The sequence below is a fragment of the Vigna unguiculata genome, chromosome 6 (genome assembly GCF_037176805.1).
Source record: "Vigna unguiculata cultivar grain cowpea cultivar isolate G323 ecotype 2 chromosome 6, ASM3717680v1, whole genome shotgun sequence".
Lineage (NCBI taxonomy): Eukaryota > Viridiplantae > Streptophyta > Magnoliopsida > Fabales > Fabaceae > Vigna > Vigna unguiculata.
Window position 1 is genome coordinate 34,898,210 of NC_140797.1, and position 56,546 is coordinate 34,954,755.

A 56,546-nucleotide genomic window follows, 5' to 3' on the forward strand; every position below is an offset into this window, starting at 1 on the left:
AAATATATATTCAAATAAAAAAATAATATTAAAGTATGATGTAATAAAATATCAATATAATTTATAATTTTTTTTCTATTAGCATTATTTTCTATTAATAGCTTTAAAACAATTTTAAATAAAGTTAAATGTAAAATTTAATTTAAATAAACTTAATATTGTTAAAAATATTTACTAGAAATATCAAATTTAATAAAAATATTTGTATAACATTTATGTAAAAAATAATTTTTGTTTCAATTTGATGAGAGACAAAATTGCACAATTTTTACAAAAATTATGACTAAATTGAGACAAAAATAAAAATACAAAGACCAAATTGAGAATAAGAAAATGACATATGATATAATAGTGACACATAATACTGTCATTACCACATCACATTTTCACTGTCACGTGGCACGATGTCAGCTGAACATGTGGCAAAATTTTAATTTTTTAAAAATTCAAAAAAAAGAAAATTTGGAACTGATAATGTGGCACCCTTTTAATGTTGTTACTATACCACTAACGGAAAGGGTTTAATTGCATCAAAATTTTCAAAATAGAGACCAAATTAAGATAAATAAATAAAGTGACAAAATCGATATTTTGCTACGAAAATGGAGACCAAAAACATAATTTAACCTAAAATTAAATATAATATTTTTTATGATTTTAATATAATTTTTTTTTATTTATAATGATTAAGTTTAAACAAACAATCAAATAAAAAAGAGTTAAATTAAAAATATCACTTAAAAGATAATATTAATAAAATAATTAATTTTATTTAAAAAATATTTAAAAGGCCAAATTGAAAAATAGATGTGGGAAAAAAAGACTTTTCCTTATATATAGACACAAATGTATAAAAGTTTTTTAGAATATCAAATACATAATATATATTAAAAATATTAAATTTTAAAAAATTAAATTTAAAATTCTATATTAAATTATGTAAATATAAAAAGAAATGGGGATCATGGCCCCCCTTAGTCATAACAAATGACCGTCACTGTTAGAGACAACACAACAATTGGACTATTTGTCCTCGCTTATAGGGTAACGACCTTAAGAACCACTGTAGGACTATTTGTCCTCACAAAATATTCAATTGACATAATTAATAATTTGGTTTCAGACAAAATTTGGTTACAAAAGAACCTCAGGTACCTGAAATTGTTAAAAATGATGATATCTCAATAAATTATGTCATGAATAAGATAATATGGAATCAAAATGAAGTTAACGTTGACGATGCTTTAGCATATAATATAACGATGAATGTTATGAGTGACATTGAGGATCAAGATTGTCAACAAAGAAATGGTTGACCAAATTGAAAAGATGAAATAGAAGTAAAATTATATTTGTTTGTTAAACAAAAAGGCTTTTGGACTTGTAGTCCGCACATCTGAAGGTGTAAAACTCATTGAGTTCAAATGAATTTTTGTGCAAAACAATATTATAAAGAATGATAATACATTAAAATCCCTAAAGGATTTAATTTACCCAACAATACAATTTCTAAAGTGGATTATTCAATAAAATTGAACAAGTCCCTTTTATGGATTAAAGCAATCAAGATATATAGTTGTCCTTGTAAGTACTTGTTAAAAGAAAGGTACTCATCGTTGTACTTATGTAAAAATATCGAAAAATGAATTTGTCATGTTGTTGTTTATGCATATAACATAAATATCGTTGAAACTCCTAATGAGCTCACAAATGCAATTAATTGCTTAAAGAAAAAATTTAAGATGAAAGATATTGGAAGTACAAAGTTTTGTTTAAGATTACAAATTGAGTATTTAAATACAAGTGTTTTTATGCATCAAGAGGTTTATATAATGAAGGTGCTTAAAAGGTTCTATATGGACAAGTTATATCATTTTTGCACTTGAATTGTGAGGTTCGTAGATGTTGATAAATGTCCTTTTAGACCTCACAATGATGAAGAACTTTTTGGTTATAAGAAATACCATATTTTTAATGTTATAAGAGAACTTATGTATTTTGCTTATTGTACTCGACTTGATATAGTATTTGCTGTAAATTTGTTAAGCAACATATAATTCTTCACCTACTAGAAGACATTGAATTAGTGTCAATATATATATATATGTTATGAATTAATGGTCGTCCATTGATTTATACAATTACTCATATGATTGATAATCATATTATTCATTACTCTTTATGATGTAATATTTTGTATTTACTATTTGATTTTATATCCTTTCTGGGTTACCATATTGTACCTATAAATAGGACTCGTCCTATCAGTAATAAGACAGACATACAAACAGAAGTTGCTCCCTACTCTCTCATTCTCTATTCTTCCTCTCCTTTGTCTCTCTTATTACCTTTATTTTATAACACGTTATCAGCACGAGGGTTATCCAACTGAGCGTGAAGGCATATTTTTTTTTTCTCCCTAAGAACAACGCTCTATATTCCTTAACCGAGGTTCTTTCTAATCTTTTTCTCATTCACAAACTTTATCTCATTTTCTTTTTTTTTGTGTAATGATAATTGTTTGATTTATTTTTCTCTGTCATATTATTATTATTATTATTATTATTTGATTTTAATAATTTCATACATGAAATTTGATTATATTAATATTTTATGTGCTAGTTTTAAACACGCGAAACGTTGCAAAATTCTCTGTCATAATATTTTTATTATGACGATGATTATTATTAATATTATTATTTTGATGATGATGATTATTATTAATATTATTATTTTATGTGTTAGTTTTAAACACGCGAAACGTTGCAAAATTTGGATTTGTGACCCTTGATATTGTAAGGAAGAATTCCTTATATTGGATTTTAAATGTTGAAATATATTTAGATGCAATGGATATTGGGATACCATTAAATAAAGAAATAAAGCAACTAATTTGCTCATAACAAAAATATTGTGAAAAGAGACTTCACAAATATTGTGAATTTATTTCATGCCTATGCATGGCTGGCTGGACAAAGCAATAAAGCTTTTGATGAAAAATCATGAGATCCGCCTAATCTGCTCCATTCCCAGAAGTGAATGGAGCAATCAATATTATGAATTGATTTCATGCCTTCTTGTGGCTGAACAAAATAATGAGCTCTTGATGAAAAATCATGAGGCCCGACCAACTGGTTCTGCTCCATTCCCAGAAGTGAATGCAGCAACATCTGATCCATATAATCATGGACGAGGTCAAGACCATAATAATAATCGTGGTCGTAATTTTGGCCGTGGTCGTAGCCATGATCGTGGTCGTGGTCGTGCTATTAATCATGGTCGTGGACATGGTTATAAAGGAAATTTCAAAGAGAAACTTCATCAACAGAAGTGGAACAAGAATGCGAAAAAGAAAAAAGAAAGGGGTGAAAATAATGGCAAAAAGGCTGAAAATATATGTTACCGTTGTGGTAGTAAAGGTCATTGGACCCGTGCCTGTTATACACCAAAGCATCTTGTTGAACTCTACCAAGAATCACTTAAAAAGAAGAATGTAGAAACACACTTTGCTTATGAAGATGGTGATTCTGATTATGGTCATATGGATACTACTCATCTTGATATTGGTGATTTCTTTTCTAAACCCGATGGAAGCATTGATCACCTTATTGGTGATGGGAGTGTTAGAAAATAGTTTTATTTTATGATTAATTTTTAAGACAATGTTTTATATTTAATTCATGTTGTTTTTATATGTACAAGTTTTTATGTTTTTATGAATAAAATCCTCTATTTTATTTTATTATTTTTTTTTTCTTTCTCTCCTCTTACAAAGTAATCTCTAATATTGATATTTATGTTTATATGAAGAATGAATATTGGCATTAACACCAATGATGAGGATCTGTGCCTTGCTGATAGTGCAACAACTCATACAATTCTCAAGAGTAATAAATTTTTCTCTACTTTGGTAATGCGAGAAGTCAATGTTAGTACTATTTCTGGTACTACAAATATAATTGAAGGCTCTGGAAGAGCTACAGTACTTCTGCCAAGAGGTACAAGATTGCATATTAAAAATGCATTTTATTCTCCTAAGTCCAATAGAAACTTATTAAGTTTCAAGGATATTCGTCTAAATGGATATCATATTGAGACAAATAATGAAGGAGATGTTGAATATCTTTATATCACTCAAATTGAGTCAAATAAAAAATGTGTATTGGAGAAATTATCAGCCTTCTCTTATGGCTTGTACTACACATATATTAATGCGATTGAGACGCATGTTATTGTAAGCCAGAAGCTTACAAATAAGAATGAATTTCTTGTTTGGCATGATCGGTTGGGTCATCCTGGATATATCATGATGCGAAAAATAGCTGAAAACTCATGTGGACATCCACTTAAAAGTCAAAAGCTTCTTCAGTCCAATGATTTCTCATGTACTGCATGTTCGCAGGGAAAATTGATAATAAGACCATCACCAGAAAAAATTAGAAATGAGTCAATCTCATTTTTAGAACGAATACAAGGTGATATTTGTGGTCCAATACACCCACCATGTGGATCATTTAGATATTTCATGGTATTAATTGATGCGTCCACTAGATGGTCACATATTTGTTTACTATCAACTCGAAATCAAGCATTTGCTAAGTTATTAGCACAATTGATCAAGTTAAGAGCCCACTTCCCAGATTATCCAATTAAGAAAATTCGTCTTGATAATGCTGGTGAATTTACATCTCATGCTTTTAATGAGTATTGTATGTCAATTGGAATTGAAGTTGAACATCCAGTAGCACATGTTCATACTCAAAATGGACTTGCAGAATCATTGATAAAACGTCTAAAATTGATTGCACGACCTTTACTTATGAAAGCTAATCTTCCAATGACTACTTGGGGATATGCAATTCTGCATGCTGCAGTATTGATTCGCATCAGACCAACAAGTTATCACAAATACTCTCCTTTACAGTTGGTTTTTGGTCAACAACCAAATATTTCTCATTTAAGAATTTTTGGGTGTGCTGTATATGTCCCAATTTCCCCACCAAAAAGGACTATGATGGGTCCTCAAAGACGTTTGGGAATATATGTTGGATATGATTCTCCATCGATAATAAAATATCTTGAACCATCAACAGGTGACTTATTTACAGCTCGATTTGCTGATAGTCATTTTGATGAATCAATTTTTCCAACGTTAGGGGGAGAAAGAAAGAAACTGGAAAAAGATATTGGTTGGAATGAATTATCATTATCTCATCTTGATCCTCGTACAAAAGAGTGTGAACTAGAAGTTCAACGGATAATTCATTTACAAAAATTGGCCAACCAATTACCAGATGCTTTTACTGACACAAAAAGGGTAACTAAGTCGCATATACCCGCTGCTAATACTCCAATCAGAATTGATATTCCTGTTGGACAATCTAATATAGCAAATGAATCTCAAACACGCCTAAAGCGTGGTAGGCCTTTGGGTTCCAAAGATAAAAATCCTCGTGTGAGAAAAAGGGAAAAAAGGCAAGATGGCCTAATCGAGGGGGTAAAAGTCCCAAAAGATTCTTTTGACATAATCAATGATTCGGTTCCAGAAGAACCTCAGGTACCTGAAATTGTTGAAAATGATGAGATCTCAATAAATTATGTCATGAATCATAAAATATGGAATCGAAATAAAGTCAATATTGACGAGGTTTTTGCATATAATGTAGCAAAGGATGTCATAAGTGACAATGATGATCAAGAACCAATGACAATTGAAGATTGTCGGCAAAGAAATGATTGGCCAAAATGGAAAGATGCAATCCAAGCAGAATTAGATTCGCTTGCTAAACGAAAGGTTTTTGGACCTGTAGTTCGCACACCTGAGGGTGTAAAACCTATTGGGTACAGATGGGTTTTTGTACAAAAACGAAATGAGAATGGTGAAATTGTTAGATACAAAGCACGGTTAGTTGCTCAAGGTTTTTCACAAAGACCTGGTATTGATTTTGAGGAGACATATTCTCCAGTATTGGATGCAACAACATTTAGATATTTAATTAGCCTTGTTGCACAAGAAGGTTTGAATTTGCACCTCATGGATGTTGTTACAGCCTATTTGTATGGCTCTTTGGAAAATGATATTTATATGAAACTCCCTGAAGGATTTAATGTGCCCAACAAAGCAAATTCTAAAAAGGATTATTCAATAAAATTGAATAAGTCCCTTTATGGATTGAAACAATCAGGACGTATGTGGTATAACCGTCTAAGTGAGTACTTATTAAAGGAAGGGTATAAAAATGACCCTATTTGTCCTTGTATTTATATGAAAAGATCCGAGAATGAATTTGCCATAATTGCTGTTTATGTAGATGACATAAACATAGTTGGAACTCCTAATGAGCTCACAAAGGCAATTGATTGTTTAAAGAAAGAATTTGAGATGAAGGATCTTGGAAGGACAAAGTTTTGTTTGGGATTACAAATTGAGTATTTAAACAAAGGTGTTCTTGTACATCAAGAAGCTTATATAACGAAAGTGCTTAAAAAGTTCTATATGGACAAATCACATTCACTATGCACTCCAATGGTGGTGAGGTCATTAGATGTTGATAAAGACCCTTTTAGACCTCAAGAAAAAGATGAAGAACTACTTGGTCCTGAAGTACCATATCTTAGTGCTATAGGAGCACTAATGTATCTTGCTAATTATACTCGACCCGATATAGCATTTGCTGTAAATTTGTTAGCAAGATATAGTTCTTCACCTACAAGAAGACATTGGAATGGAGTAAAACAAATACTCCGTTACCTTAAAGGCACTATGAATATGGGCTTGTTTTACCCAAATGATTCAAAATTAGATCTAATGGGTTATGCAGATGCAGGTTATTTATCAGATCCTCATAATGGTCGATCACAAACAGGATATTTGTTCACATGTGGTGGCACAGCGATTTCATGGCGATCTGTGAAACAAACAATAACAGCAACATCGTCAAATCATGCAGAAATTTTAGCATTACATGAGGCAAGTCGTGAATGCGTTTGGTTAAGGTCTATAATTCAACATGTGCGACAAACTTGTGGTTTATCCTTGGGAAAAATGAAACCAACAACGATATATGAAGACAATAGTGCATGCATTGCTCAATTGAAAGAAGGATATATTAAAGGAGACAGAACAAAACATATTCTTCCAAAATTCTTTTTCACTCATGATCTTCAAAGAAATGGTGATGTAGAGATCCAAAAGATTCGCTCATGTGAAAATCTAGCAGATTTATTTACAAAATCTTTACCAAGGAGAACTTTTGAGCAATTGGTTCATAGGATTGGACTCCGCCATCTTAATGATGTAAGTTTACATGAGGGGGAGAAATAGAAGATGCAAAGAACAATATTATATAGAATGATGTACTCTTTTTCCTTCACTAGGTTTTTATCCCAAAGGGTTTTTCCTAGTAAGGTTTTAACGAGGCACATTCTTTTATCAATGGACACCCAAGGGGGAGTGTTATGAATTAATGGTCGTCCATTGATTTATACAATTACTCATATGATTGATAATCATATTATTCATTACTCTTTATGATGTAATATTTTGTATTTACTATTTGATTTTATATCCTTTCTGGGTTACCATATTGTACCTATAAATAGGACTCGTCCTATCAGTAATAAGACAGACATACAAACAGAAGTTGCTCCCTACTCTCTCATTCTCTATTCTTCCTCTCCTTTGTCTCTCTTATTACCTTTATTTTATAACAATATATATATATATATATATATATATATATATATATATATATATATATATTTCGTTACCTTAAAAGTACTTTGAATATAGGCTTATTTTTATCCAACTGATTGAAAATCAAATGAGTTATGTAGATGCAGGTTATTTATATGATCCTCACAATGGTTGATCACAAATAAGATATTTTTCACATGTGTTGGCACAATGATTTCATGGCGGTCAGTGAAACAAACCATAATAACAACATCGTCAAATAATGCAACTTTTAACATTACACGAGGAAAAATGGAATCGACAACCATATATGAAAACAACAGTGGATGTATTGGTCCATTGGAAGAATGATATATTAAAGATTTATTTACAAAGTCTTTGCCAAGGAGAATCTTTGAGCAATTGATTCACACGATTGGACTTGTCATTTCAAATATGTAAGTTTACATGAGGGGAGAAATAGAATATGTGATGAATAATATTATATCAAAGAATAAATATGATGTACTATTTTTCCTTGACTAGGTTTTTATCCCAAATGTTTGTTCTTAGTAAGGTTTTAAATGGACATCCAAGGAGAGTGTTATAAAATTTATGGATGTCCATTGAGTTGCTAGCAATTACCTATGATTGATTGTTATTCATTAGTATTATAATCATTGAGTTGTATCCCTTAGATTGTCTTTTATATCTATAAATATGAACTTCTCCTATTGATAAATGACAAAAAAATCAGTTTCTATTCTCTATTTTCTTTCTCTCCTTTATTTTATAACAGAAACTTATTATAAATGAATTAAATTTATTTTTTATTTCAATGGGTAGTCAAGTTAATTACCTTAAAAAGTTACACAAATTTCAAGAAATTATTATTGTTTTCTTATAGAATTCTCTTCTTCCATTTTTTTATATCATGATGCAGTTTATTATTTATCTTGTAAGAGGAATCATATCGTGATTAGTTTATTTAAGATGAATGTATTGAATAATATATTACAATTTTGAAAATATGTGATATATTAATATATTTTATAAACTTCAATTCTGTAGTTACATTATGTAGGAAAATATTAAGTTTTACGTGACAAAGGTTCACTATTCGGATAAAATATATATATATATATATATATATATATATATATACTAGTGTAAATACATGCGCTATTGCGAGTATTATATTATATTATAATATTATTAAGTTAATATATAAACTAAAATTATATTTATTAAAAATAAAGTAAAATATATCATAACAGATGAAAGAATAACAATTGATAAATAAAAAAGAAGAGAAAAAAGAAGCAAAGATAATCCATTTTATAAAAAATTTGTAAAAATAACGGTCAAATTTTAAAAGTTTAATAAATTATTATATTTAAAAGATAAAATTGATAGTTTGAAATGTAGACACATAAAGAAGAATCTCTTTATATATATATATATATATATATATATATATATATATATATATATGATAACCAAATATTAATAAATTATACAAATGCATTTATTTGTACCAAATAATACAAGATAATATCATACTTATTCATACACAAAAATCATTCTCAAAATAATTAAAGAGATGAAAGTTGATGTAATGTAAAAAACATTCATGACATGCTTTAAATAAAAAATCATAAATGACCCTTGATGTATGAATATCCTCAAATATATTTTGTTAAAATATCATATAAATACTTCATTATGTAATTTAAATTTATAAACTACTCTAACCAATAATTTTATTAAAATTTAGTAAGCTAGCTTATGAATAAATCACTACTAATTTACAAACTTTTCCTTTAATGATTTTTGTTTTTATTTGGCATGGTGTGTAGTATAAAAAAAGGGAGGTGAAAAATAATTACGTTTACAAATTATATATAGTATAACCACGAAAATAGGATGATCTAATGGTAAACATTGAAAAAACAATACACCATATATTATAATTATTACATTTATAAAATGTTTCATAAAATTTAGTTTTAGAAGTGAATGAAAAATTGTTGAAGGGGCTTTTTTTTCCACTTCCCTCCTCTCTCACCGCACACACTCTTTTTTCAACTTCCAATCTTTCATCTTCCATCTTTCAGATCTCTCTCTGCACTCGTCTCAATCCCAATCTCGATCTATCTTCTTCTTCTTCTGGTTCTTCTTCTTCAAGAATTCCCCAATCTCATTACTTTTCATCAGATTGAATTGCGAATTGGCGCTCAATTCAATCTGATGATGGCTTCCCCAAACAACCACCACCCCAACCCCAACGCCCACCCTCCTCCGCCCTTCGACATGCACTCCTTCTTCAATCCTCCGCCCCCTTCTTCCAACCCTAACCCTAACCCTAGCCAATCATCCCAATACCCTCCGCCCTTCCCCGCCGCCGCGCCCTTCCCCTTCCCGGCCTTCGACCTCCCTCTCCACCACCACCGTTCCCTCTCCTTCCCCACGCAGCCCATCCCTCCGCCCTCCAACCCCAACGCCGGTGCTCGCCTCATGGCCCTCCTTAGCAACCCCTCCCCCCCGCTCCCCGACTTCGCGGTTCCCTCCTCCTCCCCCTCCACCGTCCTCGCCGCCGCCACTGCTGCTGCCGCAGCCCTCACTCGACTGCCCAGCGGCAAGGTCCCCAAGGGAAGGCACCTCTCCGGGGAGCGCGTATCCTACGACGTGGACGTCCGGCTGCCTGGCGAGATCCAGCCGCAGCTGGAAGTTGCTCCGATCACGAAATATGGGTCGGATCCTAACCCGGTTTTGGGGAGGCAGATTGCGGTGAATAAGTCGTATATATGCTATGGGCTGAAACAGGGGAACATTAGGGTGCTTAATATCCACACTGCTGTCAGGTCTCTCCTCAGAGGCCACACTCAGGTTTGTTTCGTGTGTTGAATTGTTTTAGTGTTGCGTTGCATTGGCTTATTATTCTGTTGAGGCCTTGTATTGTGTTGGTTTTGCCATGAAACAAAACACTATGTGGCAGCGCTTTTAGTTATACTAAGAGGTGAGTCAGGTGGCCACCAATGGGAGTTGATTATAAATGTGGCCAAACTTAGTTCGAATTCCACATGAAGGAGGTGCTCACATTTAGTGTCTTATCATCCTTTGGATAGGATTGCCTATTAGAGAAGATACCTCCGGGCAATGAAATAATTTTGGAGAGGTAGGCAAAAAGAAAAAAGATATAAAGTAAATTAACAAAAACAAAAAAAAAAGGGAAATGATTTGGGTAAACAATAATAGAGGTTCGAAAAGTAAAGCAGGAGTGGTAAATATAATAAATGGTTGGTGTTACTACTTAATAAGGTACAACAATATGGCTTTTCCCACCAGGTTGGCTTTAGTGTGCAAATGTAGATGAGGGTGTTGATGCACCACGAGCTTTGAAATATATTAGCTTTAGGTTTGTCTATGTTTTTAACTGTTTTTAAGATTCATTTTTAACATTTGTGGTTAGTTGTGTCCATAGTCGGGTGTGTAAGGGGGAAATATGAAAGTTGAATTATATTGTTCGAACATGTTATGCTAATTTTGTTAATTTCTTGAGCCTCAAGTTCAAAGGACTAAAAAATAGAATATAACTACAACAGACGTGGGAACATTTTTACACTGGATTTCACCACCAGTTTTCCTTGTTTCTTAGTTGAATTTACTTTGACTGGCTGCTATAATTCTAGCTTAAAGGAAGGATTTTATTTTTGTTAGTTGTAGTAGAGTTATTGTACGCATTAAGGTTATTTTATGGCTCGTTGCCTACGAAATACTGAGCCGGTTTTCAATTTCATACTATACTGCTACATGTGTTTTTAATGGGAAAATTATCAGAGCACGTAAATTTATCCTTTGATTAATATTTTTTCCCCTTGTCAGAGGGTCACAGACTTGGCGTTTTTTGCTGAAGATGTTCATCTCTTGGCTAGGTAGTTTTTTGTTTCCTGAAAACTTTATATGGTGCTGTTTGTTTTTGTGTCTGTCCATGGGAATATGCTTTTTCTGCAGTGTTGGCACAGATGGCCGTGTCTACGTGTGGAAGATCTCTGAAGGTCCAGATGATGAAGATAAGCTTCAAATTACAGCCAATATTGTTATTGCTATTCAAATAGTGGGGGAGGAGAAAGTTGAACATCCTCAAATTTGCTGGCACTGTCACAAACAAGTAATTGCCCCGTATTTTCCTGTTTCATTGTTCTCAATTACAAAATCTTGAAGCAATGGTTTACCTCTCTTGTTATTTTAATTCAACCTTTTAATATACAGGAGATTTTGATAGTTGGTATGGGAAAACATGTTTTTAGAATTGACACCACAAAGGTTGGAAATGGTGAAGCGGTTGTGGCAGAGGATCCTCCTCTGAGATGTCCTGTTGACAAGCTCATTGATGGGGTTCAGCTGGTAGGCACACATGATGGAGAGGTGACTGATTTATCCATGTGCCAATGGATGACCAATCGATTGGTATCTGCATCACAGGATGGCACGGTTTGTGTTTTTATTTTTTGTTATTATTAACTGCTACGTTTTGGTTTCCCTGGTTTTCATTCATTTTATTGGTTGAAATGTAACAATTTTTATTATAGCATTTTTCTAATCAGGATAAACAATGTGGTGGCATTAATGTTCGTTAAAAGTCTATATGGTTTTCTTTTGGCTTGCATTGGTATTTACTATAAAACCAAGCACGCAAACATATGGGTACATTCAAGAATATGGATGGATAGAGAAAATGAGTAATTCTTGTATGAACAATACTTGTCACAGCAGTCAATAATAATAATATTAGCGGTGGATGATGGCAAGCCAAAAATCTGCCCTAAAATTATGGTGGATGACATTGCAGAATATGGTGGAAGCTTGACATCTATAATTAAAATAAAATTATATATACACAGGAAGTATGCTTAGAAATAATGTCTAAAAGAAAAACCAGTGACACAAATGAAAATCAATAAATTAAAAACGCATAAAATTTATCAAAACTAGAAATATACAAAATCATGTAGAGGAGTAAGGAAAAGAGCATGTCTAAGAGTCTGAGCTTAACTATTTAACCATTATGATATGAAAGTCGAGTATGTACAATTGTTCTCTTCAATAAGCAACAACAATTAGATTCATGTGGAATGACCAACTCAATTTGCTTCCTCTAAAAAACATTTTTAAAAGTTATTTTTGTTTTCCTCCGTGTTCACTCCTTCTGCCATTGTTGTCACCCATCACATAGCATTGTTCTGTAGTGAAACTATGCCAACGCTTTTTTAATATTATCTTAAATTTTTGTTAGTTGTTCCTACAGGCACCGTGCCGTGCAAGTATATTGCTTAAAAACAATATAGTAGATGCAGTTACGAAAAATTTGTGAGGACAAGAAAAATAAATAGATACTATTATTCAACTGTTTTTGGTAATGATCTCTAAACTAAATTTGATTTTGAACCTTGGCAATTCTCATTATAAAAGTCAGCAAAATTAAGTTGGCATTGAATACCTAAGTGAAATTCCAATTTGATTGGAGAAGTGATACCAAAAGCTTTTAAAAACTGCATCTAAATCTTGTCCATATGAAACTAGGGTAAAAAGTCGTTGGATAACTTTTTTTGAGATTATTTTATTTTACACCAACATTTCAAATCTAACAGATTAGAATGATCTAGATAGTCTGAAAAAAATACCAGCAGAAAACTACCTACTGTTTTCTTTATAATTGTGTGTAACTGACAAGTACCTAAACATTTGGGGAACCCACTCTCTCAAAAGCTAGCTATTAAAGACAGAGAACCAAACATTTAAACACTCCACCGAACATCCCATATTACTAGATATGTGACTTGGGCAGTCCATAATAACCAAGTTCCTATCAGTAACTTTATGTTGTGCTGCATTGCTATTTGTTTAATTTGTTATAGATGTCTCAATTGTATTTGCCTATTATCATCAAATGTGACAGATAAAGATCTGGGAAGATCGCAAGACACAGCCACTTGAAGTTTTGAGACCACATGATGGACATCCAGTTTTTTCTGCTACATTTTTTACTGCTCCTCACCAGCCTGATCATATTGTTCTTATCACAGCTGTAAGTGTATTCATCAGCTTTAGTATTTCAGGCCTTTATCTCAATTCTTGCTTTGCAATATCTGGACAATAATAAATTTTATTTACATTTAAAAAGCTTATAAAAATTAGCAGAGATCTGTCCACTGTTTGTTGTTTCAACCAGATAGTCCGCCATAGAACTAATTTATCATTGTGACTAGTCTAGTAATATTTGTTTTCCTTGTTTACAAATTATAATTCACACCCGTGTAGGGACCACAAAATAGGGAGGTGAAGCTATGGGTATCAGCAAGTGAAGAAGGTTTTCTGCTCCCAAGTGACACCGAATCCTGGAAATGCACTCAGACGTTGGAGTTGAAGAGTTCAGCTCAACCATCTAGAGATGCTTTCTTTAATCAAGTTGCAGCATTGCCTCATGCAGGTCTACTTTTACTTGCAAATGCCCAGAGGAATGCTATATATGCTGTACATTTAGAATATGGTCCTAATCCAGAATCAACACGCATGGATTATATTGCTGAGTTTACTGTGACCATGCCCATTCTGAGTTTTACTGGGACAAGTGATATACTGCCTCATGGTGAACATATAGTTCAGGTTTATTGTGTCCAGACACAGGCTATTCAGCAATATGCTTTGGATTTAGCCCAGTGCTTGCCTCCACCACTGGATAACGTGGGACTAGAGAAGTCAGATTCCGTTGTTTCCGCTGATGCAATTACTGTTGAAGGATTCCACACGTTAGACTCTTCTGCTCCCAAAATAATGTTACAAGCAGGTAGTACTGAAAATGGACTCGGACCTAGATACCCTTTAAGCTCTGGCCATGTTGAGGCGCCTATTTCAAGTTCAAACACTGAAGCTAAGCCTGTTACATTAGCTCCTTCTAGTGGCGAACCTGATATCGTTTGTATTCCATCTCCACCTCTTCCTTTAAGCCCAAGGTTATCTAGGAAACTCTCTGATATCAGGAATCTACAGTCAAATTTGGGTGATCATGTTGGGGAACATCCTGTTAATGATTATTCTGTAGACAGACAAATGGATACCATTCACAGGAACCTCTCTGAGACATTTAATAGTGAGTCAAAGAATGATGAAAAGAAAGTGAAGCAGGATCACATTTCTAGTGTACTTAATCCTTCTGTCATGTTTAAGCAACCAACCCATCTAATCACACCATCTGAGATCACAAAGGCTGGTTCCTCTGAGAATAATATAATTGATGGGAAGAGCGAGGGAGAAGGAAAGATGCAGGATGTGGGTAATGCTGAAGTGGAAGTGAAGGTGGTGGGTGAGACAATATCTAATCAAATTGATGAATTTGGTAGGCAAGGGTCACAACAAAATCCAGTTTCTGATAGTAAAGAAAAAATATTTTGTTCTCAGGCCTCAGATCTTGGCATTGAGATGGCTCGAGAAGGCTGTGTGATAACTGCTGGGGACACATACCTTACAGAGGAACCTGGACAACTTGATTCAACAGGAGCGGTGTCACTATCTCAACCTCCTGATACTGGTGAGGATGGACTCCAAGATATGGCAAAAGATGCCCATGAAAAGGTTTCTGACTCATCTACATCTGTGGCAGTGCCGCCATCTCCTGTCCCTAATGCTAAAGGGAAAAGACAGAAGGGTAAAAATTCTCAAGCATCAGGTCTATCTTCCTCATCTCCAAGTGTGTGTAATTCAACTGATTCATCCAATGAACCGAATGGAAATTCTAGCCTTCCGTCTGCTGAAAATGCTTTCCCTCAAATTCTGGCAATGCAAGAGTCAATCAATCAGGTGATTTCTTGAGAGTTTTTGATTGGTCAAAGATGATTCATAGCTAATCATGCATTACATTTTAATTTATTAGCATGTGTTTGAAGGGAGTTTTTGTTGAAAACAGATTTTTAAAATTAAATAAACTTTTTTACAATAGACTAACTTTTCTTCTGAGAAAAAGCTGAAAACAGATTTTTATTTCTTGTCCTTCAGAGTGTAGGGGTTTTAGCTTCTCTGTAAGTGCTTGTCCATTAAAAATTCCCCAGTTTTTAATTTGCTAAAGGGATGTACATATTGTTTGTTTGTGTATGCACTTATTTTTTATTTCATTGAATGAGTATGAACAAATGTATTGAAGCACCATTACAAGAATGGTATTTTTGCATATCTGGGAATTTGATTTATAATTCATGATCCTTCTTATTTGGCAGTTATTGACAATGCAAAAAGAGATGCAAAAGCAAATGACAATGATGGTCGCTGTTCCAGTGACAAAAGAAGGTAGAAGGCTTGAGGCTGCCCTAGGGAGAAACATGGAAAAGGCTGTCAAGGCCAATAGTGATGCTTTATGGGCTAGAATCCAGGAGGAGAATGCAAAAAATGAAAAGTTGTTACGAGACCGTATCCAGCAAATTACAGGTTTGATTAGTAACTTTATGAATAAAGATCTACCGGCAATACTGGAGAAAACAGTAAAGAAGGAAATGGCCTCGGTCGGGCAAGCAGTAGTACGTGCAATGTCTCCTGCTGTGGAGAAAATAATATCTTCTGCTATTGTTGAATCCTTCCAGGTTTGCAAATTATTTTTCTATCCAATAGACATTATAATGAAATTAGTACATTGTCTTGCTGGGATCTAATTGGCATTTCATGGCATAGAGAGGAGTGGGTGATAAGGCAGTGAACCAACTTGATAAATCAGTTAGTTCAAAACTGGAAGCTACTGTAGCTAGGCAAATCCAAGCACAGTTTCAGACAACTGGCAAACAGGTGCTTCAGGTACACGTCTCTTTAATTAGGCTTTCGCTCTTGAGTTGTATTATATTGCATCATTCTTGGAGTTGGTGGTATTTGTATTTGTAATTTCTTCTAAGGTAGCATTTGTTATTTACTATGTACTAATTTCTTCTGTAGGAGGCACTCAAATCCAGTTTTGAAACATCAGCGGTTCCTGCCTTTGAAATGTCGTGTAAAGCCATGTTTGAGCAAGTGGATGCTACATTTCAGAAAGGCATGGCTGAACATTCCGCTGCTGTGCAGCAACGACTTGAATCTGCGCCCACTTCTTTGGCAATGACGCTAAGGGTGAGTAACCTGGAATGCTTGTTTCTTTTTGGGTCTTCCATAGAACTGTGCACCTTTTAATTTGGACAAAATGCCTTACTCAAGACATATTATCCTCCTAGAGAGATGGATTATTTTAAATGAGTTGTGGGGAAAATGAGCTAAGTGTTGGTATGCATAAAAAGAAGAGCACAATGATTTGTGCCTCAGAAACATTTTGTTTACATTTTTTTGCTGACATAGCATGGCATTTTTTCTTGGCGGGCTAGTGTCGACACTTCAAGTGGATTTGTTTCCATTCTTATTTCAAAATGTGCACCAATTTCTCTCTAAACCTCTGACACAGTGATAGAGTGCTTTAATAAGATAGCCTAGGAATATATCCCCTCCCTAAAACAGGTGAATCTGGATCTGGGTAAGGCAAAATGCTTACAAATTGTAAGAGATCAAGCTTTTGTAGTATTTTGTTGTTGATTGAGAAACACTCGTTCTAGTTGACTTCTGTAGGCTCTCCTGAATTTTAAATGCCTTTAGGTAGGTCTTTTGTTTTAATGGAAAGGCGGGTACTTTCTGCAAGAACAACTTTGCATCTTTGTGCATGACTGCTTCCACTTGCTGAGTGGGGTAGGGTCATTCCACCATCAGCAGCATAGAGAGAAGCTTGTTAATTCTTATTTGCTTATATGTCATGTAGATGATGCTAAGTATTGATTTTTTAAAATCTTAGTTGCTTAGTTCGAATATGATGTGACATACTTATCAGCTGTGAAAAAAATGATTCGTTATCAAAGAAGCTTTTCGACATGTCAGTGTTATTCTTACGTTACTTGTCCCTCATTTGTTTCTCAACAGTAGTATTCCTCTTTATGCACTTTTCAGGATTCCATTAATTCGGCATCATCAATTTCTCAAACTTTGAGTAGAGAAGTGCTTGAGGGCCAGAGAAAGTTAGTAGCACTCGCGGCTACAAGAACAAACTCTGGCACGTTAAATCCTATGCCGGTCCAGCTGAACAATGGTCCTTTACTTCGTGAAAAGGTGCGGTGACTTTGCTAACCATTTGTGGGCCATAGTTGTAGGTAGTGTTAACAGAAAGCTTTACTTTCGCCATTACATGGTAATAATTGGTCGTGCAAATTTGCATTGCGAAACAGGTTGAGGTTCCCCTGGATCCCACACAGGAGCTAGCAAGGTTGATTTCTGAACGGAAATTCGAGGAGGCTTTCATTGGAGCCCTACATAGAAGTGATGTATCCATTGTATCATGGTTATGTTCTCAGGTATGACTTGAGTTGGAGAGCATTAATTGAATTTCTTAATACTGATGAACACTGAGTACAGTAGTAAGTATTAACTGGATGAATCGATTTATGGTAATCAGGTTGATTTACATGGACTGTTGGCAATGGCTCCTCTTCCTTTAAGTCAAGGTGTACTGCTCTCACTTCTGCAGCAACTAGCCTGTGACATTAACAACGACACATCACGAAAGATCGCATGGTTAACAGATGTGGCTTCTGCCATAAACCCATCGGACCCAGTGATTGCGATGCACACACGGCCCATCTTTGAGCAAGTCTTCCAGATACTCAATCATCAACGTAGCTTGCCTTCAACGACTGCAACTGATCTCTCAAGTATCCGTCTTTTATTGCATGTCGTCAACTCCATGCTCATGCAATGTAAATGATTCTCTCTCTCTCTTTTTTTCTTTTTTCCTTTTTTCATTTTCAGAAATGTGCAAATCCTTCGCCTTGTGAACCTCTAATATGATTGGAATTTTGTACAAAGCTCAGTGAGTTTCGTTCAAATGGTCGAATTTTGGTAGTAGGTAGTCCATCTTTAAAAATACTCTGCAGTTACTAAATTGGTTCACTCTAATTTCACGACCTCTTCCATTTCATATGGAAGCCACATAATCCCAGAAAGCGATAGTTATTTTACAATAGCTCTGTCAAATTGGGATTAGAAATGTACTAAAGTATCAATCCGTTTATGATTTATGCAATAAAATTTATCCAATTTACCATTGCAATTTATTTGGATCGATGTCTATAATTTTTTAAGAAATAAATGTTATAGTTATTTCAAAGTAAAGCATTGATTATTCTATTTATTGAATATAAACTATTTGGAATAGGTTATGAAGCTAATATCTATAAAGTTATTTAAAGTTTTTAACAGGTTTCAAAGTCAAATATGTTTAACTGGATTTGGTTGAGTTTGGCATGGAAACCAAAATGAACAATTAAAGTTGCCGACAGATATTCAAATAAATTCTGTTGCTGAAATCCTATAAAATTTTCTTAATTAGGTTTAAAATATAAATTTATTTTGTCTAACAAGGCTGATTATTTTATTATTTGTTATTCAATTTGGGATTGATCACTGCCAGGAAATAATGTTGATGGATTAATTCAATTTATAAGTATAAATTCAATTTATACTTCTTTATTTTGTTAATTTAATTCTTGGGAGTAAAATAATATTAATTTAAAATTAAATATTATGATGATTAATTGAATAGATTGTATTATTTGTAATTTTTAAATAAGTTTTAATTTAAGTCTTACTAAAATAATTAATTATAAGTGTAAGGACTTGATAAATTGTTTAAGAATAGAAATGATATAACATAAATGAAGTATACACATTTTCTTATTTAAGTAAAAAATTTATAAATAGAAATATTTAACTACTCATTTTATTTCATAAAAATCATCATCTTTCCAAAAATTTGTCTTCTCTCTAGATTTTTAAAGAATATATTCATCTTTTTTGTAAATTAAAATCCACCTTAAAAATTTTAATACAGAAAAACATGTTCACCATATCACAATTTCTTTTAAGGTAAGTTCCTCTTTGTTATTTTTTTGGGTTAATTATGTTTTTCATCCCTCAAGTATTATGCGATTTTGTTTATAGTCCCTTAACTAACGTTTGCTCCAATTTGGTCCCTCATGTTTTGAAACGATTGGAAATAATCCTCATTTCTGGACGCCGTTAGTTTTGTTTGACACCTGGCAAACGAACTGCCACATATGGATCCCGTTTTAAGCTGTGTAAGTGGAGTGTGTTTCTGCACGTGCTAATTAAAGAGCAGCTTTAATTAAATAAAACGAAAATGTTATTTCTTCAGTGGGAGAGTTATTTTGTCTGAATTAAGTGGGTTGTGTTATTTAATTAAGTTCTCCGAATTAAATGAGAATGTCGCTGTTCAAATTAAAAAGATAGGAAAGGTCGTATCTTGAGTGGGAGAGTTATTTTGTCTGAACGAAAGCGTTGCACAGACTATTCTAGGGCTTGAGGGAAGGGATTAAACCATTACACAACAATCAGGAGGTTGAGGATAGGGATTAAAGCATCGAAGAGTAGAATCAGGAGTAGAATCAAGAGGTTGATGTAAGGGATTCAAGTATTGAAGAGTAGAATCGCGACCTAAGGTAAGTTCGTTCCTTCATGTTTTTTTTTTTTTTTGGATACTTGGTCTGGTTTGGTTGCATATTTTGGTTCGTGTATGGTTGTATTTGTTTAGTTTGTCTATTGATTGGAAATGTAGGGCTGGAAATGGGGTTTGCAGTTGCTTTTCATCATATGGGTCGATTCGAAAGGAATAAGGGATTAAAATACGTTGGGGGTGAGATTCATGTAGTTAAAGGGATCGACCCCGATTTTTGGTCTTATTTTGAAGCATTGGGCATCCTCAAAGAGTTTAAATACAAGGGTGATGTTAAACTGTGGTGGAAGGGTTCAAAAGAGAAGCTATTAAACAATCTACGGACGCTGAATGATGACAAGGATGCAATGGCTTTGGCTTTCTTTGCAGAGGAGACTAAGGGAGAGGTTGATATATACGTTCAACATGTACCTAGTCAGCCTGAAGTCGTACACTTTATTTGTGATGGTGTAGCAGAGGAGGTAGTGGGTGAAGAGAATGTTATACACCAAGAGGAAGTACTGGTTCAAGAAAGTGTGGTAGGAGAAGAGGAAGAAGTGACTGCAGCTAATGTGGTAATTGAAGAGGAGGGAGTGGGTGTAGATAATGTGGTTGTAGAAGAAGAACAAGTGGCTGCAGATAATGTGGTAGTAGAAGAGGAAGAAGTGGCTGTAGATAATGTGGTAGTTCAAGAGGAAGGAGTGGCTGTAGAAAATGTGACTCAACAGGTAGCAGAAGAGGAAGTAGTGGCTGAAGATGTAAATTGTGAAGATGAAGAAGGTTTAGGTGGAGAGAAATTAGATGACAGTGAAGAAGAGAGGGTGGCAGACGATGATGATGGGTTTGGGATGGATATTGATCCACCTGTGAGGAAGTTTGGGCCTGTTTTAGATAGGTGGAAATCATTCAAACGGAATTCAAGCAGCGTGAAAAGGAAAAGAGATATTGGTGAAGGGGCATTGTGACAAATGAAGAAGTTGGAGTGCATGACATTAATGAGGACTACGAATAAGATGAATTAGATTTTGATGTTGACAGTGATGAGGGTGCTGGCACAGTTGGTCCCAAATTTAGTAAGTTCAGACCTGAAGATATGAATAAAGACTTCAAATTTAAATTGGGAATGGAGTTTGGATCTTTGAAGGACTTTAAACAAGCTTTAATGGAGCATAGTGTTCTTAATGGAAAAGAAGTAAAGTTTGTTAAAAATGATCAGAAGCGAGTGAGGGCAATTTGCCAGAAGAAATGTGGTTTTCTAATCATGGCTAGCAGGGTTGGAGGGAGGGAAACCTACAGAGTCAAGACACTTATTGGGCGTCATAAATGTGGAAGGGTATTTGGAAATAAAAATGCAAATAAGGACTGGATTGCTCAGGTCCTTATAGACAGGTTTATGAATGTTGGTATTATGACTGTGGCTCAAATTATTGATGAGGTGAAGAAGACATATAGTGTAGGTAAGACATATAGTGTAGCTACAAGTTCCATTTTCATTACAAATACTAAGACATAACAGTAACCAAAAGTTTGAAATTCCATTACAATTCCAATAATATCATAATCACAACTACAAAAAACTTCCCACTACAGTAATCTCAAACATTGCAATTAACTTTGAACAACAACATGAACACCATTACAATTGTTGAGACCCACGATATCACAAATAAAAAAAACAGGAATGTCCCAATTTTTTTCTCTTGTTGCAATTTCATATTCAACTTCTCATTTTTCTTCATCAAATCAAGCATAATTTTCTCCCTTTTCAAAGAAACTTCATCTTCTTTACCTTTTTTCCCACCATCAACTCTTTTTCCACCACTGGCTTCACTTTCTTTTTCTTTCCATTGAAAATCAGATTTGTCGTCGTTAACCCATTCAAAGTAATTACAATGTGAATTGGTCTGCCAAAGAAAAAGATGAAACCATTACCACAAATACAAAAGCAACATCCAATAAGTCACGGGATTTGAAACTTACAGCCCAATTTCGACATCTCCAAAATAATCTCCCTTTGTTTTTCACAGTAGATGCCTTTAGGAGCAACAATCTTTCCCCACACCCACAGACTTTGGATGACATTTCTGAAGATGACACACAACTTTGCGACATTTTTGAACCTGTATTCCGCGGCGTACATGGAAACCCTTTGCTACCACTCTTCATCAGTCAAGAACACAATAACTATGCCAAACTTTGCCTGCCCAGTGACGATATGCAGCAATTCCTCACTATCTCGAAGCCCCAATTCACAAATTTCAATTTTAGGGTTTCAAAATTTCCCAACCCCTCTTTTATTTGGATGTCATTCTCTGTAATTAGCACGTGCAGAAACACACTCCACTTACACAGCTTAAAACGGGATCCATACGTGGCAGTCCGTTTGCCAGGTGTCAAACAAAACTAACAGCGTCCAAAAAGGAGGACTATTTCCAATCGTTTCAAAACATGAGGGACCAAATTGGAGCAAACGTTAGTTGGGGGACTATAAACAAAATCGCATAATACTTGAGGGACGAAAAACATAATTAACCCTATTTTTTTTGGTTGGTTTTGAAAAGTTTTGCATGTGATTCTAATAAGGTAAAGATGAATTTCTATTGGTCCAAACACAGCGGTGGAGCTCTTAAGAAGCACACGGGCCATGCTTCCCCAAACTTTTCTATTTTTATTTTTTAAAATTATGTTTTTAATTTTTTTTTTCAAGTTATGTATATTTTTAAATTTTTTAAATTATATGTATCCTTTTAAATTAGATAGTATTATATTGAAAAAATAATAAAAATTAAATTAGGTATTTTTTTATTTCTTTTATAAAATATAATATTTAATGTTAATAAATAGTAAAATATAAAATCAAATATACTAAAGAAAAAAATTATTAAAATAATTTTCATTTTTTCTTCTCATTATTTTTTGAGTTTTTCATATGTTGTACTCATCTCTCAACCCCACCTGATTTCTTTTGTTATAAAAAAAAAAAAAAGTTAAACATAAACTCCTTATTTTTACTCTCATTTTTTATATCTTTTCTTCCATTTTTAAAGAAAAAAAAGAGTTAATTTTCTCAATCTCTCTTGATAATGAAATACTTGTTTAATATTTAGTACTATTTTTTATCTCATGACATTTTGTATATTATTTTTTATGAATATAGAAGAGTAAGTAATGTATTATTTGATTTTTTTTACAGACAATTTTTATGTGGAGTTGATTATCATAATTTTTTGTTATCTCTAAATTTTTGGTTAGATTATGATAAATTATTTTTTTAACTTGTTTTTTAAATAGGTATATTGATGAAAAAAATCCATTTTTTAAAATTGATAAAAGAAAAGTGAAGATCAAAACATGACAATATCGTTGGTCATAGCATAACAATGAAATGAAATATTTGTGACGACTTTTGAATCGATATATGCACATTAGTAAAATGGAAAATGAATATGTTGTAAATAATATGGTTATTTATATTGAAAAAAAAATAGTTGAAAAATTTAATTATGATTGAATTATTTGATTAGTCCAAGAATATGAAAAAACAATGGACAATCCTTCAGATATATATAGTTTTTTTTATAGTTATAGCTATACTAAATTTTCTATTCATTTTTATTGAATTAGTGACAATAATGTTAAATATATAAATTTTAAGTATATTATTTTGGCTCCTCCAACAATTTTGGTCAAGATCCACCACTGCTTGGCTTGATATATTATGCATGATTTATGAATTATGTAGAGTTGCTAGACAAAAAAAAAACTATTGTTGGATGAAATTCAATTAATTGAAAACATGAGAAGTTTGGTAGTTGATTGGGCCAACTCCTATTGAACAAAGTTCAATTAATTGAAAACTTGAGAACTTTGGCCATTTGACGTATTATTTTGTTAAAACTTTCAAGGATTTTTTGATGGGTGAGCATCCCTTGTCATCGAGCAAGCAAGTTTTTGGTTGGACAAGTAAAATCTCTAACTTATCATCTTTTGTGTAATTATGTTGTTTATCAACTATAATGATTATGTATTATACGAGAACACATTATGTTGTAAGAGCATAGACGGACTTTCTTATAGACATAGGGGAGAGCCATGGCTCCCCCAAAATTTTTTTAATTAATTTTTTTTATATATTTTTTAGAATTATATATATATATATATATATATATATATATATATATTATTTATATTAATTTTTTAAAATTTTTCTTAAAATCTCATACATAGTCTTTTATCTTTATCTTTTTTCTTTTGTATCTCCACCCTTTTCTCACCTCTCCCTTTTTATATCAATTTTCACCCTCCATTTCCCATCCTTTTAAAATAAAAATGCAACATGGTAAAATTAAGGAGTTAAGTAATATTTTGGACCGGTCAATTTCTTCTGTTGAATACGTTTATTTTGTACTTTTTTTAAACAATTTGTTTTTCTTTTCCATGTGATAAATTTGTCTAGTGTGTACCACTAGGCGATGATAAAACTATTTTTTCCAAAATAGGCGATATGAGACAAGTTTATATTAGAAAAATTATGATGAAGAGTAAAAGAATTTGATTTTTTTTTCAAAACAAATGCTTGTGATGAAGATAAAAAAAATGCATCTATCTCAATTAAACTTGAGAAATTTCATGAGAATCCAAGAATTAAAGACAATAAAAAACAATTCTCTAACATTCTTAGAGTTATATATAATGAATTTGAAAAAATCTAATTTGGCACCTGAATATTTTGTCCAAGTTCCGCCTAGGACAATCTTAGTAATGACGAGGTGAGGATAGAAAATGAATTATATTTTGTAGCTATTATTTTGTTCTCTTAAAAATGTATGTATATTTATATTTTGATTCTTTTGTAATAAATAAGTTTTATTTTGAAAGTTAAGAGAAAAATGTAAATATATTAACATAAATATCTTAAAAATTAAAAATTAAGTGTGTCGACTTTTGTTTCACCTTGACTATAATATTAATATTGTTAAATTTAATATATCATTTATGATTATATGAATCTATAATGTTGTTAAATTTAATGTATCATTTATGATTATATGAATCTATAATGTTGTTAAATTTAATGTATCATTTATAATTATATGAATTATAATATAATATTTTAAATAATGTCTATAATATTTTAAAAAGTAAAGATCTAATTATTTAAACAATTTTTGTGAAAAAAAATATTTTTAATGGATTTGAATGGCTTACAAATCACATCTTTCTTGGAGTCAAAATAATTATTTTCACGTCATGTTTCAATTTATTTATCAAGAAATTGTTGTGATTGATGAGTAACTATAATTTTCATACACATTTTTTTACATTCATTTGACATTATTTTTCGTTACCTTTAACTCATCTTTTCCTTCTACAAATATAAAAGTAAGGATGACAATGCAGGATAGGCAGTCAAGCAGACCGATCCATAGACCTGTAGTGAAAAGCACAGGACAAACTGGTATTTTGAGCTTGCTAGCTTGCATAAGCCCGACCGCACAACCTGTAGCCTGTGTGGGTTTGGGATGGGACAAGACGGGCTGGCTTACTAGCCTGCATTACTTTTTGCATATATAATTTGATACATGCTTTTTGCATATTTTTTGAAGCTGCACATGTAAGTTGTTTACTTCCAGATAATTATTTATTTATGATGTTGCACATGTGTAGAATTAGCAGTTAAATTTTGTCCACAAATTCATGTATGCAATATTTATTTGCTATATAAAAAATATTTAATTACTGAAGAAAAGCATGCCAACATACCAATACCAATACCAATGCGAGACAAACCAATATTTTTAGCTCAGTTATTATCCCATAATTTAATTAAAATTTTAGAATATATATAATTTAAATATAATATCGCAAACTATATTTGTATTTATAATAAATATAATACATTTGTATAATTTTATATTATATATATATATATAATTTAATTTTACATTTAAATATTGTAAAATATTTATTTAAAAGTTAATTATAAACATAGCTTGTTCATGCGGAAACAATTAAGGAATATCAGGGAACACAAATAGCATCTACTCCAATCCTCGACTTCTCGAATTGGTCTCTTCTTGACTTGTACGTGTCGTCTCTTAACATTGGCGGTCCGGACCCTTAAGGGGTTACCTGTGGGAAGGATTCCGACCGATTAAGTCAGCAAAAGGCTCTCAAAAGTCAAATATCAGATTAATGAATTAATGAAAGCGTACCTTTAATTGTTGATGTCCACATGTATTTATAAAGTCATTAATTATGTCTGCCCCTGTTATGAGTTGGGCCCCTTATTAGCCATTTTGGGTCAATAATCAGGTTCTCGATGGGCTTGGGCTAAGCCCAAGTCCCAAGCCTCTGTGGGGCCTAAATTTGAAGTTAACGGATCTTGATCGCACTGTATCTTTTATAATAGGCGGCCTAGGCCGTTATGTATGTAATTTTGTGGTTGACTATCCGTCTACTGCTTTTATCGTAGGACTATATATAAACGTCACATGTTTATCTAAATGTGCCTTGATATACATAGCTACTCAAAAAAAAGTTATTTTCTATTTTTATAATTAGTTAATAGTATAAAATTAAATTAAATCATCACTTTTATATAATCTAGTACAAAAGAGATACGTATCTCTGTTTTTTTAAACATAATTAAAAAAAATGTAAATATGAAATCTGTTTGTCGAAATTTCATTATATAGTTATAAGTTATAAATATAAATATATAGTAGTGAAGAATTTATAGTATATAACTACTTCGCATATTAAATGTATACATCAAACTAAGATTTTTATTAGTTTCAAACCAAAATAATATATAAAAGGTTAGAATTTAGGACCACAATTAAATTCTGAACCACTTTAAAACAAAAAGATTTTATAATGTTTTTAAAAAATAAGATTTTTTTTTTTTGGAAAATAGTTATAGTGAAAAGAGTCTAGAAGGAAATACATTACATAATTTTTTAATATTTAAAGAACGTGACTTTTTATTTAAGTATATTTCCTCAGGAGAGAAAATTATTTATTTTTCTTAAAACCTTCTAAAAGAGTTAATCTTAAAGAAAGTAAAAACAATTTCATGAATAATTATAGAATAATTTTTATATCTAACCTTTTCCTCATATGACAGGAGAATCCATCCGTGGATTTTCCAAATCTTGGAATCATCTTTTCTTCCTCAATTAGTTTTTCTTAAAAGGTCTACTATTTTTTTTTTGTCTTTTTTTTTACAGTAACATGACATTAAGATAGTTAATTATCATCGTGACTCACATTGCAAATGCGTTTTCCTACCGTGAAAACGTCAGGGATCAATATTCACATTCTCATGAGTTTTTCATGACCATTAATTAATTCACAAACGGTTAATTTGAGATTTTGGAAACTCGCCTTCAGGATTCGAATAGAATCTCTCACTAGCTTTTTCCCAAATCTTCGTTCATCTTTCTCATCTCATCCTCTTTAATGAAATTGCCGCAAAAGAAAATTTTGAAAATAGGTATTCACACAACCAAAACATTTTACATTCTCACAAAAAGAAACAAAGCAAAATTTGCCTCATCCTCCCACTTTTTCGCTCAGTCTGTTTAATGTATACATCTAAGTCAGTAATTTCTGCACATCATTTTCAGTCAGCGATTCCTTTCTTGCCTGTGATTCAATCCACACTTTTCTGTTAATCGCCCGAGCGAAGTTAAGCATCCGAAGCAAGCTCCGCCTACCAGCATTGGTCCGTTTCCCATCTCCGCGTCGCGTAAAACGTCGACGAGTCATTCTGACTAAGAGGAACCGGAAACTGGCGGTGTCTTCCGCCGTTCACCGCCGTCAGCGTTCGATCGTACATCGCCCTTGCCGATGGATCCGATAGCGTCTCGTACGCGCTTCGGATCTGAATGAAGTTTCCGTCGGCGGCTTCGCCAGTTCTGACGTTCTCTGCCGAATGCCGCACCACCGCGTCGGGATGGTAGCGCTTCGCGAGGCTCCGGTAAGCCGACTTGATCTCCGTCGGCGACGCGTGGCGCTCGATTCGCAGCACCTCGTAAAGGCTCGGTGCCGGCAGCCGCACCTGGACCGCTTCCGCCGCAACGGCTCGGATAGAGTTCCGGCGGTGAGAGCCGGTGGATGAGGAAAAACGGAGCGAAAAATCTCCGGCGGCGAGATTGTGCGTCGTCATCACCGGAAATTGAACGTAACGTTTAGATAAGAGGTTCTTTTGCGAGGTTGAATTGAAATTGGGTTGAGGGGTTTTATATAGAGGTCAATGAAGGAAAGATAGATAGAGTAAGGGGTAAAAGGGTCATTTAGCGCCACGAGGGATGGGTGCTTAACTGTGTGGGGTCTCGATTTCTATAAAATCGCAAATGCTGACGTGTCCCTGATACTGTGCGTTTTACTACGGCTTCTAGAAGGCCCATATTTGTGGGATGGGTCAACACTTCGGGTCCACTCCACTTTCTTGCATTTTTTAGTATTTTTATGATAAAATATCTTTATTTGTTTTTCTATTGCCAATGTAATAATAAATAACTTATGCGATTTTGTGTAATGAAAAATTTGTTTCAACATTTCACTTTCTCTTAATAAATTTTTTTATAAATAAAAAATATTATTGAGAAAAGATATTTTAAAATATGTAAAACTTACTATCTTAATATAATTTTGTTAGTTTTATTTAAACTTTGTATTAGTATTAATCAAGTGAACCTATTTTTTTTAATAATTATCATTTGTATTTTTTGGAGAAAAGATTAACATAAAAATGTAATTAATCTTTAAAAAGGTTGTATTCAAAGTTAATTGTATATTAATATTAATTTTTCTCTTTAATAAACATATGTTTATTCAAAATAAAATATTTTTTTAACATGCTTTGAATTCAAAGATTTGGTTTAAAAGAGACATGCATGGTTGTTAGAGTTTAGATTTTTCTTTTTTTGAAGGGTTGGTGTTTAATATTTGAGAGAAAAATGCCAAGAAAGTGAAGGCAATTGAGAAATGGAGTTGGATTGGTTGAATAATGATCTTTCAAAGTGGTTCCTTTCCTCTTGAATTCTATATTTCTTAGAGACTCACATTACTCTTCTTTTCTTAATTCACACGCACTTTGCATACTTTCCCTTTTTCTTCTTAATCCTTCACAAATTCATTCTTATGTTGTCAATTCAAAACTAACCTAAATTATAATGTACTTCTTTTACTTTCCTTATAGGTTGTTATGCATGAAGAAATAATAGAAAATAAAATGGTTCTTCTTCACATCATCATATAGTTTTAAATATATTTTGACTTCTTTTCCAATGATCTCAATCACTTTCTTAGTGCTTATAAAGGTTTTCTTTAATAAACATTATCTTCCTCCACTTCGTTAACTATGAACAAACACTTGCCCCAAAAGAGTCAATAAAATTGATTATTGAATTTATTTAAAATTGATTTTATCATAGGATTCAACTCGTGCCAACAAATCTAAGTTGTTATCATTAATCAAATCACGTTATGTGATTTCTGTAATCTAACAGTAACTGCGTAACTATTTTTGGATACGAACACAAATAATAATAAAATAAATGAAAGGTTTTTCAGTTTGTAGATAAGATTTCACTATCATTATTAGAAACGGATAAGGATAAGTAGTTTAAGAGGATAAACTAAGAAAAGAGATACACAAGTATTGTAACAAAATGGAAAAAGATAAAAACAAGTGCTGTTATTAATATGATCTAAATAACTTCCATCCCGCTGTAATAAGTTTATTGCTCTCAAAAAGCTTGAAACTCTATTTATGGACATTTATAATTCATTTAATATTAAAAAATAAAACTGTGTGTATTGTTTCTGGTTAAAATAACCGTAAAGAAAAATAATTATATGCATTACAAACATAATAATTTTGCATGATCAGTATGGTATTCAAACTATTTGGTATGTGATTGAAATAGATTTTTAATAGAATTCAAACTATTTAGTTATCATTTACTATATCATTTATAGATATACAAACTTAAATTAATAAACCTTCATTGATTATCAATTCTAAAATTTGTTAATAGATTAAATTTTTAAATTTTTAGACGGACTCATAGAATATATTTAATGCAAATCTTTCATATTTTAAATTATCAATTTAATCCATATGGATTCTTACTTATCTTCTTTTTACTATGTTTGGAAATTATTATGATTTTACTTAATTAGTAACTAGGTTGCAGATCCAATAACCTAATAATATATATATATATATATATATATATATATATATATATATATATATATATATATATATATAACTTTTGAATCGCTGAGAATTTTTATAAGAATTTTGTAAGATTACAAAGTAATTTTGGTGTTTAATAACTTTAAAACAATATAGATTTTTTTTAAAAAATTACTTGAGAATCATCTTTACATATTTCTATCACATGATAAAAAATAACATGATTAAAGAGAAATAAACAATTATACTTGTAAAAGTAATTATTATAGATATATGATAATATATAAAAAAAATAATTTTGTTTAATATATAATTTCGCATCTTTTCTCTTAATTATATTTTAAATTTTTTAAAAATATTTATAACAAAATATGAGAGAAAATGTTCACTTTCATCTTCATATTTTATATTTCTATTTTATCTTTGATTATATTTTAAAATAAAATTTATATATAATATTATAAAATTATATTTTTAATTTTCATCTTTAATTATATTTAATATTAAATAAATATATTAAAATGAGAGATTATTGAAGATTTGATTCTTTTTCAAGTTATGGAAGGAAGAACGTGCGGAAAAAAATTTCTTTCCAGAAGCTCTTGATTGATTGTAATGTTTTTCTTCCCTTATATTTTTCAATGATTTTGTCAACTTCAGATGTAGAAGTGCAAAAGTGAGTGATGAAAAAAAAAATAATACTTTATTTTATTTCTTTAACAAGAAGAGTAGATTTATAAAACAAAATTAGAGATTTTTGTAATAATGTAACCGTTATACTCTATAATATTATATATTATAATTGACCTCCGTTTATATTGATATAATATTAAAGTTTTTTTTTATTCTTACAAAAAAAATTTAAGTTAAAAAAAATTATTTAAATTATTATTGACTTGAACATTTAAATCATATAAAACTATTGTATATAGAAAAATGCACCTTCAAAATCTTTTTTACTTAGCCTTTTAGCCGTCAAAGCCTTTGTAACTTCTATTTGTACAACATCCTAGACATAAAATATTTAAAAAATTTTAGAATATACTAATTAATCCAAAGGCTTTCAAATTGGAATTGGAAAATTATACAAAACATTTTTTTTATTTTATAATTACTTCTCACAATTATTAAAAAACATTATATCAATACTTCTTTTAACATTATACTAAGCATTCATAAAATATTATAAAGTGTATTATGAAGATCTAGATATGAATATTTAAGTCGAATAGAGTTTAATAAAGTGATATTTCAATATCTTATTAATAAACAACTATGTTACAAATAAGTTTTCAAATCAATTTTTCTATATTCGAATTCATTACATAAAATCTTATTATTTTTTTAAAATTTATTTCTCTTAATCTTTTTCTACTTTTTTTTTTAAATCTAACTCATCATTCATTTGTTCTTCAATCAGACACCATTACTAAGTTCAAACATAGAATTCTACAACATAGAATTTTACAACTCTATCGGATCAAAATCATAAATGCAGTGAGTTCTTTTTCTACCCTTTTCTGGAGTCAAAATTGTGTTCATATGTTCCATACGAATACGATCAGGTTGCATGTGACTCAATTATACTTAAAATGATTCTCTGCCTATTTGTGATTTTAGTAATATGTTCAGATCATTGATATGATATTTTTGTGTGTAGATAGAATTATTTGTGAGAGTAAGCTATTGGAGCAATACTTTAAAAAGCTATAGAAGTATCAAACAAGATAAGGGAAACTAGATATAATTATTGTCGTTTTGTTTTATTTGGACTGACTAGTTGATCCTTAGTAATTGTGATTTAGATTGAATGATTGTCATATTATGATTGTTATTTTAGATGCATGGAATACTCTTGTTTGAGTTGGCTTGGTATATGAGAAGTGAAAATGTGTTATTTGTGATGATTGTTAAAGTTGTTTTTTGAGTTGTGAAATTAGGGGTTATCACTGTGAAAGGGTACTCGTAACTCTAATGAGTTTATTTAAGCACATCGGTTCTCTTTAGATGTGTATAGAGAAAGAAAACACTCAATTTATTGCCATTTTTGTTTTATTTGGATTGACTGGTTGATCCTTGATAATTGTAATTTAGATTGAATGATTGTCATATTATGTGATCTTAGATGTATAGACTAGTCTTGTTTGAGCTGGCTTGCTCTACGGAAAGTGAAAATGTGTTATTTGTGATGCTTGTTAAAGTTGTTTTTTGAGTTGTAAAATTGCGATTTAACATTGTGAAACGGTACTTGTAACTCTAATAAGTCTATTTATTAGTTTTGTTTAGATGCATATAGATAAAGAAAACACTCAATTGCAGTTAGAAGGACTACCTATTATGCATATTTTTAGTATGCGTTATGTAGACTCACTGAACGAGTATCAAATTTGGGTTTGGCAGAAAGTTAGGAGAGGCCTCCTTGTTGGGCGAGTGGACTCTTGCTGAGCGAGTAAGTGAACTCGATGGACGATTCTGTGATGTGGTATGAAATATATGTTTTGATATATGAATGATCTTTGAGAAACTATTGTGTTTTTGGAGTGATTAGAGTTTTAAAGAAAAGTAAACTTGCTTTATAATGAAAGAAATTGTTGTGATTTGATATGTTGCATGTGGTGGGATGAGAAGGTAGTAATTTCTAGGGAGAAATACTACTATGTTTGGTTGATGTGTCAAGTGTATTGATGTTAGAGTTTATAGTGAGACTACATGCCTTTACTAAGTAATTGAACTCATATAGGAGAAGATACTTAAAGTAAGAGTTGAAGGAGGTTCTTATAAGTAGATTTGGCGTTGGGGGTTAAGTTTACAAATAAGTGATTTACCCTATTATACTTCGGTATTAGATGTGGGCATGAGATGACAATGACCATTTAAGGGAATGATGAATATGTGCATGGTCTCATATTCTAAACAATATACTAAGTTCTTTGAATGTCGTGTTTCATGTATGATGAGTACGAAAGAGTCATGAGTTTTTTTGTGAGTGATAACTCAACTTATATACTTTCATATTAAAGTTTATTGTACTCCTTTAATATCTTTGTTTCTTTTATCTTTCAATTTTAACTTAAATTTAGATTTGTAATTTTTTAAAAACTTTAACAGCTACAACATCACTCGAGCAAAGATTGACAACATACATAGTTATAGATAAATATAAGGAAAATATTTATACTATTTTTGAATGTTATATTTGAGAGAAAAAAAAATGATAATTAATTTGGTGGCACCAACAGCGTAAAGAATCTCATAAAAAGTATAATAATTAAAAGAAAGCGACTAAAAATATTTGTTGTACCAAACGCCAGGGAACAATGGTTGTGGCCATGTCCCACTTTCTAGAAACCTAGAAGACAAAGAAAAGTGGCCACACATGGCATTGTAATGGCCAAAATAACACCAAGTTCATGATATTGTAAAATATGAAAATATTATTTTTTCTAAAATAGTGTCAACTATATAAAGTCTATAAATTAATTTGTAGGTGAAACTTAGTTTTCACATTTCTTTCTGAATCAAATTTTTCAAATGGATCGATAAATTGATTTGACAAATTTTTCGCATCTAAAAAATTCAGTAATTTTACTCAATATTTTAATTCTTTTAATTATAATTATTAATTGAAGTTTTATTACTAAAATAATTTCATCATTTGCTTTATAATAACCCTTTCTTCTCTGTCCATTTTTTTTCATATTACTCAGGTATCTGGTATCTGAGAAGTTGTGTTTTTTTATATCATGAATGAAATTTTTAAAGCATACAACCAAAAGAAATGAAATTGTCACTTAAGTGAAGATTTGAAAAAAGTATATATATAGAATTATCACTTAAAAAGAATTCAAAATTATAATATAGTGATAAATTCTTCCTCACTATTTCTTTATTCATAATCGAAAAATAAATTACACCATATCAATAAAAAAGAAAAAATATCTCAAATATTAGTTAAAAAAAATTAAAAAATGGGTTTAATCAATAATTTGGTACTGTATTTAAATAATTGATTCATTTGGTCATTGTATTTGTTTTTGACTCAATTAAATCTCAATTAGTTAAATAGAGTTCATGTGATCTTTTCTGTTAAATTGATGTTGACATTGTTTGAAATGGGACCACTTGTTAGACTTATAAAAGACTGAATTAATAATGTGGTTCCTATATTTTTGTTTATGATTCGTTTTTACACCTATATTTGGTTTGGACTTAATTGAGTTCTTGTGTTATTTAAAAAGAAACAATGTGACCTTATGTGAAATCAATCTTATTATTGTTAGGAAGTAACCACTCCGAGTTCAAACCATCTTTTATCTCTAATTCCTTCTTCTCTAATGACACGATCGCACCGAGATCATTTTCTTTAGATCCAAAACTGCCTCCTTCAGATCCAAGATTTTCGTTAATATCTAATGCATTGCAAAACATGAACACACAAACCTATTTGTTGTTTTTGGGTTTATTTCCAAAATTCGTGAAGGACAAGATTCGTAAAGGATGACACTGATGGAAAAAAGACCACATTGTGTCCATATATAAAAAAATAAGGATTCAACTTGAATCAGAAGAAAAAATGTAGGAAATAAAATTACTAATTAAGTCTTTTATTTGACTAAAACGTCAGTCGCCTTTTAAATATCATTAATAGTAATTTAATGGGACACTTAGTTGACTCTACTTAAAAAATATTAGGATTCAATTGAGTTAAAAATAAATATAAAGAAAAAAAACAAAAACTTGAATATGAAAATTAAATTACCAATTAAACAAAAATTTATTTATAATAACTCTTACAACAAATCTATATATTCAATTTATTTATTTATTTTGACTTTATTTGTTATTATTATTTATATGTTTCTTTAGTTTCTCCTATTCCTCCAATTGGCAGTAGAATTGAACATTGGTCATATTAAGTTAGATTGAAATTGAATTGGTTACCAATTTTATATAATTCTTAAATTTAATATTTAAATCTTTTAATAATTTTTTCTTGACTATTAGTCATACTAGAGACGGATTGTGTGACTTTTTGAGCGGGAAGAGTCACTTAACTTTGTGTTATCAAAATATATTCTATTCATTTTTAAAAAAGACACTTAAAAAATAATTCATTGACCATTCCCTTCTAAGTGCAAAGTTACGTGACTTTTCTCACCCTAAAGTCATTGCATCTATTTCACCTACGACCGAATAAAAATGCAGATCTTTTCTATAGTTTTTATTTGGACCGAAAAAAAAAATTGTATATACCAAAATTTGGAAAATCAAGTAAATTTGAGTAATCAAGTTGGATTAGATTAGTGGGTAATATTATCTGAATTTATATTTTAATATTTATAAATTGGTTAATATATTTTAAATTTTAATATTTTTTAATACGATACTATTTGTTAAAATTTAATAATAAGTTATATAAATCATAATCTATTATAATAATTATTATTAAAATTATACATGTTATTTTTTCAGTTAAAAATTCACTATACGCCATTTATTCAAAACAAAAATTATTTTCTTCATTAAAAATATAATTTAGTATAAATTTGCAATCAATAAAATCCAACCGAATTAATCTGTAACCTAAATAATTCAAATTTGACTAACTCGATAGGTTAATCGATAGGTTAAATGGTTGAATATGAATTTCAAAATATAAAATTCGAGTTATACTAAATTGTCCCTTAATTCCTATTTAAAGTGCATGCATTTATTTATTTTATTTACGGTAAGTGCATGTATTAAGTTATAAACAAAATATTAATCAGTACAACATAAAGCGACATGTATTTTCTCGCAATGAAGTTCCGAAACGACACAAAAATGTCGTTTTGGCGTTGGAAATGAGTTCTGCATACAGACACGCAACAGAGGCGTGCATGATGCCGTGTGAAATGTATTTCTTTGGGCCAGACACAACCTGCTCCAAGAAGCGTTGAAATTGACACCGTTTAGAGCCTTGAACACTCATGTCATACAAAAACGCGTGCGACGCCTACAACATTGTTGCGGTGGTGCCTCCGCGTTGCACGACGCATTGGTGGAGGGTCACGGTGGTTTCCGATCTGAGCATTAGAAGGTAGAAGAAACACGTTTTGGAAGAGGAAGAAGGTTGAGGGAGATCATGTTGGGCTTATGAAGCCTCTAGTAACGGTCGATGTCGTCGGCGACGATGGAGGAGGTGCAGTGACAACACTTGCTTCTGGTGTTGCTGTGTCAGAGATGAAAGAGGAGTTGGAGGTGCACCCTTTTTCACTATGCTCACTCTTCTATTTTTTTATTTGATTTTCGTTCGATCATTTCATTTTTGCACCTCATTGTCTACTATATCGTAACCCCTTCTTTGCTTTTTGGCTTTGCTGTTTACACCTCTGTACTTTACTAACTTGCACCACTACTTTTCTATTGTGCTGGTTTGTTCTAGCTTAATTTCATATTACACCTCCTCATATATATATATATATATATATATATATATATATATATATATATATATATGTATATATATATATATATATATCCGTGTCCTATGTTCAATATTTTTCAATTTAGTTGTATTTGTGTCTCATGTCCGTATTAATGTTTATGTTTCATGATTTTTTCACTATATTGGATATTAGAAGTGAGTTCAAGGTAAATAGTCAACATAAGTTAATATATGACTGATATGTTTTAGAAATATTATGATGATAAATTTTTTCTTTAACTTCAAAATATTTGATTGTTGAAAAATTTAAGTGTGGATCTATATCTCAAGTTCAGTTATTGTATAAGAAAAAATATTTATATACTCATTACTTTAAGGTTTTAAGTTAAAGGTGGTGTTAATCTCCTACATAAGTTATGATCATGTCTATTGATGTTATTTATTTCGATGAATCTTTCATTGGTTTCAGAACCAAAAGTTAATCTTTAATCTGACTCAGTTATGTTAAGATGAATGACAATACAAGTAAAGGAGTTTCATGCTTTAGTTCGAGAGGAAGTATCAATTCATTATGTGAATTGAGTTTATGTCTCATTGATCTTCTCCCTAATGAATAACTGAAAGTTAACCTCTTAGATTAGTTCAACCATGTTTAAGAGCGAATCTCTTTAGTGGCAAGGAGGGACCATGACCCTCCCAAAATTTTGAAATTTTTTTAAGTGTATATATATATATATTTCAAATTTTTTAAATTGTAGGTAGTATATATTAGGAATTGATGAAAATTAAATTGTGTATCTTTTCATTTCTTTTATATGAAGCAAAACATTTAATGTTAATAGATAATAAAACATAAAATTAAATATAATAAAGAATGAAAATATTCAAGTTTAATTTATACGAATTATATTAATTACACCAACAAAGCAAATCATTCATATTAAGAATTTCAATTTTAATGAAAAAATCATTGATCTGTTTCAAAAAATTTAACAAAATTTACTATAAAAGACCAAATTGCATAAGTTTTTTAAAAGATCGGGATCAAATTGAAACTACAAAAAAATTGGATGACTAACTTAACATTTTTAAACGAAAACATGAATTAAAAGAGTAATTAAACGAAATATTTATTAACATAATTTTTATTTTCCTTTTCATTGTCTTTTTAGTTTTTCACGGATTATAATCATCTCTCACTCTCGTATGTTTTCTATTTGTTCATAAAAAAAAAGTTAGACACAAACTCATTATTTTTGCTCTCATTTCTCATTTATCCTCTTCGTTTCTTGTCTATTGTCTCACTTGATGAATAAAACATAATTTCTTTTTAGCTTTTTGCATATTCATTTCCTTATGAATATAGAAAAGAATAATATATTATGTGTTTTTTCATGATTGATTTTTAATTGTGACTTGACTATATATATATATATATATATATATATATATATATATATATATATATTTTCTTTTAATAATTATGTGTCTCAATTTTTTATTAGATTATGATAAATTATTTTTAATATTATTTACAACAAAAAAAAGGTATATTGATAAAGAATAAAAGAATAAATTCATTGTTCAAAGGTGATGAAAAAGAAATTATTGATAAAAACAATATAAATTCTACTTTTTCACATATTTTGAAGCATTACACTAATAATCAAAATGTTCGTTTACATAAGTCATTTTTTGAAGCATTATACTAATGATCGAATCTAATAATCTCAAAATTATATTACTTTGACCTCTCCAACACTTTTGGTCAAGATCTGTTACTAATCTATAACAATATATAAAGGGGATTCCATTTTTTGTGTCCACTTTTCAAAATACCGATTTTACTCCTATAAATATAATAATTTATTAAATTTTTAAAAATTGACCGTTATTTTTACAAACCTTTTATAAAATCAGATGTTTCTATTTCTTCTCTTCTTCTTTATTTATCAATGGTTAGTCTTTTATCTGTTCTGATATATTTCACTTTATTTTTAATAAATATAATTTTAATATATATATATATTAATTTAATATATATATATATATATATATATATATATTAACTTAATAACATTATAATATTATCACCTATTAATATAATGTCACGCATATTTAATAAATATATACACACAGGCGCTAGTCATGTTAAGATGAATGACATGACAAGTGAATAAGTATTAGTGGTTTGAATTGTTTTCTTTTGAAAGAAAATATTAATGTGAAGAAACTCCCTTAAAATTAAAATAGAGATTATTGTAAAATTGAAGTGTGAGAAGATAAAAAAAAATTGAACATCATATAAAAAAACATGTATATTTATTGTTTTAAAGCTTTAGGTTGGAGAGATGTTGATATCTTTTGTGAATTGGTCCCAATAACTTCATTTACATTTCCGATCTATATTTTAGTTCTTTACTTTTTTACCTTCTTCAGCTTTATGATGAAGTTCTTCTGGTGAGATTTTTGTTGGTTTTAAAATATGAAATTTAGGTAGGAATATTTTCTTATTAATTAAATCTCAAAACACTCTATAATTCTCCTTTTCATAATTGCTCTCCAACTCATCGTGTATATATTGTATTTTCATAGATATTAAAGAATCTCATTACAACTTCAACCAACTCAATTGATTGAGATAATTCACGAAATTGTAGAACAAAAATTGTGATAGAAGACAAAATTGACAGAGTGGAAGAGAAGATAAAGGTGTTTATTACTCTTCTTTTTTGTTTCTTTAACAACATCATAAGAGTTAGCCCCACGTGTCATAACTTCTAGAAGGATTCTCAATCATCTACCTTTTTTTTTCTTATTATATAATTTTTCTGCTACCTTTTTCATGAATATGTGAACTAGCTGCTGCAAAGACATACTTTTCATATAACCATTTTCATTGTTTTATTAAGTGTTTTTATAATATTTAGTTAATTAAAATATAAAGTTAATTAAGAGGTGGGTATTTTTATAATTTCACTTTTAGAAATTTCTAACACCACCATAAGGAAATAGGTCATTCTCAAATGAAAAGCAGCATAGAAAAGAATGGTTAAATATGTTTTTGTCCCTCAAGTTTTAGTAAAATTTGGAGTTAGTCATTCTTCAAAATTTTTGACCAATTTAGTCTTTCATCTGTAAAAATGCATAAATTTAGTCTTTTTAACCAAATTTTGTTGAGGTTATATGATGTTTCAAACGTATTTCATGATAGTATTTGAATTGTTTATTTGACACATCTTTGCTTCAATGTTAACTCAGATATTATCATAAAATGTGTTAAAATGTTAAATAGACTTAACAAAATTTGGTAAGAATGACTAAATCCGCAGATTTTTTAAGATGAATGACTAAATTGGTATAAAGTTTCGAAGATGGATTAATCCTAAAATTTACTGAAATTTAAGGGACCAAAATCATATTTAACCCTAAAAAAAAAACTCCAAAAGAAATGCTAATAACATAGTCCCAACATTCCATTCCAATATATTTTTTATAATGCGGTCCATTTAAAAAAAAATTAAATTTCAATTTCATAATGAGAGGATGCAACAATTATGCAAAGAAATATTTATATTTTCAGGTGAGTTTTTGTATTATCTTTTATTATGACTTTAAAATATATTAATTTTAATATACTAAAAAATATTTAATATATTTTAAAATATAAAATTAGTGTGTTTTAAAAGAATATCATACTGAATTAATTTAGTTCTATATTAACATTAACAGAGAAATTTAAAAGAATATCATATTGTATTTAATTTAATATAATACTACTCTAGTCATTTACTTCAGTTTCTAACTAAACCTTTTAACACACGCACCGAAATTCAGAAATCTTTACTAAATAATCTTTCAAGTCTCGAAGCTTATTAATTTTTTATTTTGATTCAAACACATATTGTTTAAATCCCCCACATCTTCCAATAGTAATTAATTATATGCTGGATTAATTAAAATAATTCCACAACAAATTACAAGCACTATTATTAGAAAGATTAACAATTTTTTTAAAAGTAAATAAAATAATAATTTATCCATTTTTAAAATATAAAAAAACTCATAGAAAAAGGAAAACAAAACAAAGAAAATGGAACCCAAATCCAAACCCAACATGATCAAGATAATTAACTACTCTAACTAGTTTAATTTCACTCTCGTACATCCTAATATTTTCTCTTCGAGTCATTTTTTCTAACAGTTTTTTTTTATCTACAATAAAAATTGAATAAAGATTGAGGTACTTCAATAATTTTACATAAATATACATGTTAAAATAGCATAAATCACTAAAATCTAATCTAGACTTCAATCATTTGATACACTTTTTATTACTATCATCAATTATGCACTCATAAATTATTTTTGAGTTAATTTTCCTTAATATTGCTCATGTAAATATTTTTACCCCGTCAACCTTTGCATTTGTGAACAAAAAGTAATTTCAATAATCCATATTCTTTTCATTAAATTCATTCAAATAAACTTCCAAATTAGATTTCTTTTTTATTCGATGCTGACATTTTTTTTTCTAATAGTAATCTATTCAATAATATCTTATTTGGAAAATAACCCTAAATTGATTTAAGTTTGTGATTTTCTTTCGTAAATTTAAATATACCACTTATCTTTCAATATCTTATTTTATTAAAACAATAATTTAAAATATAGTTGAAAGCTCTACTAATCTTAAAAATATTAATCTCATTTTTGGTATTAGTAAAGAGAAAGAGGATAGCATATATTTTTTTTCAAAATTCTTTGTTTTATATCTTTGACTGAGTTATATCATCTCAATACTTTAGCAAGTGATGATAAATTTAGTTTGTTATTAATAATAAAATATTTTTATGCTACAGTAAAATATTTGATTAATAATCAATTTTAGTGACAAAAAATTATAAATTAATATAATGATTAATTTAGATAACAATTTATAAACTAAAAATTATTTGTAACAAAAATAATTTCAAAAAATTATAATTAGTCTTTGATAATTAAAATAGTTTTTATTATGAATTAGTTCATAAATTGATACAAAGGTTTTGATTACCAAAAATATTAATCACTAAATTGATATCTAATAGAAAGTTAATTTTTATTTAAAAAATTGATCTCTAAACATATTTTTTTTATCATTAAAATTAGTCAGTAATTAAGAGTTTTATGATACTATTATAATTTTTATATTGAAAAAAAGTAAGGTGATTTCTTCCTCCAAACGCCAAACGCATGAGATAAGATGACTAATCTGGTCTTATATATGCTGAAAATTTATATTCTGAAATATAAAAATATTTATTTTAATAGAAGATTGTATAATTTAGAATTTCTCTATATTACACAATTCAAGATTGAAACTGAAAATCTTAAAACAGAGAACATGACTTACTGAAATCTCCAATACTACCACCAAACACACTACAAGCTTCAAAACATACACGAACCTTCTTATACTAACACGATCAATACCTAATAAATTTAATTCTAAAAGGGAATATTTAATTTTTTAAAATTTATAGGGGTTCAGGTTGAAATTACGGAGGTGTAGGAAGAAATGCTCGAAACGAAAAAGAAAAGAAAGATTGGGTAACCAAAATGAAATGTTGGGCTTATTTACGTGATTGGCAAGGGGCCATTTCTTCTTACACCTCCATATGTTTTTTTTCTGCACCCTAACATTAAAGAAAACTTTAACTCTTCTCTTTTTGGATTAGGCAATCTGAAAATGAAAAATTACTTTTTAAATTGTTCTAAGCTTACTGGACTTTTCAATCTATAGACTTTCTAGATTATAAAATTCAAAAACAAATATTTATTAAATTATTGAATTATAATTTAAAAATATTTTTAAGGAAAAAAATGATTTCCAGATTATAGAATTCAAAATATATGGAGGTTCAAGAAGAAGAAAGATAGCCCAAAAAGGGAGTAACAGCCCACACTAGCACTTCTCTCACGAAAAAAAGATTGAAGTTTACATGTTTCACATTTGAATTAACTTGAAAAACAATTCCTACCGAACACAAAGTTAGTTAATAGTAAGTTTGACTAAACTTTTTCTGTAAAAAACATAAAATAGAATAAGTTTTTCTTCGTAGACAAATTCATAAAAAAACATGTCTTAATTAGCTGAAAATTTTGTTCGGATTATAAAATAACAATGAAAGCCAAGTAGTAAACAAATTAAATTACACTACATAATGTCTCATTTTAATATCTTTACTAGTAATCTATAGTTTATAATTTTCTGCTATAATTGGATTACTATCACAAAATTAAATAGTTTTATTTAAAAACTCAAAATAACTCATGTATAAATAAAAAAAATGATTTAAAAAAAAGTTAATATTTATGAATGAAAATCTTATAACTTCAACTTTAATATCTTTTCACTTAAACAATTTATTTAGCCAATTAAAGTTTTCTTCATATCACAATTTTCAAAAAACATATTTGACTTAGTCTTCGGTTTTCTGTGAAAATCAAATTAATGTCAAGTAAATATTTAAGCAATGAAATTCATTATTTTAAAAATATATAATGGTGAGTAATATCAAGTTAATTAATACAGTAGTAAAGAAATTTTGAATAACTTATATAAAATAATAAAAGAAAAAACAGATACATGCAGAATAACAACTGAATTCTATGAACTTACCACCTATAATAAATTTTCTAACTTTCGCATCAATTATTTTAAAAATTATATCATAATAAATTTCTTATTGATGTGGACCATGTAAACGTACCCATTAAACTCAAATAAAAAAATATTTACATTCCATTCTTAAACCGCCAACGTTAAATATGTCCAGGAATCAGGTGTTTCGATGGAACAAAGTCAACGAGAAATCAAGGTTTGGAATCAAGATGAAATCAACGACAATGCAAAGTCCTACGAATGTTTTTGTTTGACAACTAATGACAGAGACCGATATAAAAAATGAGGAATGCGTGTTAACTAACGGTTAAGAAAAGTATAAAATGAATATATATGAATAATAATAATAATAATAATCATAAAAAGAAACTGCTCCAGAAAAAACTTGAACCAAAGCAAACGAATCCACAACAAAACTGAAACTGAAATTCACCCAAACCAAAAGCTTTTTCACTCAAAACTCGAAAACCGAAATTTTCATTCACGTAATAGAAATAATTGTTCTGGGGCAGTTTGGTTGCTTAATAGTTAATACCCACTTGAATAATACACACAAATGGAGACTCGTGTTGAAGGGAAACCTACTCGTGTGTAAGTACTTGGATTGGAATCCTCAAATTTATTCAAAAGGATTGTTTTTTCTCTGTTGGGTCGGTCTTCTTTATTAATGTTAGTATTTTATGTATTTTTGTTGAATAGCGTGGCTACTTATATATATGTATATATATTTTTTATTTTTCCCTAATATTCAATCTCTTCATTGCAGTGCATCAGAGTTCTCAGATAACTTGTCTGAGACTTGCAAGGTGTGATCTTTCTCCCATTTTGGTGAACCCTTTGTACAATTCCTTTTGAATTTTTAAAGGGTTAGTGTTTTTATTTTTACTTTTTTTAATTTATGTTACCCTAATTGGCAAGTCAAATGGGACTTTCTGTAGTTTGTTGGTGTTTATGACTGTTTTATTATGTTGTAGTGAATGTAATGATTTATGCAGTTTTACATAGGCTAGTTTTGCTGCTTCTATTATGATATGACAGTGTTTATTCAGAGTGTGTGAATTATACCTTTTGTTTGGAATTCGAGTGCAATGATGTTTGATTGTAGTATTTCCGTCTTTTCATTTTGTGCTAGTGAATGTTTCCTTTCAAAGTTTTGTAAAGAATCAGCTTGTCAGTTGTAAAAAAAATGCAATGTTGGAAATTACTGGTGTGAAGAAAGTGCTATGATATGATACAGAATTCGGTCAATGATTGTAGTGAAATGTAGATGATTTCTATTGTTTGTGTCACAGATGGTTACTCCTAATGGAAGAGCAATGCACAAGTCCGATGATGAAATTCCTTTTGACTCTGAAATAAATTTTCACCACTCAGAATCTAGTCTGGTGGAGGTACTTGGATCACATTCTGGAGAATCTCTGACTGTTCATCGTGAAACATTGGCTGGTATTGTTTATAGGAGCATACAAGTTGTGATTTTCTCTAACAAACTCAATTTGCTTATGCCTTTTGGGCCTCTTGCAATTCTTGTGCAGAAGTTGACTGCTCATCTTGTGAGTCGGAGTTCATACAATTCTTAATTTTGCTTCACTTTTTGATTGAATATCTTGTATTAATTTGTGAAGATGAACTACAGGGTTGGGTCTTTGCTCTGAGTTTGTTGGGTATAATGCCTCTGGCGGAGCGGTTAGGTTATGCTACCGAGTAATATTACATGTACTCTTTAAGGTTTTGAGTAAGGTTTTCACATTTTCTGGTTTCTGATGTTACCCTTTTCTTGGTCTTGTATAGGCAGCTGGCATTTTACAGTGGAGATACTGGTAAAGTAATAATAGCATTCTTCTAAATCTGTCTTCTGTTAAATCAGTCTAGAACAAACACTGAAATAAGTTAAAGAACAACCACTGAATGTAATATAATGTTTGTATGTGTGTATTTGTCTGACCAGTTAATTATTCAGACAAGTATCTCTTAAACTTTAACTATCATTTTTATATGCTATATATTTCATTGAAAAAATGACCCAGTTACTAACTTCAGCCTTACATGGTTTGAATATCCAATTGCCAAATCAGTTATCTACGTGCAGTATCTTTCTAAGTGTTTCATTCTTCTTTTGTTATCAGTCATGTTCTTGTGGTAGTTTATTTCTAATACTATTGTATTGTATGTTGCAGTTGGGGGTCTTTTAAACGCTACATTTGGAAATGCAACAGAATTGATCATCTCAATATATGCACTGAAAAATGGAATGACACGGGTTGTCCAGCTCTCTTTACTGGGATCAATTTTGTCCAATATGTTACTGGTGCTTGGATGTGCATTCTTATGCGGTGGGATTGTTAATCATAAGAAAGAACAAGTGTTTAACAAGGTAGACATGTTAGTTTCTGTCTTCTTTTTTTTATATCCCTTAGTTTCATTATGCATTACTTGTAGCTGATTCAATTTAGCATGTAGGCAAGTGCTTCTGTGAATTCAGGATTGTTGTTGATGGCAGTCATGGGCATACTTTTTCCAGCTGTTCTACACTACACACACACCGAGGTTCGTGTTGGGAAGTCAGAGTTGTTCCTTTCAAGATTCAGCAGCTGTGTCATGCTTGTGGCCTATGCTGCATACCTGTTTTTTCAGTTAAAAGGTCAAAGAAGTCTCTATGTATCTGTGGACGAGGTTGGCATTCTTACTAAGCTTCCCTTTTGTTTCCTCAGTCGTTCTTTTGTTTGTGGATATGTGGTATGCCAAGTGATATCATTGATTTGCTTGCTGTTGAGTATATGTAATCGTAATCATAACTTTGTCATGTTTAGTTATAACCTATATATGTTCTTTTCAACTCATAACTTTTGATGTTCATTACTAGGATGAAGCAAGGCTTGTTTGTGCTGCTTGACATTCAAATTATTATCTTGTTTCCTGTAAATGCTTGACATAACATTTTAGCTCACCAATCTGTGGTAACATGATGTGAATTCAGGAAGAGGTTCAGAGTGGAAACAACTCAAATGATGATGAATCACCAGATATTTCTAAATGGGAATCAATAATATGGCTTTCCGTTATGACTGCTTGGATATCAATCTTGTCTGAATACTTGGTTGGCGCTATAGAGGTGGATATCACATTTTTACTTTTAACTTATTGAAGCTTGGAAGCTTGAAAATACTTGGTGAAGTAGCAGTCAGCTGTTTTAGATTTTATCAGTTATTATTTTTTTTTCTACATAACCATCTATCAAGTCACTGACACATATCACATAATCCAAGTCTTAAATGTTAGTTTGACATTAGATGGTTCATATTTATCTGCATCAGATGCTTAGTCATATTTAAGATGTGATGTTTGTGAAGTTAAACATTTTTTGTCTACTAGTTAACTTAATCTGGATTTTCTGATAGATTCCCAAGGGTAGAGTGATAATCAGGATCACAAAATGAATGAACTGATAGATATGTAAATGAATTGGACATGAAATAACTTCTTCTCTAAGGAGATGCCACCTTACAACTGAGTAGAGAAGATATCCTTTGTTCTCAATGATTCCTCGTATCTCTTACAACCTTTAAGATTTAAGAATCTCCTGCAATGGAATAATTGTCAACCTAAATGATTCCTTTTTAACTACTACTTTTTGCTGAAAGAACCTAGGCCTTCCAAATTATAGCTGTCTCTGTTGTCTCCTATGATGTTGTTCTTCCTTCATCTTTGCCTTTGGTCTTATCTCTGTGATATCATTCACTTTCTTTTTTTTCTTGTCCTTTTGTATATTTACTAGAAATGTGATTTTCTTAAGATGTCATTATTTTTGAATTATAAATAAACTGAGATATAGTGGTCATTCTTCCTTCATCTACCCTCTTAGAATTCCTCACCCAAATACAGGGAATGTATTTTAAATGAAATTTCAGTATGTTCATATTTGGAGGAAATAAATGTTCTATTTGATAAACTGTTTTCCAGGGAGCATCTACTGCATGGGAAATTCCAATTGCATTTATTAGTGTCATATTGCTTCCGCTAGTGGGTAATGCAGCAGAGCATGCCAGTGCTATAATGTTTGCAATGAAAGATAAACTTGTGAGTTTCCTTTCATTTACTCACAGACATAGATGTGCACACATATTTATTGGTTTTATTCCTTGCAGGACATTTCCTTAGCGGTTGCAATAGGTTCATCCACACAGATATCAATGTTTGTGGTAAGTATTATATTATATTGTATGAATGGGCTTAACCATGTGCACAAATATAGCTAATTTTTCCTTAGCTGAATGTATTTAGCTTCTTCCTTTATCTAGTGATTCATGGCTTGATGCAGCATTAAGGGGGTTGTTTCATTCACAAGTGCCTCCTCATAGAATTTGGATTCTCTACTGGGTTTTTTGTGTTGTTTCTCTTTTGTGTCTTCAAAATACACTGATGGACATTGATTTTGATATTTTAAAATATATTAAAGAACTTTTTAAAGTATCAACATCGGTGTATTTTGAAGGCACAACAGAGGCCAGCACCAAACAATTCGGTATAGAATCTGAACTCCTCCTCATAACATATGTCCAGTCTGTGAAATTTCATTTTCATCACAGTTTCCTTTTCATTATGCAGATACCATTTTGTGTTGTTATTGGCTGGATAATGGGGAATTCTATGGACTTGAACTTTCAACTATTTGAAACTGCGGCACTATTTCTTACTGTTATAGTTGTAGCCTTCATGTTGCAGGTATGTGTTCAAAGATTTACTAAAGAATGAAAATTAAAAGTATGGTACTAGGGAGGACATGTTAGCAATGTCTTGATGATTATTGTGACATTTATTATGCATTTGCAGGAAGGAACTGCTAATTACTTCAAAGGACTAATGCTTATTCTTTGCTATCTGATTGTGGCAGCCAGTTTTTATGTACATATAGATTCCTCTGAATAGGGTACATGTGTCTTACATTGTATATTTAGTTTTCTGAAATGAGGTTGTGAAGATTTTGTTGTTTCTCTGACTCAGATATGAAATTATTTTTCCACTTCCTATTCCATCTTGTGATTGTGTTTCACAATTGTCATTCTCTTGCGTCCTGCTTGATGCACAAATTCAATTTTTCTTCAATTGAAATTCGATCTCAATAAATTTTAGTCCAAAATATTTTAAGTTCCCTTGACAAAATCAGCTTAGACTGAAATATTGTAATCTAAATTGAATTTTACCATATTTCTTTCTCGACCTATTTAGTCAGTCATTTAATGGGCTTAATTGGAGTTGGATTTTATGAGTTGATTCATTTTTTTTTAAATATAAGTTATATTACTTTAGTAAAAAAATAGATGCATTATAATTTATATACCAAATTATTATATTTAAAACTTTTTTTTTGCTAATATTAATTAAAATCTAAATTACATATTTTTTATTTTATTTATTTACTATATGTTTATAGTGGGCCAAAATGAACTATTGACTTGACATAGGGTCAATTACGACCTAAACATCGTTGTTTATTTAGAATATACTAGGTACCTATTAGGACAAACCACCAATTATAATTCTTGAAAACACGTAATTGTTGGTTAGAAAATTTTTACAATTTGTCTTTGGAAGGCACATGAGATACATTAACCTTGTTTAAACTTGCTGATGAACAAATTGATAATAAAGTGAAATATGTTTGATCTGTGAATGTAACACTAAGTTTGAGTACAAGTTACATCGATGTTGTCACAAAAATAAGGTGGACACTACATGGGTACTTGCAATTTCACGAAAATGTGAATGTTCATCAACCACAGCTCAAAAGTTGCAATGGTGTAAACCGTATTTGGATTCTCCGGAGGATCTCACAACTATACTTTTAACACAACGATGACATGGGTAGCCACTGAACATTGATAGATTGATGAGGATGTTTTACACAATTTACCTCAGTGCATGCCAAAAAGTAGGAGGAAGAATACAACATTTTATGGAGGGTTTAATGGAACAAAGCAGATGTTTGAGATATTGCAGATAAAGAATAATGGGTTTACGCACCAAACTGAGATAACTATTTCATGACAAACGACAAATAAGAACAATAAAGATTAGGATAATGAACAAATTCCAATAATTTTGCTAAAATATATGGCATTAGTAGTACGTGATCCTTCATGTAATTAAAAGCACATTTTTTATTCAGCTTGCACATCCAACACACAGTTCATTTGTACAAAAAAGAAACTAGGCCGCTATCAACAAACCAAGGATAGTTCATGTACAAGCACCCTTCAGGTAATCTAACTTATCACTTCACTTTAATTATGATGAAGAATTAAATCCTAAGTTAAAAAGTAATTTGATAATAAAACCAAAACGAATTTGGCTAAGAACATTAAGTAAAAACACATTTTCTCTCATTTTTTAATTATTTTCTAAAAACATGCATTTACTAGTGTAAAACTGTATAATTAGTCGTCATCCCTTTCAAGCACCATAATCAAATGACAAACTTAAGAAGTACTGCAAACTTAAAGTATTGAGGGCTTATGTAAAAACCAGACCTTCTAATTCAAAACACCCTCTTCTAAGGTTCATGAAAAAACCAATTTCAAACATTTTTTTCGCAAACCATCCTCTTCTAAGATTCATGATCCAAAACCCTTTATAAATCGTAGAAAATTATAACCAACTAAAACATTCTAAATTGTAATCAGGACTAATTCAGCCTTTCCACGAGGGAAAAGGATGAACCCAGTGAAATGATCAGGGTAGTGGCAAACTATATGATAAGAAACTGATAAGCAAGATAGGAAAACAATTAAACTCATACTTCAATTCAATGTATGATACACTACCACGACATGCGAATCCATCTAGAACAAAGAATACAGATACATGTGTGGTTGTTTCAAAAAAGTGAAGCTGCAAGCTCCTTAACTTCCGCCACAACTTGATCGTAGTCAGACTTTAGTTTCTCTTGTTCTGCTTGCTCTAATTCACCCTTTGCAGGTTTAGTCTGCACCAAAACACAGCAAGTAGGCCTCTTTGTTGCTCCTGCACCAGCAAGGTCCTGGAAAACGATATAAACAACAAAAGTTAAATGAATCTGGGATAATAAGAGTTCCACCAACACATAAGAAAAGAAATCAACAATATTAGAACAATATCGATACTTATCCTACTCTTACAAACTTAAAGAGAAAAATATGACATGCTTTAGAAAAATAAAATGTGTAGATAGCAGAAAAAAATCGTAAACTCAGTACTATAAGCAGAGATAAGTGAATTAAAACTTCAAGCAAAAAATAAAACAGGCATGGCCAACTAAAAAGAAACTTAGTTCATAAATTTGGTAAAACAGTTTCTTCTTATAATGCAATTCTTCATATAGGATTAATATTTTCAAACTGAAAAGTAATTTAAAAATAAAAGATAGAGATAATATAAATCTTTACTTATTCTAATTATATTCTTCAAAAAAAATTGACCAGTGCAGTTGGTTTAATTCATTATGAATAATGAGATAGATTAGTATCAAAGCATACATAAACATACATGCAAAGAATGTTCCTGCATAAGAAAATGTAAAAAGCAGCAATAACATACTTCTTTAGAATTGACATAAATGTATGGAATGTCAGACTCTTCACAGAGAACGGGAACATGGGTGATAACATCAATCGGTGAAATGTTGCCAGCGATAACACAGAATCTGAAACGATGAAAAAAAAGGCAGAAAATTAGGGTAAGCAGTTTTGGAAGAGTGAAAATTAGGGTAAACAGCGGAGGTAAAAACATACCCTTTATGACCTCTCCGAATGCTTTTAACGACCTCCTTGACTCCTCTCTTTAAGCATTTGTGTTCGGCGGCTGAAAGAAGAGAATATTAAAAGGAAGAAGAAGAATGAATGAATGAAAATGGAAGAAAAGAAAAGTTACCTCTGCGAACAAGTTTTAGGGTACGCTTGCAAAGCTTCTTGCCGGCAAGGGGTTTAGCGATGGGAGCTAAAGACTGTGTCTTCTTCTTCTCTTTCACCGCCGATCTCTCTGCCTCGCTGTCGCTACCCATCTCTCTCTCTCAGTCTTTCTCTGCGCTCTCAATTGGAAAATGATGAAAGAACCCTTAAACCTAGGGTTTATTTACTCAATTCAGGTTTGGGTCAGCCCAGTCTCCTCCTGGGCTTGCTTTTGCGCAGTCTTTTTCTTTGGGTCTTTCTTCCTCTACCTCTAAAATTTCTTCTACTCCTCAAACAAAATTTTAAATCCCAAAAATATCTTTTTTGACCATTTAATTAAAACTACGAACATCACATCTTAAAATTATTTTCGGAATTCGGCTTCGAAGTGAAAATATTATTTTTAGTTTTTATATTTTGGTTTAATTATTTTTAATAATATATATATATATATATAATTTTACTTTTTAAATATATATTAAAATACTTAAACTTTATATTAAAAAAATATTAATTTTGTTTTAATTATTTTAAATTTTATTTAAAGTTTATGTTTTCTAAATTTTAAATATTTTCTTCATTTTATTTATTTTTTATGTTTTCATACTTCTTAATATATATTTGAAAAATAAAATAAAATATTAATATATATGTATATAATTTTATTTTTATTTAATGTACTGAAACATAAATATAAAAATAAAAAAATAAAACAAAAATATTATTAAACTTTAAATAAAAAAACAAAAATAAAAAATATTTTTTGTTTTTGACTTCCGGAAGTTGATATTTTGACTTTCGGATGTCGACTTCTGCTGATATATTTTGACTTCCAGAAGTTGACTTCTGTGATATATTTTGACTTCCGGAAGTCGACTTCCGGTAATATATTTTGACTTTCGAAAGTTGACTTCCGATTATATATTTTGACTTCCGGAAGTCGACTTCCGGTTATATATTTTGACTTCCGAAAGTCGACTTCTGGTTATATTTTGATTTTCAGAAGTTGACTTCCGATTATATATTTTGATTTTTGGAAGTATTCTTTATCGGAAGTCAACTTCCATAAACAATTTTGGGAATGTGATCTAGTGGCTTCGTTCAAATCGTCAAAAGGTATTTTTGGAATATTTGAAAATTTTGGAGATGTAGAAGAAATCCCTTTTCTTTCTCTTTTATCTTTTGCACATTGTAATTTTGTAATTGTAGATAGGTAATTGCTTTTTGCACCCCTATCAAGTTTTTCCATCCTATCCATTTTGAAAATTATTTGTAAAAGGGGCTCCAGAATCTATATAATAACTTTCGGAAAGAATTTTCCAAAATAACCCTATATGAAATGTGTTACGAAAAAAGCTTTTTGGAACATATGAAATATTTTTCGGAAAACCTTTCGGGAAATAATTCTTTTCGTATTTTATTTGAATGTTTTTCATAAGAGTACACAAGGAAATTGATGGGATGTAATAACCAATCACCTTCTATATAAAGAGCAAAAGTTAAGGTCTCTTATAAGGTGTAAAGGTTAATTTTGTTAAAATTATTATTAAGTATTTGAAAAAAATTATTTTCTATCCTTAATTTTATATATTTAATAAACTATGTTTAGTTAGATAAAAATGTATAAATACACCACTCTTTATAAGCATACACAAGATGAACAAATATTATATATTTAAATTTGAGTCATTTCGCTTCGTTTTTAAGACATTATATTATTATATAGTTATCAAAATATCCATAAAGTTGAATATTAAAAAAACACCATACTAAATAAAAGTTATGCCAATATTTATATTTAATTTTTGTATTATTTGTATAATTTTTCCTTTAAGAAACATTTATTATTTCACCCATGCATCCCTATGCGTATTCACAAAGCCATTATTAGTTAATGAAAACATGAAAAGAATATATGTATAAAAAAAAAATAAAGAGTAAAACAGAAAGTAGGGTTGGATAATTTTTATTTATTGGTGTGGATGAAAGTTCCCACAGAAAAACTAAAAGATAGTAGAAACGGAAACATAAGGAGCATGCAAGGAGCCAGAATAGAGTGTCCCATTATGTTCATGAACCTCACTCACGCTCTCACTTCCTAACTCTCCAACAAGAGACACAATCCGTGAAACTACACCGTTCTGTTCTATTCGGAGTCCTCTAGGTATAATAACAGGCCTTGAAGGTGGATTTGGCCCTAAAACATCATTCACTGCAACCCAGAATTCACCCCTTGAGTTCCTCCTAATGTTGTCTGGTCTTCCTCTCAGTTGCAAGAATAGTTCAGAAGAATTTGCTCTTGGTCCTTTCAGCCAAAACCTTCGGATCCTATTTGCCAGATATTCACTCACAAGAACAAATGCTCCATCTCTGCTCACTGCAACCCCAGCTGCCAGAGCAAGACCCCTAATCAAAACTCTTGTTTCATTCGTTTTTGGGTCTACTGAGAATAACGTCCCAGATTGATCTCTACTGTTTTCTAGTGCCCTAGCATCCCTGAAAGAAAAAATCTCACTTTTGTTAACAAAATATTAACGATTTTAACATTTGTGATTAAAAAAAAGAAGGAAAAGTGGCTCCTTAATTTACCTGAATCGGAAGTTAGCACTAGCTTGGGTTAGATAAATGATTCCGGTGTCCACATCAATGTCAATTCCATCGAGAAACTCAAAAGTAAAGTTGCCATGATTCTCTTGTGGTCGAAGAGATTTGAAAATTTGAATGGGTGCTCCTCCTTTGGGTCCAATCTTCACAAGCCCAAAATAAGCATCTGCTGCGTATAGGTCGTTTGTTTGATGGTTGAAACGTAATCCTAAAGGTCTTCCACATTCTGCTTGGAGTTCTGAGAAATCAGCAAGCCCATCACACAATGTCTTGTTCCTGAATTCGACCACCAAACCAACATCAAAAACATAGGATGATCTTCACATAATGTCAGAGTTAGTGTTACAAATTACAATACTTAACTGTGTTCATTGAGACTAAGATTCCATATTTATAAAACAGATTTATAGTATACAAATATACAAAAGTAGCTGCAAATCTCATCTTATAGACAGGTTTTAACTCGTGTTGTAAAATTGAGTTAGAATTAAAAGTTCAATTTTTAATATCGATGTGTGAAGTTTACCTGGTTGGTGAAGTGTAGCCATATTCCTGGAATCCCCTTGGACCAATGTATTTGAGAATTCTTCCATCTGAAACACCAACAAATGGCCCTTCACCGTTTCGATTAAATGCTACAGATTCAGGGCCTGTGAGTGGTGACGGTAGTGGTAACCTTGACAGCATTACAGCCACTGATGGTGAACACAGAAGGAATGTCATGAAAATTGCAGAGAAAGTGATAACCATTGTGATGTTAGACAACATATTGCTATGCTAATGATGTTTTATCAATGTATGACACTGAACAGGATTCAGTGGTGGTATTTATAGGCTTGTGTGTATGTGTGCAATGTAAGAGAAACGTGAAGAACCTGAGTTTGTAACAATGTCGGTAAAAAAAGCAGAGAATTTAGGAACACCAATCTGTCATAAACGTTCAGTTTCCTGTGGGAATGGATTCAGTATTGGGAAAAGTAACATTCTATGTGTAGTTTTTGCATGAAAATGTGAATTTGCAGCATGGGTAGGAAATAAAGATGGATTGTTAGTTTTGTAGTTTTGTTGTGAAACCTCGAAACTTTGTTCTCAACGAACTTTGTTTTTCTCGTGTTGTGTGGCTCATGAAAATTGTTTTTCTTGTTAAACTTTTATCTCACTGTGTTCATGACATCATTTGATCTTCTTCTTCTATGTGTCTCAAAGCCATACATACATATTTTCCTCGAAGTTTAATATTTTTGTGATGAATTCTGTTCCATATGAGAACAAATATAAATTCTGCCTCAAGTGTTTTATAGCTTTAAATATGGTACGAGTGATTTTGAAACCACAATGCACAGAACCAATTTATTATTGTTTTCAATTAATTGGTAACATTCTTAATTGATTTGAATTGGTTAAAAGGGTCTTATATATAAGAATGGAGGGACAATATTTTTTAAAATATTTTTAACTATATTATTAGTCCAAAATATTTGGAACTTTCACGATAACTAATCTCTGGTAAGAAAACTTAGTTAATCCCATGTAATAATCACTCTTTTTAATTATTCTTTTACATTTACAATATTAAAATGAAACATCATGTATCATAACTAATTAGGTTAAATATAAGTTTAGTTTGACGTGAAATTTAAATTCTTCCAAACTTTATATTTTGATCTTAAAATTTAGAAAATAATAAATAAAGTTATTTTAATTTAATTATGTTAAATTTTTTTGACACATTAAATGCAAATGTATTTTATGATAACATTTAAGATGTTTACATGATTTTACATGTTCTCACATTATTTTGATGTATCAAATACATTTTATACTATCATTTAAGTTATTTATACAAGTTGATATATTTTCATTACAAAATCAATTAATAAATATGATTGGCATATAAAAAAAAATTAACATATAATCAGGTTAATAAAAGAACTACGTTCATTATTTTAAAGTTTTTTTTTAACAAGAATGAATTTCATTTATCTTTAAAAAGAATTAATCCTGGTTAATATGGTTGTCCTATAACTTCATTAACCATAAATTTTCAATATTTTTAATTTTCTTCTTTAGATATAAGATCCTTATGAAAAATATACTAAATATTGCATTTGCATCTAAAATAAATAAGACTGAAGGAGAATAATCATTATTAATTAGTAATACAAATATACAACCATCAATGTTAGACCATTGTTATGATCGAGGGAGTTATGGCTCCTCCAAAGTTTTAAATTTTATTTTTTTTATATATTATATATATTTTTTTAAATTTTATTTACTTATTATTATTTTATTTATATTAAATTTAATAAAAAAATTTATGGTATCACCTATTATATATATATATATATATATATATATATATATATAAATTTTTTGTTTAAAAAATAAAATAAAAATCAATTTGATGAACATCGGTTAATAAAAGATAGTAGGGTTTTGTCACTATTTGCAAGGTTCTATTACAATAAATCATTAA

The 56,546-nt window shown here is 30.5% G+C and overlaps 5 protein-coding genes across 6 annotated transcripts; 2 read left to right on the top strand and 3 right to left on the bottom strand.

The window, feature by feature from the left end:
- Positions 1-9,713: 9,713 nt before the first annotated feature.
- On the top strand, positions 9,714-18,628 carry VCS (Transducin/WD40 repeat-like superfamily protein). Its single transcript, XM_028077650.2, has 12 exons — positions 9,714-10,564; positions 11,561-11,610; positions 11,690-11,846; positions 11,948-12,169; positions 13,635-13,763; positions 13,997-15,532; positions 15,946-16,305; positions 16,394-16,513; positions 16,649-16,819; positions 17,678-17,836; positions 17,953-18,078; positions 18,180-18,628. The coding sequence occupies exons 1-12, from the start codon at positions 9,926-9,928 to the stop codon at positions 18,486-18,488; spliced, it is 3,978 nt and encodes a 1,325-aa protein (XP_027933451.1). The 5' UTR covers positions 9,714-9,925; the 3' UTR covers positions 18,489-18,628.
- A 9,107-nt stretch (positions 18,629-27,735) lies between these two features.
- LOC114188912 (chaperone protein dnaJ 11, chloroplastic-like) lies at positions 27,736-28,468 on the bottom strand. The gene has a single exon (XM_028077581.2). It carries the CDS (start codon positions 28,405-28,407, stop codon positions 27,952-27,954), a length of 456 nt encoding a protein of 151 aa, XP_027933382.1. The 5' UTR covers positions 28,408-28,468; the 3' UTR covers positions 27,736-27,951.
- Positions 28,469-43,886: 15,418 nt separating this feature from the next.
- On the top strand, positions 43,887-48,573 carry LOC114188956 (vacuolar cation/proton exchanger 5). Of its 2 annotated transcripts, none has more exons than XM_028077636.2 (12): positions 43,887-44,132; positions 44,308-44,407; positions 44,834-45,094; positions 45,178-45,245; positions 45,333-45,361; positions 45,719-45,915; positions 46,002-46,214; positions 46,519-46,653; positions 47,502-47,618; positions 47,687-47,740; positions 48,147-48,263; positions 48,372-48,573. In XM_028077636.2, the coding sequence occupies exons 3-12, from the start codon at positions 44,834-44,836 to the stop codon at positions 48,465-48,467; spliced, it is 1,287 nt and encodes a 428-aa protein (XP_027933437.1). In that variant the 5' UTR covers positions 43,887-44,132; positions 44,308-44,407; the 3' UTR covers positions 48,468-48,573. The 2 variants fall into 2 exon arrangements, with proteins under 2 accessions (XP_027933437.1, XP_027933436.1); XM_028077635.2 differs by having other exon boundaries at positions 43,902-44,132; positions 44,308-44,347.
- Positions 48,574-50,314: 1,741 nt separating this feature from the next.
- On the bottom strand, positions 50,315-51,739 carry LOC114187194 (Ribosomal protein L7Ae/L30e/S12e/Gadd45 family protein). The gene is made up of 4 exons (XM_028075362.2): positions 51,447-51,739; positions 51,308-51,377; positions 51,114-51,219; positions 50,315-50,577 (listed from the first exon to the last, which is right to left on the bottom strand). Exons 1-4 carry the CDS (start codon positions 51,574-51,576, stop codon positions 50,416-50,418), a joined length of 468 nt encoding a protein of 155 aa, XP_027931163.1. The 5' UTR covers positions 51,577-51,739; the 3' UTR covers positions 50,315-50,415.
- Positions 51,740-53,401: 1,662 nt separating this feature from the next.
- On the bottom strand, positions 53,402-54,861 carry LOC114188959 (protein STRICTOSIDINE SYNTHASE-LIKE 12-like). The gene is made up of 3 exons (XM_028077641.2): positions 54,594-54,861; positions 54,053-54,343; positions 53,402-53,959 (listed from the first exon to the last, which is right to left on the bottom strand). Exons 1-3 carry the CDS (start codon positions 54,833-54,835, stop codon positions 53,467-53,469), a joined length of 1,026 nt encoding a protein of 341 aa, XP_027933442.1. The 5' UTR covers positions 54,836-54,861; the 3' UTR covers positions 53,402-53,466.
- Between the last annotated feature and the right edge of the window lie 1,685 nt (positions 54,862-56,546).

Coding starts and splice junctions, on each gene's coding strand:
- LOC114188912 (XM_028077581.2), bottom strand. CDS start 28,407: ATGACGACGCACAATCTCGCCGCCGGAGATTTTTCGCTCCGTTTTTCC.
- LOC114188956 (XM_028077635.2), top strand. CDS start 44,098: ATGGAGACTCGTGTTGAAGGGAAACCTACTCGTGT. Junction 45,095..45,177: donor AGAAGTTGACTGCTCATCTT/GTGAGTCGGAGT, acceptor GATGAACTACAG/GGTTGGGTCTTTGCTCTGAG. Junction 48,264..48,371: donor TTGTAGCCTTCATGTTGCAG/GTATGTGTTCAA, acceptor ATGCATTTGCAG/GAAGGAACTGCTAATTACTT.
- VCS (XM_028077650.2), top strand. CDS start 9,926: ATGATGGCTTCCCCAAACAACCACCACCCCAACCCCAACGCCCACCCT. Junction 10,565..11,560: donor TCCTCAGAGGCCACACTCAG/GTTTGTTTCGTG, acceptor TCCCCTTGTCAG/AGGGTCACAGACTTGGCGTT. Junction 16,306..16,393: donor CTATTGTTGAATCCTTCCAG/GTTTGCAAATTA, acceptor TTCATGGCATAG/AGAGGAGTGGGTGATAAGGC.
- LOC114187194 (XM_028075362.2), bottom strand. CDS start 51,576: ATGGGTAGCGACAGCGAGGCAGAGAGATCGGCGGTGAAAGAGAAGAAG. Junction 51,220..51,307: donor ATTCGGAGAGGTCATAAAGG/GTATGTTTTTAC, acceptor TCATCGTTTCAG/ATTCTGTGTTATCGCTGGCA. Junction 50,578..51,113: donor TTTATGTCAATTCTAAAGAA/GTATGTTATTGC, acceptor ATCGTTTTCCAG/GACCTTGCTGGTGCAGGAGC.
- LOC114188959 (XM_028077641.2), bottom strand. CDS start 54,835: ATGTTGTCTAACATCACAATGGTTATCACTTTCTCTGCAATTTTCATG. Junction 54,344..54,593: donor GGCTACACTTCACCAACCAG/GTAAACTTCACA, acceptor GGTCGAATTCAG/GAACAAGACATTGTGTGATG. Junction 53,960..54,052: donor AGTGCTAACTTCCGATTCAG/GTAAATTAAGGA, acceptor TTTTTCTTTCAG/GGATGCTAGGGCACTAGAAA.